Source organism: Bombina bombina, chromosome 6 (assembly GCF_027579735.1).
Source record: "Bombina bombina isolate aBomBom1 chromosome 6, aBomBom1.pri, whole genome shotgun sequence".
NCBI lineage: Eukaryota > Metazoa > Chordata > Amphibia > Anura > Bombinatoridae > Bombina > Bombina bombina.
Genome location: NC_069504.1, coordinates 296,106,011 through 296,178,099, shown reverse-complemented (window position 1 = coordinate 296,178,099; position 72,089 = coordinate 296,106,011).

Genomic DNA, 72,089 nt, shown 5'->3' with positions numbered 1-72,089 from the left:
TGTTTTTTATTTCTTTGTGCAATTTCGGATTGTAACTTCAGTTTGGTAGTAGTTGTATGGTGGGGCCAGGGGTCCATAAAAACACATTTTTTTAGCAGCAGTGTATTTATGATTATTTGACAATGCTGTGGAAATTCTATATTTGAAACCATGCAGAAATGTTTCCTCCTCAATACACAAATGGTAGGTGCCCTTTTGGCAGAAATAAACATTTTTAAAATTATATATACATACCAACAAGCCTAAATCCTGCATTTAACCAGATATAATGGTATGAGTACCACAGCTTATGGTTCCAACATGACCATATAGAGTACAGCATTTTCAAAATCCATAAGTACAGCTGACAGATGGGAACATTTGTACACTATATTTGAAGTGGTGCTCTTGGTTGGGGAAAATGGGGAAAAAACAAACAAACAAACAAACAAACATATGTCAACCTTTTAAAAAGTACTTTTCTTCATCTAGCCATCTACCCAGATAAATATGAGTCTTTAAAAAGTGATCTTTTAATTTCTGCAATTTTTTTTATCATGCATGTCACACACTGTTGATTTAGGGGATGCAAGGTGCATAAATGTTTCCTTCTGTGGGTGTTTCTGTGGGTGTCTGTGTTTATGTCTGTGCTTTGGTTTGTGTCTCTATGAGTGTGTATGTATTTTTTTCTGTGGGTCTCTCTGTGAGGGTGGGTGTGTTTGTCTTTGTGCATTTTCTGTGGATGTCTGTGAGGGTGTGTGCATGTGTATTTGAGCTTTTTCTATGGGTGTCTCTGTGAGGGTGTGTGTATGTTTGTCTTTGTGTATTTTCTCTGGATACCTCTGTGAGGGTGGGTGTGTATGTATGTGTTTTCTGTGGATGTCTCTGTGAGGGGGTGTGTTTTCTGTGGGTGTCTCTGTGAGGGTGTGTGTATGTCTTTGTGTGTTTTCTGTGGATGCCTCAGTGAGGGTGTGTGTATGTATGTCTTTCTGTGTTTTATGTGGTTGTCTCTCTGTGTGTGTATGTCTTTGTGTGTTTTCTGTGGATGCCTCAGTGAGGGTGTGTGTATGTATGTCTTTCTGTGTTTTATGTGGTTGTCTCTCTGTGTGTGTATGTCTTTGTGTGTTTTCTGTGGGTGTCTGTGTGTGTATGTCTTTGTGTGTTTTCTGAGGCTGTCTCTGTCGGTGTTTCCTTGGGTGTATGTGCAAGTTTGAGTGTGTGTGTGTCTTTTGTCTGTTCCTTTTTAGGACATTTTGACCTTACTACTGATTATTCACATCTTTCTACAGACTTTGAGACTAACGAGACCTTTTCGGAAGTCACCAATCCACCATTTAACCTTTAAATTATTTTTTAGGCAGTCCAGGGCCCTTCCTTTCAGCCACTGCATGCTGTTGTCATCATGTAGTTGGCATCTTCCTTTCTGTTGGTGTTTCCTTGGGTGTATGTGCAAGTTTGAGTGTGTGTGTGTCCATTGTCTGTTTCTTTTTAGGACATTTTGACCTTACTACTGATTATTCACATCTTTATACAGACTTTGAGACTAACCAGACCTTTCCGGAAGTCACCAATCCACCATTTAACCTTTAAATTATTGTTTAGGCAGTTCAGGGCCCTTCCTTTCAGCCACTGTATGCTGTTGTCATCATTTAGTTGGCATCTTCCTTTACAAAAAGATAATCAGAACTCCATATTTTGTTTTCTAAATCTCCTTTTTTTTTTTTTTTACAAAACTGTAGTTTACCTCATTACTTTTCAGGTCAATGTAAACATGTGCTGAGTGTCTGTTTGGGTGTCTGTGTCTCAGTGTGTTTCTTTGTGTGTCTGCTAGAGTGTCTATATGTGAATCCTTATGTGTGAGTGTGTGTGTTTCAGTGTATGAGTGTGTCTGTGTGTGTATGTTACTACCTTTACAACATTTCCAAGTTTAAATAGACACTTAGGAATAAAGTGCATATACGTTTTAGTCACTTGGTCAAAAATTGCACTTGTCAAAGGAGGGGGGGGGGGGGAGAAGGCCTGATCAATGGTTAGGTCAGGGGCCCCAAAATTTCTAGTGGCGGCCCTGATATACATACATATTTAGACATGGATATGTATTTACAGTATCTGTGTCTATGTTAAAGCCCTTTGCATGCCTTTTTTTTGTATACATAAGACCTCATATCTTTGTGCCCTTATAACTTTTTAATGCAATTTTTTAAACAAATTTTTATTAGTTGGTATTATTATGAATGTAACTGTACAGTTAAATGTATTTTTTATGTTTTCGTGGCACTTTTTGTCTTACGTAACAGTTAACCAGAACTCTGAATTTGCGCTAACCCAACACGTGTTAAATTTGATTGAGCACAAACGTGTTAACTTTCAACTCATAATATGCACGCTATTTCCGTTGTGCGCAAAGAGCCGCAAAATACCCTATATAACTCTTGCGCTACAGTTAGCGTGCCACTCGTAATCTAGCCCCGACTGGGGTGTTTTTGCTCTCTGTAGATGCACCATTGTATATGAGAGTGATTGCTAACATTATTGATTTAGTGAACCTTTATTGTAAAATTTCTGTGACACTCCAAAATATCAATCCATCAATGTGTGGTATATTTGTTAAACAAGTGTGTTACTCTAAAATCTTTACGTTTATTTCAAAGATAGATACCATGAAACATTTGATAATTTATTTTCATCCTTATCCCCAATGGGATGTAATGCCCTCATGATGCAGCCTGTAAATGAGTTCACTAGGAAAATCAGAACATACACTATAAGGACGTATATTATTTGATGTGGAAGATTTTTTCAATCATGTCTGCAAAGAATGTATTAAGGTTGTAAATGTGTGATTTATCTGGTATACCTACATTTATCGGAAATATAATCCACTTAAAGATTAATTATAATTAATTTAAACTTTGTTTTCTTCTTAAAAAAATATAATTTACAATCACTTTAAATATTACTAAAATGATTTACTGTTTAGTTGTTTCTGTAATTTTTACCAATATACATTGTGCTAAGTATGTTCCTACACATTCATTTGTTACGTTTTTACTAATATGAGTTGATACTTTACATTATAATTATCCATAAACAGACACCAACCCTTTCATATTGTTAATAATAGCTTATTTATAAAGCTAACAATTATGCAGGTATTAGCACAACCACTTTATTATAGTGTACTCACAGCTGATGTTGCAGATTGTTATAATAAATCACACTATCTCATTTTATTTCTATTAGTTACAGAGATCACCAGCACAGAATATTTTTTTATGTTTAATTAATGAATTTTTTTTTTTATCATTTAAGGAATACAACTGTAGATTCATTATCATTTTGTTTGAAAATTGTGTTTTTCTCCACTGCCTTTAGAATGGGAATCCCACAGGATGTCAAACTAACCCTGCAAAATACTACACAGTGATTGCTTGATCAGCGAAGTAGCTCATTTCTCTCTATCCCTAACTGGTAACCGCAACGTAAATTAGATAAACCATATTTAACAGGCTTTTTAAGGGGTATTTTAAGAAATATATATGTGTACTAAAAAAAAAACTATGAAAATGTTGCTGAGTTTATTTACAGGAAAACTGGGCAAAAATTTACTGAAGATATATAGCAAGTATTGTTTTAACTACATCAAACTAAAGGTTTTTGAGTTTAAACAATTAATATATACATAAGGTGCTATAATACATAATCACTTATTTATACAAACCCAAAGAACATACATCAAATCACATATACTATAACATATTTAACATGTAAATCTATTATAGGTATAATGATGACTGAGCAATGCTTGTTTACTAAGTATTCATATATAACTTTACCACCAGGTGGTTAAGTTCAGCTAAAAAAAGCATGGGTGTGTTAGTGCAGATGGTCTGTGCCAAGAAAGAAAAAAAAACAGAAAACAGAGTGTTGTGGTTTACTGTCCTCAGAAGCCACATTTGTGTGAGCAAGTGATGAATCATCATTAGTGTGAGAGTACGTAGTACATTTCTTCTTCTTATATATATGAGGCCTAATAGTAAAGTCTTAAAGGGACATGAAACTCAAACATTTTCTTTCATGATTTAGGTAGAACATATAATGTTTAACAACTTTCCAGTTTACTTCTATTATCAAATGTGCTTCATTCTCATGGTATCACTTGTTGAAGGAGCAGCAATGCACTACTGGTTTCTAACTAAACACAAGGGTGAGCCAATAACAATCATTATATATATATGCCATCACCAATCAGCAGCTAGAACCTAGGTTCTTTGCTGCTCCTGAGCTTACCTACATAAACATTTCAGCAAAGGATAACAAGAGAAGGAAGCAAATTAGAGAAAAGAAGTAAAAGCTCTGTAGCCCTTTTATTAAGGAATTCATTATACTTCTGACAGAAGAGAGTCAAATGTACAAATATATATAATGCATTAGTTTTGTTGTGGAAGGGTTTATTTAGGGTATATTGGTTATTGCATGTTAGATTGATATCTACAATTATTTATAGTATTTAGAGATATGTGCTAAATTATATTTACAATGTTTTTATTACTATTTATAGAGCACGGGGTGGAGGGGTTACTGTTGAATCGATTGCTTAGTTTATTCTGGAACTGAAAGTGTAGGGGGTTTGCAGTGGGGAATTGGTGGCAGAAACTAGGACTAATATCAGTAAATCACAAAAAATCCAAGCAATGGTTCAGCATAAAGTGAGAACAAAAGGGTAAATTCAGCACAAACAACACGCAACGTTTTGGTAACTCCTTCCCTTAGTCATGCAATAAAATATGTGATACAAAACATCCTTAAATACCCTTCTGCCACCAGGGGGCAATAGAGGGAAATTTACAGAATTACCTGTTTATATTCCAATCCAATACAGGTAATAATACAATAAGTTCAAGGACGGATCAACAACAAATCCTAAATCAATAATGCAAATGTATTGCATCACTATAACCATAAAATAACAAACATTCGGCTAGATTTGGAGTTTTGTCGGTAAAGCCGTGCGTTGCTAACGAGCCTTTTGTTTCCAGCACACCCTTAAGACAACGCTGGTGTTACGAGTTTTATGAATGGCTGCGTTAGCCTCAGAAAAGTGAGCGTTGAGCCAAATTTAGCTCCACTTCAACCCTCAATACCAGCGTTGCTTACGGTAGCGGTAAGCTGGAAAAACGTGCTCGTGCATGATATCCCCCTAGGAAACAATGGGGCTGAGCTGGCTGAAAAAAAACCTAACACCTGCAAAAAAAGCTCCTAACGCAGCCCCATTGTTTCCTATGGGGAAACACTTTCTAAGTCTACACCTAACACCCTAACATGAACCCCGAGTCTAAACACCCCTAATCTTACACTTATTAATCCCTAATCTGCCGCCCCCGCTATCGCTGACACTTACATTATAATATTAACCCCTAATCTGCCGCTCCGGACACCGCTACCACCTACATTATACTTATGAACCCCTAATCTACTGCCCTCAACATCGCCAACACCTACATTATATTTATTAACCCCTAATCTGTCCCCCCCAACGTTGCCGCCACTTACCTACACTTATTAAGCCCTAATCTGCCGACCAGACATCGCCGCCACTATAATAAATGTATTAACCCCTAAACTACTGCACTCCCGCCTCGTAAACACTATAATAAATTTTATTAACCCCTAATCTGCCCTCCCTAACATCACCGCAACCTACCTACAATTATTAACCCCTAATCTCCCACCCCCAACGTCGCTGCTACTATAATAAAGTTATTAACCTCTAAACCTAAGTCTAACCCGAACCCTAACACCCCCCTAAATTAAATATAATTTAAATAAAACTAACTTAAATTACTATAATTAAATAAATTAATCCTATTTAAAACTATATACTTACCTATAAAATAAACCCTAATATAGCTACAATATAACTAATAGTTACATTGTAGCTATTTTATGGTTTATATTTATTTTACAGGCAACTTTGTATTTATTTTAACTAGGTACAATAGCTATTAAATAGTTATTAACTATTTAATAGCTACCTAGTTAAAATAATTACAAAATGTAATAAATCCTAACCTAAGTTACAAATACACCTAACACTACACTATGAATAAATTAATTAAATAAATTAACTACAATTATCTAAACTAAAATACAATTAAATAAACTAAACTATAATACACTATAACACTAAATTAAAAAACAATAAAAAAATATTACAATAATTTTAATCTGATTACACCTAATCTAAGCCTCCTAATAAAATAAAAAAGCCCCCCAAAATAATAAAATTCCCTACCCTAAACTAAATTACAAAGTAATCAGCTCTTTTACCAGCCCTTAAAAGGGCTTTTTGTGGGGCATTGCCCCAAAGTAATCAGCTTTGTTACCTGTAAAAAAAAATGCAACCCCCCCAACATTACAACCCACCACCCACACACCCCTACTCTAAAACCCACCTGATCCCCCCTTAAAAAAAACTAACACTACCCCATTAAAGATCACCCTACCTTGAGCCTTGTTCAGCCAGCCGGCCACCGATGGGACAGAGAAGGACATCCGGACCAGCAGAAGTCTTCATCCTATCCAGGCAGAAGAGGACATCCGGACCGGCAGAAGTCTTCATCCTATCCGGGTAGAAGAGGACATCTGGACCGGCAGACATCTTCATCCAGGCGGCATCTTCTATCTTCATCCTTGAGGAGTCGAGCCATCTTCTATCCAGCCAACGCGGAGCCATCCTCTTCTTCCGACGGACTAACGATGAATGAAGGTTCCTTTAAATGACGTCATCCAATATGGCGTCCCTCAAATTCCGATTGGCTGATTCTATCAGCCAATCGGAATTAAGGTAGGAAAAATCTGATTGGTTGATCCAATCGGCCAATCGGATTGAAGTTCAATCCGATTGGCTGATTGGATCAGCCAATAGAATGTGAGGTCAATTCTATTGGCTCATAATTGTAATGTTGGGGGGGGGGGGAATTGTATTTTTTTTTTTACAGGTAAAAGAGCTGATTACTTTGGGGCAATGCCCCGCAAAAAGCCCTTTTAAAGGCTGGTAAAAGAGCTGATTACTTTGTAATTTAGTTTAGGGTAGGGAATTTTATTATTTTTGGGGGCTTTTTTATTTTATTAGGGGCTTAGATTAGGTGTAATTAGATTAAAATTCTTGTAATATTTTTTTATTTTTTGTAATTTAGTGGGGTTTTTTTGTATCATAGTTTAGTTTATTTAATTGTATTTTAGGTGTAGGTGTATTTGTAACTTAGGTTAGGATTTATTTTACAGGTAATTTTGTAATTATTTTAACTAGGTAGCTATTAAATAGTTAATAACTATTTAATAGCTATTGTACCTAGTTAAAATAAATACAAAGTTGCCTGTAAAATAAATATAAATTAGTTATATTGTAGCTATATTAGGGTTTATTTTATAGGTAAGTATTTAGTTTTAAATAGGATTAATTTATTTAATTATAGTAATTTTAGTTTGTTTTATTTAAATTATATTTAATTTACCGGGGTGTTAGGTTTAGGGTTAGACTTACGTTTAGGGGGTTAATAACTTTATTATAGTAGCAGCGACGTTGGGGGTGGGAGATTAGGGGTTAATAATTGTAGGTAGGTGGCGGCGATGTTAGGGAGGGCAGATTAGGGGTTAATAAAATTTATTATAGTGTTTGCGAGGCAGGAGTGCGGCGGTTTAGGGGTTAATACATTTATTAAAGTGGCGGCAATGTCCGGTCGGCAGATTAGGGGTTAATAAGTGTAGTTAGGTTGCGGCGACATGGGGGGGCAGATTAGGGGTTAATAAATATAATGTAGGTGTCGGCAATGTTAGGGACAGCAGATTAGGGGTTCATAGCTATAATGTAGTTGGCGGCGGTGTCCGGTCGGCAGATTAGGGGTTAAATAATTTTATTATAGGCTTTGTGATGTGGGGGGGGCCTCAGTTTAGGGGTTCATAGGTAGTTTATGGGTGTTAGTGTACTTTGTAGCACTGTAGTTAAGAGCTTTATGTTTCGGCGTTAGCCCATAAAACTCTTAACTACTGACTTTTTTATGCGGTAGGAGTCTTGGAGGTAGAGGCTGTACCGCTCACTTTCTCCAAGACTCGTAATACCAGTGTTAGGCAAATCCCATTAAAAAGATAGGATACGCAATTGACGTAAGGGGATTTGCGGTAGCCTCGAGTCGCGGAAAAAAAGTGAGCGGTACACCTGTACCTGCCAAACTCTAAATACCAGCGGGCGTTAAAAAGCAGTGTTAGGACCCCTTAACGCTGCTTTTTAAGGCTAACGCAGAACTCTAAATCTAGGTGATATTTTTTTCTTCCAATAACAATAGTCATATTAAACTCTAACAAATTCAGATTTTTTTTTATAACAGAATGGGAAAAAGATATATGTTAAAAACACAATACAGCAACCTGTATATTACAAAAATATAAAAAAATATAGCAATATCACTTATATAACTGGCAGCATTAATTATTAAACAGCAATTATTTATAAGGAAATCCAGAGAAATGTTACAGTATTACACAGGGCTACAAAGAATTACAAGAACACAGAAAGGTCCCAATCTTTATTAAGGCCGTCCGGCTCAAAAGTATCATGTTCATGTATCCAAAAGCACTCTTTTTGCTTTAGAAAGAGTTCTCTATTACCCCCTCTTCTGGGCCTAGGTACAAATTTGATTATCTGAAATCTAAGCTGATTAACAGCATGACCCATTAAATTAAAATGGCAAGCTACGGTGGCTAGTTTGCTATTGGTCCTAATCGTACTTTTATGTTCAATAATGCGGTCCCTAATACATATAGTAGTCTCCCCTACGTAGCTCCACCCACAAGGGCAGGGCACTTGACAAGATAAATAACGTATTGTGTTTGACACGTAAAGTAACTTTTAACCTTATATTTTATGCCTGGTAAAATACTGAGCCCTTTATTAAATTACCACAGCAAGAACATCCCAAACAGGAGTAACAACCCATATTTTTGCTTGTTAAGTACCGTTGATTGTCAGCACCAGAAGACGAGCCAATATCAGCCCTAATCAGTTTTTGGTGTAAATTAGTGCCTCTCTTAAAGGCTGGCATGGGGTCACTGCAAACTCAGAAATATCATGGTTACATTTGGCAAGCATGGCCCAATGCTTCTTAATAATATTCTGAATTAAATAGCTCTGGGAATTGAACCCAGATAAATAGATCTGCATCTTTCTAATATCAGTAAGGACAGGGTCATTATTTAAGGCAACTGCGGTGATAACATACTAGCAGATAGGGTTAATTAGTGATGAGGGTTAATTGGTGATGGGTAAAGATGAAAAATAATGAGTATAAGATGTAAATATTTTTTAAATTGTATGATATTGCTATTAGCATACATGTCATGAGTTCATGTTAATAGTGAGCTTCTTTTGGCCGCATATCTTTTGCTTCTTTGAAGAGTTTCAAAAACAGAAAGGCTTGAATGTTAGCTTATCCCAGTACCTTGGCAGGTAGGTTGTTCCAAACATCTTGGAGAACTAACCACAGTTATTCTGTGGATTTAGGCAGCCTCAGGGGCTTCTGTCTCTTTATATAAACCCAGACAGACTCAACGATGTTGCGATCAGGGCTCTGTGGGGACCATACCATCATTTCTCGGACTCATTCTTATTTACGTTAAATATATTTTGTAATTACTTTGGCTGTATGCTTGTGGTCATTGTTATGCTGCAGAATAAATTTGGGGCCAATCAGATGCTTCCCTGATGGTATTGCAAGATGTATAAATATCTGACTGTACTTCTTAGCATTGAGGAGGCCATTAAAGGGATAGGGGCATAACTATCTACTCAGACAGTTATACAATTTTATGTTTTTTATACATCAATTTATCACACAAGTGACACATTTTTGTCATTGTGTATCCCTATCTTTCTACCCAATGCTGCAGAAATTTGCAGCACTATACAAATAAATTATAATAATTAATGAAAATAAGTAATTCAACTCTTGTGGCCATTGAAAATTGGTTAGACTCATTGTATAACTCCATGTACCTTCCATGTAGGCTTCTCCCCGCATTTGTCAATGAGCAACGAACGTGCACTGTGTGTACTTTACACACAGTGTTCCCTCTAATTTTTGAGATTGCACAAAAAATGTGGCCTTTGCCGTTGTTGTCCAGGTGTTTAAAATGTGTGTACACATTTGAAGAGGTACAAAATTATCTATATGTCTTCCTCAAATTAAGCAAAATAGAGAAAAAAAGTTACACACACAGGTGGGGGGATGGCGGTTTAGGGGTTAATAGTTTAGGTGCTTTGTGATGTGGGGGGATGGCAAATTGCATTTTTTTGTCCATTAAAATAACATCAAATTGATGAGAAATACAATGTAGACATTGTTAATGTTGTAAATGACTACTGTAGCTGAAAACAGCAAATTTTTAATGGAATACGTTCCAATGGCACATTTAAAAAGCATAATTGATATTTAGAAAACCCTTGTGCAATTATGTTAGCACAGCTGAAAACTGTTGTGTTGATTAAAGAAGCAATAAAACTGGCCTTCATTAGTCTAGTTCAGTATCTTGAGCATCAGCAATTGTGGGTTCAATTACAGGCTCAAGATGGGCAGAAACAAAGAAATTTCTTCTGAAACTCATTAGTCTATTACATGCGAGAAATTGCCAAGATACTGAAGATCTCAAACAACGATGTCTACTACTCCGTTCACAGAACAGCCTAAACTGGCTCTAACCAGAATAGAAAGAGTAGTGGGACAAATACATTAGAGTGTTTAGTTTGAAAAACACATGCCTCACATGTCCTCAACTGGTAGCTTTATTAAATAGTACCCGCACAACACCAGTCTCTAAGTCAACAGTGAAGAGGCGACTCCAAGTTGCTGGCCTTGTAGGCAGAGTTGCAGAGAAAAAGCCATATCACAGACTGGCCAATAAAAAGTAAAGAATAAGATGGACAAAAGAACACAGACACTGGACAGAGGAAGATTGGAAAAAAGTGTAATGGACAAAAAATTTTATGTTTGAGGTGTTCGGATCACAAAGAAGAACATTTGTGAGAGGTAGACCAAATGAAAAGATGCTGGAGGGGTGCTTGATGCCTTCTGTTAAACATGGTGGAGGCAATGTGATGGTCTAAGGGTGCTTTGGTGGTGCTAAAGTTGGAGATTTCTACAGGGTAAAAGGGAACTTGCCATACCCTGTGGATGGTGCTTGATTGGAGCCAATTTCCTCCTATAACAGGACAATGACCCAAAGCACAGCTCCAAACGATGCAAGATCTATTTAAAGAAGTCAGCTAGTATTGTCTCTTTAATGGAGTGGCCAGCAAAGTCACCAGACCTCAACCATATTGAGAAGCTTGAAGTAGCTTGACCTTATTGTATGTAAGAAGTGTCCATCAAGCCTATCCAACATGTGGTAGGTGCTTCAAGAAGCATGGGGTGAAATCTCTTCAGATTACCTTAACAAATTGACAACTAGAATGCCAAAGGTCTGCAAGGCTGTAATTGCTGCAAATGTAGGATTCTTTGACAAAAGTAAAATTTGAAGGACACTATTATTTTACTTAAAATGCGTTATTTCCAACCTTGTCAATGACTATTTCCTAGTTAAACTCACTTAACATATGTTTTCATGGAAAATAAGGAAATGTCTATGTGACCCCAAACTCTTGTATGTAATCACATATAAACATACAGTGTATAGTGGAGCGGGTTCTTCATTACATTATAGTTACATTATAGTTCTAGCTAGTACCCTATAGACACGGGATATATTTAGTGAGCATGTGACACACTCATTTAATTGTATTTTATTATTTTGTTATTTACTTTATTTTTGTAATCTAATTATTCGAACTGGAGACCTAATGTGTCCAAGGCAATCACCGTACCAACAGGGCTGTTTGGATTGACATTATGTAAAGTGGCGTTCTGATAGAATTAGTGTGTCTGTTTCCTAATTGGTGTTCTAATAATACTTGTAAAATGTGAATGCATTGGGAGTCTTGTATAAAAAATATGTCTATGTCTAGGGATCCCTTAGTATTATCATGCTATAATACTAAGAGATGTGACTGAGCTGAGGAACCCTAATAGTGCCAAAAAATATATATATATTTATATTAGATGGTTAATATGTGAAGTGTGTTATATAAATGTGTGTATTAATGTTAAAGGTGTGTAAAGAGAAACCACTAAAACAGGATTATAATGATTAATCTTATTGTGTACTCAGAGATATATATAAGATGTATGATGGAAAAAGAGGTTTTGATAAGTTGACAATACTTAATGAATAAAAGATTACATAAAAGCTGCCAAATCCATATTGGCATTTAAACCTAGTGGATACAGTGTTTTTAACTTCTGTATCCAATAGGTTTCTAACTGTCTCAATTTGATTAGACGGTCATAATCTGTGGACGGGGGTACATGGTCTATTGGAGTGATTGTAAAAATATCTGATCTGCCATCATGAAGCATTTCACAATGTTTGGGAATACTGTGATTGATTTTGTTTTTTTTGCAATTTTTACAATTTCTAAAATGTTCACCCCAACGGGTGCTTAATTTTCTAATGGTGCGCCCTATATATTGGGCCCCACAAATGCAATTTATAAAATAAACTGTAAACCTAGATTCACAGTTAAGACGGTGTAACATTTTGTAAGTGGAACCTGTGTTGTTAGATTTGAATGATTTTTGGGGAGTTGTAAATTTGCACATATTGCAACCTCTTTTTCCACATTTGTATGCTCCATGATTTATTAAAAATGTTTTTTGAATTTTTGTTTGGTTTCTTTTTTTAACTTGACAATGTTTAACTATTTTACTTGGTGCTAACTTGTTTCTTAAAGTCGGTGCTCGTCTATAGACCACTTTTGGTCTTTCACCGACGATATTTTTTAAGAAAGGGTCTTTTTGGATGATGTTCCAATGTTTATATAATATATTACGAATTTTATTGTGATTGTTATTGTATTGTGTAATAAAGAGTGGTTCATTTCCTACTTTAGTCCTGGTTGTCTCTGTATCATTAGAAGTGTCATTTTTAATTTTGTCAAAGAAGAGATCTCTATCTAAATTACGTGCTCTATCCAGGCATTGATTTAATAAATCTGTCGGATAGCCTTTGTCAATAAATCGTTGATATAAAACCTTACTTTGAATTTCAAAATTACCTAAATCAGAAAAATTTCTGCGGATTCTTATAAATTGACTGAATGGGATGTTTCTTTTCCATCCAATGTAATGATTGCTAGAGTAGTCTAGGTAACTATTGCTATCAACCTTTTTGAAGTAGGTTTGGGAAATGATATTACCCTTATTGTCACAACTGAGTAGCAAATCAAAGTATTCTATTGAAAATTCCTGTATATTTGCTGTGAAAGTTAAACCCATATGGTTATTGTTAAGATGTTCAACTAATGTATTGGCTAAAGTAGTGTTCCCTCTCATAATGAAAATGAGGTCATCAATGTAACAGCCATAGTATACCAGGCTCACCCACAAGTTTGAAGAATAGATGTATTGATCTTCAAAAATGCCCATAAATTGGCAAAACTTGGGGCGAACCTGGTACCCATGGCCGTTCCTTTGATCTGCAGAAAAAACTTGTCTTGAAAAATAAAATAATTATGTTTGAGGATATATTTTATTCCTTCTAATATGAATTCCTTTTGGGTTTCTGGCATGTATAAATCATTTTCCAAAAAAACAGATATTGCGTTAATGCCCATACTGTGGGAAATGTTCGAATAAAGAGATCCCACATCGCATGTAATCCAAAAGGAATTCATATTAGAAGGAATAGAATATATCCTCAAACATAATTATTTTATTTTTCAAGACAAGTTTTTTCTGCAGATCAAGGGAACGGCTATGGGTACCAGGTTCGCCCCAAGTTTTGCCAATTTATGGGCATTTTTGAAGATCAATACATCTATTCTTCAAACTTGTGGGCGAGCCTGGTATACTATGGCCGTTACATTGATGACCTCATTTTCATTATGAGAGGGAACACTACTTTAGCCAATACATTAGTTGAACATCTTAACAATAACCATATGGGTTTAACTTTCACAGCAAATATACAGGAATTTTCAATAGAATACTTGGATTTGCTACTCAGTTGGGACAATAAGGGTAATATCATTTCCCAAACCTACTTCAAAAAGGTTGATAGCAATAGTTACCTAGACTACTCTAGCAATCATTACATTGGATGGAAAAGAAACATCCCATTCAGTCAATTTAAAAGAATCCGCAGAAATTGTTCTGATTTAGGTAATTTTGAAATTCAAAGTAAGGTTTTATATCAATGATTTACTGACAAAGGCTATCCGACAGATTTATTAAATCAATGCCTGGATAGAGCACGTATTTTAGGTAGAGATCTCTTCTTTGACAAAATTAAAAATGACACTTCTAATGATACAGAGACAACCAGGACTAAAGTAGGAAATGAACCACTCTTTATTACACAATACAATAACAATCACAATAAAATTCGTAATATATTATATAAACATTGGAACATCATCCAAAAAGACCCTTTCTTAAAAAATATCGTCGGTGAAAGACCAAAAGTGGTCTATAGACGAGCACCGACTTTAAGAAACAAGTTAGCACCAAGTAAAATAGTTAAACATTGTCAAGTTAATAAAAGAAACCAAACAAAAATTCAATTTTTTTTTAAAATAAATCATGGAGCATACAAATGTGGAAAAAGAGGTTGCAATATGTGCAAATCTACAACTCCCCAAAAATCATTCAAATCTAACAACACAGGTTCCATTTACAAAATTTTACACCGTCTTAACTGTGAATCTAGGTTTACAGTTTATCTTATAAATTGCATTTGTGGGGCCCAATATATAGGGCGCACCATTAGAAAATTACGCACCCGTTGGGGTGAACATTTTAGAAATTGTAAAAATTGCAAAAAAAAACAAAATCAATCACAGTATTCCCAAACATTGTGAAATGCTTCATGATGGCAGATCAGATATTTTTACAATCACTCCAATAGACCATGTACCCCTGTCCACAGATTATGACCGTCTAATCAAATTGAGACAGTTAGAAACCTATTGGATACAGAAGTTAAAAACACTGTATCCACTAGGTTTAAATGCCAATGTGGATTTGGCAGCTTTTATGTAATCTTTTATTCATTAAGTATTGTTAACTTATCAAAACCTCTTTTTCCATCATACATCTTATATACATCTCTGAGTACACAATAAGATTAATCATTATAATCCTGTTTTAGTGGTTTCTCTTTACACACCTTTAACATTAATACACACATTTATATAACACACTTCACATATTAACCATCTAATATAAATATATATATATATATTTTGGCACTATTAGGGTTCCTCAGCTCAGTCACATCTCTTAGTATTATAGCATGATAATACTAAGGGATCCCTAGACATAGACATATTTTTTACACAAGACTCCCAATGCATTCACATTTTACAAGTATTATTAGCACACCAATTAGGAAACAGACACACTAATTCTATCAGAACGCCACTTTACATAATGTCAATCCAAACAGCCCTGTTGGTACAGTGATTGCCCTGGACACATTAGGCCTCCAGTTCGAATCCAGTCCAGTATAGAATATCATTTTTCATACAAACAAAAAATATATTCTACTACCACCGCTACATATTTCAATTATGAGCTACACATCACCATCTTTTCACATTCACCATCACCTCTATATATTTATTTCACGAGACACCTATATCTGTATTTTTACACCATATTTATTTTTGCATAACATCTCAAATGAAACCTCAGATTCAAGCATAATTTTAGAGTGGCGTAACGTTATTCGACTCATTCTACATAACAATTTTTATAGGCATCTCACTTTTATTTATAGCTTATTTGTGATGCTAATCGCCTTGCACATATGGTCCGAGATTGGAATCCAGTTAGAGTATTTTTTCATTACAGCCTACAAGAAAGGACATAATTTTCATATAAAATATATTTTTATCAATATCGCTATCAAGAGATACGTATTATTAGTTTTGATATTTATCATCACTGCCATTTATGAAACACCTATATCAGCACCTTTTCACAGTATCACACTCATGTTGTGTATAATATTTCAGGTTATATCTCAGATTCAAGAACCAATTAGATCGGTGCTAACACCACATGCCTCATTCTATATAACTATTTTTTATCGGTATTTCATTTGTTATTCAACATAGCTTTCTTATGTTGCTAATTGCCTTTCACACATGAGACCTCAGGTTCGTATCCAGTTAGAGCATTTTTTACTATTGTTTTTACAATAGGGCAGATTACAACATTCCATTTCCTAATGAGCAATCCATCTTTGATATTGCAAACATTGATATCTTTGACAGATACTAGATCTCTCAGAAAGCACAGACAATATACAGAATCTCACGGTGGTAATTTTAATTCCTTTTTTCCTCTGTGGTAAAATTATAGTTATTGGTCGCATATATTGTTTCATTTTATATGACCATTTTTTTTTATTCTTAAGGGTTGTTTTTATTTCTTTGAATGATATATTTACAAAATGGTTTAATTATTTTATATATGGTATTAAATCAAATAATGTTTTCCAATATGTCAAATTGAGATGACCTTTTGTATCAATTCCGGGTCACTATAGGTTTAAATAGCATTGATTTTTTCACCTGTTTATGCCTGATGAAACGGTCTTCTATAGACTAAGAAACGCGTTGCAATAAAAACTGTTTGTTTTTAAACCATGACCCGGTTTTATTATCTGTGGTATTTTATCCTGTTGTAAGACATTCTGTTCCTGTGTTACGCTGACACTGTCAGCCCTTGGAGACAAATTTCGATCGTGTGAGCGGAGTGGGACCAATACCCGTGTTACAAGAGCACCGGCACACCTGTTCCCAGAGCACATCACCTTGCCATTGGCTTTTAGGCTTTGCCACTGCTGCATCTTATCCACACGCACTCCGCAGGCCTCCTGGGTGAGACCTACAGCGTAAGTTTAACACAGCAAAGTGTAAAATAATGCATTTAGGGAAGAAAAATCCAAATGTTAATTACAGACTCAATGACACTTTACTGACTGTTACAGACGAGGAACAGGACTTGGGAATTATTATTTCAGATGATTTAAAACTTAGTAAACAATGTAGTAATGCAGCGAGTAAGGCTAGCAGAATGCTTGGATGTATTGGTAGAGGTATTTGCAGCAGAAATAGTAAGGTTCTTATGCCACTTTATAGATCATTAGTTAGGCCTCATCTTGAGTATTGTGTGCAGTTCTGGAGGCCATATCTTCAGAAGGATATTAACAAACTTGAATCTGTGCAAAGGAGGGCTACCAAAATGGTACATGGTCTAAAAAAATAAAACTTACCAGGATAGGCTCAATGACCTAAATATGTATAGCTTAGAGGAGAGAAGGGAAAGAGGTGATATGATAGCAACTTTCAAGTACATTAAAGGGTTTAGTAAAACTGAGGCTGTGGGTATTTTACATAAAATGGAAAATTCAAGAACAAGGGGTCATGAGCTCAAGCTAAAGGGTAGTAGATTCAGGAGTAATTTGAGGAAGCACTTCTTTACAGAAAGAGTGATTGATTTATGGAATAAACTTCCTCAAGAGGTAGTAGCAACAAACACTGTGGGGGACTTTAAAAATGCATGGGACAAGCATAGGGCTATCCTACGAACTAAATAAGTTTATACTGTTAGGTAAGGTCGGGCAGACTTGCTGGGCCTATGGCTCTTATCTGCCGTCAATATCTATGTTTCTATGTTTCTATGTTACTGACTGCTGTTATGAATGTCAGTCTGTCTGTCTGCACTTTATTGATTTAAAGTGCCACCAGCCTTGTGAGTAGTTCACTGTACACTATATTCACCATTGTGTTGTGTATACGGTTTACACTATGTTGGCGCCCCTTGTTTATGTTTCATTTTAGACACCTGACCCATCACACCGTGGATACAAGTGGAGCACGCCAGACACCCAAGTACTTTTTATTGGCCACACATCCCTTGTTCCAGAATTGGATTCTTTAGACACTCAAGAACTTTTTATTTTTTATATATTTTTTGTTCCAGATTTGGACTTTATTATTATTTTTTCAGAGAACACTTTTTCACCTTGGATATTCACATGAACTTTTTTAATAATTTGTCACAGGATTGTTGACTGTTTAACACACTGTTTATCACATTTCTGATCATTACTAGATATAATTAGATATAATCTGTTTTGATTTTAATATTATGATTTTCTAGTTGTACACTGATTGTAGTCACCTGAACCAGCTCTTATTTATATATTTATTTCTATTTGTGTATTTTATACAGGGATATATATTCCCAATCTAGAGTTGACTTAGGCTCACCCATTGATATCAATAGCGCATCCTCTCAGTCTTTCCCTCCAGGAATCACTATATAATATCTCTCACATGGGAAATGTCATTCATATAAACAAAGCTGATGATAGGTTGCCACAATCCTCCCATACACATGGCGAACGTCACCTATGTAAACAGTGTTAATGATTGGTCGTAACCCTATGATCACCAAGGACAGTCTCTTGTGTTAGCTATGATCCTGTAATCTTCAAACACTATATTGGGCCATTTTTGGGATTTAATTATGTGTATAATCATTTGCATAGTTTAATTATTTGTCAAGCTTAGTTTTCGCCAATATTTGTCCTTCCCTTGCAGTTACCGAGCCTGCCTGTCATGCTGCATCACTCACTCCCTGAAGGGGAGTGTCTGATGATGTTCAGCACTCGGTCCGTTTTGACCACACCCACGGTGCAAGCGTTTGGAAGTTTCACTAGCTGCAATGGCTACGATATTGATCTAACTATTATCTGTGAGTACCATCAATATTGTTATGACATATAACTTGAGTTATACATTACTATCCATGGTTGATGTGACTACGATGTAACAAATGACATAATTCTGGCGATATTATCATGTAGTCATTATGAATGTAACAGAATTGCTCTATTGCATTTTTATTTTCTTTAGTTAGTGGATGGGTATTTATCACTATTTTTATAGCAGTGCACTGATTCAGCCCCTTTATATAGTTATACCTTTATATAGTTATATTGTTTAATTGCGTGTATTAGTTTAAATATAATTTTGTCACTAGTAATTTATGTTATTTATGAGAAGAGACACTTTTGATTGTAAAAATTGTCTTGTTGCTAATGTGATAGGTTATACATCACATGACCTAATTGGGGCTGTCCTATTCTGATTTGGGGGAGGGGCTCACACCTGATTTAAACACTGTTGTTTGTTCACTTTTTGTTTGGTCTGATGAAGGGGTGATTGATCCCCAAAAGTCACATTTTTTGTGCTAATTAAAGCACTTTGTCACAAATCCAGCGAGTGCAAGCCTCTTTCTTTGTTTATATATATATATATATATATATATATATATATATATATATATATTTACTGTATATACAGGGAGTGCAGAATTATTAGGCAAATGAGTATTTTGACCACATCATCCTCTTTATGCATGTTGTCTTACTCCAAGCTGTATAGGCTCGAAAGCCTACTACCAATTAAGCATATTAGGTGATGTGCATCTCTGTAATGAGAAGGGGTGTGGTCTAATGACATCAACACCCTATATCAGGTGTGCATAATTATTAGGCAACTTCCTTTCCTTTGGCAAAATGGGTCAAAAGAAGGACTTGACAAGCTCAGAAAAGTCAAAAATAGTGAGATATCTTGCAGAGGGATGCAGCACTCTTAAAATTGCAAAGCTTCTGAAGCGTGATCATCGAACAATCAAGCGTTTCATTCAAAATAGTCAACAGGGTCGCAAGAAGAGTGTGGAAAAACCAAGGCGCAAAATAACTGCCCATGAACTGAGAAAAGTCAAGCGTGCAGCTGCCAAGATGCCACTTGCCACCAGTTTGGCCATATTTCAGAGCTGCAACATCACTGGAGTGCCCAAAAGCACAAGATGTGCAATACTCAGAGACATGGCCAAGGTAAGAAAGGCTGAAAGACGACCACCACTGAACAAGACACACAAGCTGAAACGTCAAGACTGGGCCAAGAAATATCTCAAGACTGATTTTTCTAAGGTTTTATGGACTGATGAAATGAGAGTGAGTCTTGATTGGCCAGATGGATGGGCCCGTGGCTGGATTGGTAAAGGGCAGAGAGCTCCAGTCCGACTCAGACGCCAGCAAGGTGGAGGTGGAGTACTGGTTTGGGCTGGTATCATCAAAGATGAGCTTGTGGGGCCTTTTCGGGTTGAGGATGGAGTCAAGCTCAACTCCCAGTCCTACTGCCAGTTTCTGGAAGACACCTTCTTCAAGCAGTGGTACAGGAAGAAGTCTGCATCCTTCAAGAAAAACATGATTTTCATGCAGGACAATGCGTCCAAGTACTCCACAGCGTGGCTGGCAAGAAAGGGTATAAAAGAAGAAAATCTAATGACATGGCCTCCTTGTTCACCTGATCTGAACCCCATTTAGAACCTGTGGTCCATCATCAAATGTGAGATTTACAAGGAGGGAAAACAGTACACCTCTCTGAACAGTGTCTGGGAGGCTGTGGTTGCTGCTGCACGCAATGTTGATGGTGAACAGATCAAAACACTGACAGAATCCATGGATGGCAGGCTTTTGAGTTTCCTTGCAAAGAAAGGTGGCTATATTGGTCACTGATTTGTTTTTGTTTTGTTTTTGAATGTCAGAAATGTATATTTGTGAATGTTGAGATGTTATATTGGTTTCACTGGTAAAAATAAATAATTGAAATGGGTATATATTTGTTTTTTGTTAAGTTGCCTATTAATTATGCACAGTAATAGTCACCTGCACACACAGATATCCCCCTAAAATAGCTATAACTAAAAACAAACTGAAAACTACTTCCAAAACCATTCAGCTTTGATATTAATGAGTTTTTTGGGTTCATTGAGAACATGGTTGTTGTTCAATAATAAAATTAATCCTCAAAAATACAACTTGCCTAATAATTCTGCACTCCCTGTACACATACATATACTGTACATATTTAGACATCCCATTTGTATGTATCTCTGTGTTAAAGCCCTTTGCAATACTTTTTTTTTCTAACACCTGAGACCTCATTTCTCTGGAATTGGGTATGATAAGTAAAAACAATTGTGGAACACATATATATTTAGAGTTGCTCGCCCTTAGTTTAGGCAAACACAATGCAATTTAATGGGACAGTAATCACCTTGTAATTATAAGATATCTGTTGTATAGAATAACATATCAACCAAATCATAACATTTTTAAAACAAATGAACATCCTTTTTGCTGCAATTATTTTTCAATAGCCAAACTCCACCCACCAATTGGACTTTAGTCTGCAGACAATAAGGCTACCCATGGTAATCAATTTAGTATAAAGTACTAAACATTTTATTTAAACATCTCAAGGTGTTTACTGTCTCTTTAAATGGACTTTCTTGTTATTGTTGACTATATGGGCATTTAAAGTCAGTTTTAAACTAGATATGTGCATGATCGAAAAATGTGTTTCATTTCGGATCGGATTGATTCGGATTTTTGCGAATTTCGGTTTGGATCGATTCGAATTCGGCAAAATTTGAATGAATTTGTTTCGGATTTATTCTGATTCAAATAAATTTGGCTGAATTCGATTCTATTCGGTTCGGTTCCGAAATTCGGAATTTCGGTATGTGTTAGGTGGGATATGCTGTGTATTAGACTAGTATTATGTACTGTATATTAGGTGTAACCCATAGCAGAGTGATATAACCTAAAATCTAATATACTGTACAATACTAGTGTAATACACGGCCATCCGAATCTACAGAATAAAGTCAGTAGTTAAGAGCTTTATGGGCTAACACCGGAATATAAAGCTCTTAACTACAGTGCTACAAAGTACACTAACACCCATAAACTACCTATGAATCACTAAACCGAGGCCCCCCCCACATCGCAAACACTATCATAAAATTATTTAACCCCTAATCTGCCGACCGGACACCACTGCCACCTACATTATAGCTATGAACCCCTAATCTGCTGTCCCTAACATCGCCGACCCCTATATTATAGTTATTAACCCCTAATTTGCCCCACCCAACATCGCCACAACCTAACTACAAGTATTAACCCCTAATCTGCCGACCGGACCTCGCCGACACTAAAATAAATGTATTAACCCCTAAACCGCCGCACTCCCGCCTCGCAAACTCTATAATAAATGTTATTATCCCCTAATCTGCCCCCCCCCCCCAATGTCGCCGCAACCTAACTACAAGTATTAACCCCTAATCTGCCGACCGGACCTCGCCGCCACTATAATAAATGTATTAAACCCTAAACCGCTGCACTCCCGCCTCGCAAACACTATAATAAATTTTATTAACCCCTAATCTGCCCCCCCCCCAACGTCGCCGCAACCTAACTACAAGTATTAACCCCTAAGCTGCCGACCGGACATCGCCGCCACGATAATAAATGTATTAACCCCTAAACCGCCGCACTCCCACCTCGCAAACACTATAATACATTTTATTAACCCTTAATCTGCCCTCCCTAACATCGCCGCCACCTACCTACAATTATTAACCCCTAAACTCCTGTCCCCAGCGTCGCCGCTACTATAATAAAGTTATTAACCCCTAAAACTAAGTCTAACCCTAACACCCCCCTAACATAAATATAATTTAAATAAAACAAAATAATATTACTATAATTAAATAAATTAATCCTATTTAAAACTAAATACTTACCTGTAAAATAAACCCTAATATAGCTACAATATAACTAATAGTTACATTGTAGCTATTTTAGGATTTATATTTATTTTACAGGCAACTTTGTATTTATTTTAACTAGGTACAATAGTTATTGAATAGTTATTAACTATTTAATAACTACCTAGCTAAAATAAATACAAATTTACATGTAAAATAAATCCTAACCTAAGTTACAAATACACCTAACACTACACTATCATTAAATTAATTAAATAAATTAATCCTATTTAAAACTAAATATTTACCTGTAAAATAAACCCTAATATAGCTACAATATAACTAATAGCTACATTGTAGCTATTTTAGGATTTATATTTATTTTATAGGCAACTTTGTATTTATTTTAACTAGGTACAATAGCTATTAAATAGTTAATAACTATTTAATAGCTACCTAGTTAAAATAATTACAAAATTACCTGTAAAATAAATCCTAACCTAAGTTACAATTAAACCTAACACTACACTATCATTAAATAAATTAAATCAATTAACTACAAGTACCTACAATTAGATACAATTAAATAAACTAAACTAAAGTACAAAAAAACAAAACACTAAATTAGAAAAAATAAAAAAATATTACAAGAATTTTAAACTAATTACACCTAATCTAAGCCCCCTAATAAAATAAAAACCCCCCAAAATAATAAAAGTCCCTACCCTTTTCTACATTACAAAGTATCAGCTCTTTTACCAGCCCTTAAAATGGCTTTTTGCGGGGCATGCCCCAAAGTAATCAGCTCTTTTGCCTGTAAAAGAAAATACAACCCCCCAACATTAAAACCCACCACCCACATACCCCTACTCTAACCCAAATCCCCCTTAAATAAACCTAACACTACCCCCCTGAAGATCTCCCTACCTTGAGTCGTGTTCACCCAGCCGGGCCGAAGTCTTCATCCGATGGGGCAGAAGAGGACATCCAGACCGGCAGAAGTCTTCATCCAAGCGGGGCAAGAAGAGGTCTTCCATCCATCAGAAGTCTTCATCCAGGCGGCATCTTCTATCTTCATTCATCCGGAGCGGAGCGGCAGCATCCTGAAGACATCCGACGCAGAGCATCCTCTTCTTTCTTGATCCGACAACTAAATGACGGTACCTTTAAGTGACGTCATCCAAGATGGCGTCCCTTGAATTCCGATTGGCTGATAGGATTCTATCAGCCGCTCGGAATTAAGGTAGGAAAAATCTGATTGGCTGATTCAATCAGCCAATCAGATTGAAGTTCAATCCGATTGGCTGATCTAATCCGCCAATCAGATTGACCTCGCATTCTATTGGCTGTTCCGATCAGCCAATAGAATGCAAGGTCAATCTGATTGGCTGATTGGATTTATTTTACAGGATCTGATAAAAATTATTGAATAAAAAAAATGCATTAAAAAGTTATAAGGGCTCAAAGATATGAAGGCTGCAAAGGGTTTTAAAATAAAGATACATACATACGTGTCTAAATGTGAATATGTATGTGTTTATATATATATATATCACCAGTATTACCATTATGCTTAGAGTGAACAGTAGTGTAAGCACGTAAAGAAAGTGTTCATATATGTGTGGACTTAAAATTTTATGCCTTTGTTGTAGCAACACAGACCTACTACTTTGATGTTTGATGATTTAATTTAATGCTATCTGGCAGCATTACTGTGTAGCACAACATTAAGAGCTAATTTTCAAAATGGAGGGGTCCGTAGTTAACTTTTACTCCCTACTACCGGCTGCTGAGAGGGGATATGGAGACCAAGATTTTGATACAGTATTCTCTTTGGACATTTCCACATACTCATTAAGTGAATTATTTGACAGAATGGAGCAACTACTTGTTAGAGAACACAGATTACAGTTTGATATATGGACTTTTGAAAAGTACATAAAACTCAACATCATACCAAGGGGTTTGAGGATAAGCAAGTTTCCTACATTTGAAACACAGGACTCAGAATTTATTACCAAATGGAACTTTGTATTAACAGAATGCTCATTAAGATTAATGAATTTGCTAATTAATTACAAAAGTAAAATGCTTGTAAACATTAGGCAAGAAATAGATGAGTTGCAACAAGTATTGAACAGCAAAAGAATGGAGATAGATTATCCCAAATTTGATTGCATTTTAAGATCTGCACTCACAGAGTCTAAAAACATTATCCTCAACCGCAAACACATAAAATATCAAAGAGATCAACTTGATTATGATACACAATCAGTTTATATATGGAATCATAATAATAGGAGACAAGGTGGGAGGTCAAATAGCAGAAGAGGGAGATCACGGAGCAGGAACAGAGGAAGAGGGAGAGGAATCAATTCTAATTCCAGCAGTACCTATACAGGCCCAGGCAGAATCACAGACAGCGAATTTGAGTCAGGGGGAGAAACGGGAGCCTCAAGTGGGGAAGAGCAGGAGATTGCACCCAAAGGGATATTAAAAAATACACACAAGCAGGTTACACTTCAGGAAAGTGCCCCAGAAATAACACAAGCAAAAAAGAGCAAAAACAATCCAAAAAATAATCCCCACTCACATAACACACAGAAAAGTGGCACAGTATCAAAGTATGTGGGCAGTACCGGTCAACAGATAAATAGCAATATTTCCAATGAGGGGGAAGACCGCAGGGAATTTGAGCAGGTTTTTCACCAAGCTCAGGACAAAACTGGAATAGGTCAGCACAAACAGAACAGGTATCCCAAAAGAGGAAACAGAGCAACGAAATACCAATAAAAGAGTATAATGTTATCAACCTCTCCTCAATTACTTTGACACACACACAATTGAAAGTACTCAGTCTGGGTTTAAACTTTGCCCCTTCTTGTTCTTTTGATCTTTTCAGGACCATGCTGGATGTTAACAGATTAATTAGAAATCTCACCCTGAGAAAACATTTTCATGGGAGCAATGAGATGAGGGTTGAGGACCCTGGGATCACAACTTCACTCCAGCATGGCCCTGAAAACTCACAGCACCTGGACTTCTCAGAAACTTGTGATCTGATCGCACTACAGAATTTGGCAACTACAGGAGAAATAGAAAATCCCACACACACGGTTAAGAACTTTAATGGCTTTAAGAATAAATCCACATTCTATCCAATACAATCTAGGGGTTCCATCCTAGAAACTTTTTACAATAGGATAGAACAAGATCTCACTCAACTGTCTTATATGACGGATAGAGGTGAGCACAAAGCGAATTTATCATATAAAGAGAAACAAGCTCTATTAGAGCTACAGAAAAATAAAAACCTCATTATCCGCTCAGCGGACAAGGGGGGATCGGTGGTAGTTCAGGACAGAAGTGCTTACATCAGTGAAGCAGAGCGACAACTCAATGATACTAACAATTATGCAAGACTTACAGGGGATCCCACTGTTCCCTTTCAAAAGGAACTGAGATCACTTTTGGACGATGGTCTGGAGGATGGGCACCTGAACTTAAACACACATGATTTTCTTTTGGTAAAGAATCCGGTTGTGCCCATCTTCCACCATCTTCCAAAGGTGCACAAGAGCCTGACGGGTGTTCAGGGACGGCCTATTGTGAGCGGCATAGGGTCACTCCTTGAACATCTGTCACAATGGCTTGATGCAATCCTCTATCCATTTGTGGTCCGCTTACAGAGCCACATAAGAGATACGAAAGATTTATTGAATCTCATGGAAGACTTCAATTGGGAAAGCCAATTTAAGTGGCTGACAATTGATGTCACGGCTCTGTACTCTTCTATTCCACATGGAGAAGGTGTAAAAGCCATAACCTTCTTTCTAGAGGAATTCTCCCATTTTGATGAAACATTTATCAGGTATATTCTGAGAGTCACCTTATTTCTTCTCAATCATAATTATTTCAGGTTCAATGAGGACTTTTTTCTCCAGAGGTGTGGGACAGCAATGGGGGCCAAATTTGCGCCCTCATACGCCAATCTTTTTATGGGTTGGTGGGAGCTGTCCCACATCTATGGAGAAGAAAATAATCATAAGCAATGTATCGCCTTTTATAGGCGATACATAGATGATCTCTTGCTTGTCTGGCAGGGTACAGATGAAGAAATGTCTGACTTCATGTTCAAATTGAATAATAATAGCACAGGTCTCAGATTTACTCATGAGACAAACATTAGTCAGATAAATTTTCTAGACCTTACATTAACAGCTGCTGAAAACGGCAGAGTCAGAACAAGTACCTATCGGAAACCAATTACAAAAAACACTTTGCTTCATGCAAAGAGTTGCCATCCAAAGCAAGTTCCATTGGCAGTGGCCAAAGGTGAACTCATCAGAATAAAAAGAAACTGTACGGATGAGAGCACTTATCAGGCACAAAGCAGAGATCTGGAGAAGAGACTCCTGCAAAGGGGCTATCCCAAATATACTGTCAAGCAAGCGAAGTCACAGGTAGACAGACTGGATAGGAAGGCACTTTTACAAGGATCGCTAAGATCCCCTAATCCATCCACTCAGGAAGAAAAAGTTACATTTGTAACAGATTACAGCACAGAGTATAAGAACATCTGTGGTATAATTAACAAACACTTCCATCTACTTAAAGCTGATGACAGACTTGTAGACAGTGTGGATAGGGGTCTTAGATGCTCTTATCGAAAAAGCAAAACTATAGGAAATTATTTGGCACCATCTGAATTGCCCAGGATAACAGGCACAGACGAAAGTTCTTGGCTAAGGCACAGGGGGATGTACAGATGTGGTAGGGCCAGATGCAAACCGTGTGACAAAGCAATTATCTCGAATGAATTTCGTTCAGAAGTCACAGGTGAAGTGTTCAAAATAACCTCCTGCCTAAACTGTACATCCTCCTATGTCATATATGTTTTATCCTGTGTAGAATGCAAGTTGCAATATGTAGGACTCACCTCAACTGAGGTGAATGTACGAATACGCAATCACCTGTCTACCATCAAAATGGGAGAGGCAACCACCCCATTGGTCAGACATTTCAAAGATACACATAATAAAAACAGTGCCACTCTGAGATGGCAAGCCATTGAAAGAATCAAAACCCCTTTAAGAGGTGGGGACAGAAATCTAATTTTGGGAAAAAAAGAGATGTATTAGATCTTTAAACTCCAAACAAGAGTGCCAAGGGGTTTGAACTCCGAATATGATCTAATAAACTATTGGCAATAGTAACAAATTAATAAACAGTACTGTAGGGTTTCATTGTTATTCACACCTTACCATAAAGCAAATATTAAGTACCTTAGACTTTTAAATTCCCTAAAATTTTATATCAAAATCTTGGGAAGTCTTTGATTGTTAGATTAAATGTTCAGATAGATCTGCGTTACACATACACTCACATGTACCTCAGCAGTAACAAAATAAATTATTAGATAAGGATATGAAGTGTCTCTACTATGCATTTGCAGAAAGACATTAATCAGTAAGTTTAATGTATAATAAGTCACCAGTCCAGTGAAACTTATTAGAGGTCCTCTAAGCAGGAAGACTAAAACTTCACGATTTAATTTACTATAGGTACTTTCTACAATCAGTTAAAGTTATAACATAGGTACATAACCTTTACATAAATGGAAATAATGTGCCAAACAGAATGCTCAGAAACATCGCAAAATTAAAATGTTTAATTCATTTCATACATTTTAACAAGGGTCTAATAGCTTATTAGGTTCCAAATCTTCATATAATACCTTCTAATAATCTCCAAAGTCTATACTAACATGCAAACATAAGTATGTAATTTTTCATCAAAGGACAACAGTTGCCCAGCAGCACAAATAATCAGGCAGGGTATTAGTTAACACAGCACTCGAGTTCTAACATTGCAAATGTGTAATTAGGTTTTAGCCAATTGGAACTAACATTGTCTTTTAAATTGTTAGCACTGATGCACTCAATCAAGCTATGATTACGGCACACAGCCGAAACATGTCAGCTTGAGTACACAGTGCTCGATGTTTTTCTGCTGCAGGACCCCTCCAGGGACTTTTTAATGGATTACCAATAAAGCTGTTTTTACTTACACATTTGACCCACGGATCGAATTCTTTCTTCAATTCTTGTGTATATATATATATATATATATATATATATATATATATATATATATATATATATATATATATATATATATATATATATATATATATACATACAGGTATGATGTAGAGCAAAGAAGTTTCGCAGGCTGTTATAGTAATAAAATCAATTTATTCATCCAAAAACTATAAAATGGACCAGGAGGGTCTACAGCAACAACAGGTTATTCACATACTCGGCAGTGAGCATTGAAATGCGGACATGTTTCGGCCAGGGGGCCGTAACAGTTAGCTACGATTACGGCCCCCTGGCCAAAACATGTCAGCAGCTCAATGCTCACTGTCGAGTATGTGAATAACCTGTTGTTGCAGTAGACCCTCCTGGTCCGTTTTATCGTTTTTGGATGAATAAATTGATTTTATTACTATAACAGCCTGCAAAACTTCTTTGCTCTATATCATACCTCTAATAGCCAGGATTCGTTTGGCTGTCAGAGCTCCCAAGCTGTTCCGGTAAGATTACTAAAGAGCCGATCTACAAGAAGCAAGTGAGATTGGTCACGGACGAGACACACCCCCTTCCGATGCCCCCGGTGGTTGGATACATGCAACACGCTGAGTGAGACAAACAAAGGCGGAGCAGAACCGGTGAGGATATTCGCTAAGCACCCAAGTTTGTGTTGGACTGCACGCTGAAAGAGCGCATTGACCCCACTGTTTCCACAAGCAGACTGGAGCACGGACATACAGAGAGATCACACAAGGAGGCGGTGAGTTAAAGCAGCTACAAGCTGCCGAGCGCATCTTGCTCATTTCTGAGAATGGAATACTCCCGCTTCTATGTGTATATGTGTGTAAGATGACAAGGCATAAGATGCTATAATCCTTTATTACATCAAGGCTATATTTTAGGGAGATATACGACTTGTCCGTATTAGTTTATCTTAAAGGGACAGTCAAGTATAAATTAAACTTTCATTATTCAGATAGGACTTTTAATTTTAATCAACTTTCCAATTTATTTTTATCATCAAATTTGCTTTTTTTCTCTTAGTATTCGTAGTTTAAACTAAACATAGGTAGGCTCATATGCTAATTTCTAAGCCTTTGAGGCCTGCCTCTTATCACATGCTTTTTTAAGTGCACGTGGGCCATATAGATAACACTGTGTTCAGGCACCGAAAGTTATTTAAGATTTAGCACAAAACAATGCTAAATTTAAGACAATAGATAATAAACAGTCACAGTCATGTGATCAGAGGCTGGAAGAAGGTTCCTAGATACAAGGTAATCACAGAGGTAAAAAGTATATTAATATAACTGTGTTGGTTATGCAAAACTGGTGAATGGGTAATAAAGGGATTATCTATCTTTTAAAACAATAACAATTCTATGGTAGACTGTCCCTTTAAGGGAGCGGTAAGAAAAAAAGGAGCGTTAGCACCGCACAGCCTTACCGACAAAAACTCGTAATCTGGCCGAAAGATAATAAAGCAATTTTTGTAATAGATCATATCATTTTACAACTTACCTCTCTCTGGCCTAGATTTAGAGTTCGGCGGTAGCCGTCAAAACCAGCGTTAGAGGCTCCTAACGCGGGTTTTTTACGCACTCCGGTATTTAGAGTTTATTTACCGCGACTCAAAATACACCTAACGCTCAACTTTCTACCGCCACCTCAGACCCAGTAGTAAACATATACCGCACAAAAAAACATCCACGAATCACAAAACAAATATTACACAAAGTACACTTACACTCATACAAACACAACACTATCTTTATTTTTCGGAATTGTTATTTTTTCTTTAAAATACAAAGGATTAAAGTTGCGAGATCTCGGGTGTTTGAAAAAAATCCACACAAATCCATTTTCCCATTGACTTACATGGACATACGGGAAAAGACCCTCATATACCTACATCTAACGAATAACATTATCACAAACATACACTCATCGATGCATACAAACAATATACACCACATTACATACACAAAATATTTATTTATTACAAAAAGAACACGATTTAGTTACTTTTTCACACAAGCTCATGACGTCACTCACTTTACGAGGAAAACCAGTCTTAGAAAAAAAAATATAGAAATCTTTGGAGCCTCCATTGACTTCTATTGGGAAGACGTGCTCGTGCACGCGAAACCCTCATTTCCCTAACGCACGCAAATAGCGTAGACGGAAAAACTCCAAATACCAGCGCTAGAAAATACATGCTTTTATGCGTTAGACCCAGCTATGATAAATAGATCAAGAAATGACTATTTCCCTATGGTGGATTTATGTTTTTTAATATTAAATATTCACCACACCATAAATATTTTTAACACTTTTAGATTACATCAACTACAAATCCCCATCACTAGTAACACATTATTATTTCAATAAAATTACATTTACAATTAAAATAAAATTCAATACACATTTCTGGATTCACAAACACTACACAATGGGAAACATCTCTCATTTACCTTTATTATTGCATTTCTGTTATTCAACTCATATGCTTGCAGCAACTGCATATCTACATAGGCTTAACACATGATCACTCATGGATGCACATACATTACTTTTAACATTCACTCATACATGTGCATTCAAATGATGGGGGAAAAACACATTACATTCTCTCGAGGAATCACAAAACACAACATATGGATTTTACTGTACTTTTAACATCATGATTCCATCACCAGAAACCATTAGGAATTACCTACAACAATAACATCATTACACCAGATTACAGATGTCACTTTATGGGAAGGAACAACAATGCCAGACCGCTATATAGAAGTCAGCATATGTGGGACACAATCACAATATATACGTACATGTACATAACACGCATCACCCATCACGCAACCACAAAGCACACATTTAGATTTTATTCAGCACACAATAACAATGTAGCACAATACAACAACACAATGAGGATTTCACAACTACATAGGCAGGTTAATAATATCATGACGTCATTACAAGATTCAACCATACACATCACAGATTCACCACTGTACCGCCCCTTTAGGAACTTTAACACTCAATACTACAATACAACATATACGTAAAACACACTTTTGAACAGCATTATTATGGAGATTTCAATGGGACAATTCAGAAATATTGTCAGATCGCACATCAATTATATATATATAATACTACAGATGGCAGCCGGAAGTTATTCAGTATTCGTGCAATTTTTATGGGACGCATACAATATCGTCAGATCGAAAATCACTTATATATATAATACTACAGATGACAGACGGGAAGTTCGGAATTATTATTGCGATTTTAAAGGGACGCGTACAATATTCACATCTCGGCAATCACTTATATATACAATACTACAGATGACAGCCGGAAGTTATTCAGTATTAGTGCGATTTGAAAGGGACGCGTACAATATTCACATCTCGGCAATCACTTATATATACAATACTACAGATGACAGCCGGAAGTTATTCAGTATTAGTGCCATTTGAAAGGGACGCATACAATATTGACAGCTCGGCAATCACTTATATATACAATACTACAGATGGCAGACGGGAATTTCGGAATTATTATTGCGATTTGAAAGGGACGCGTACAATATTTTACAGCTCGGCAATCACTTATATATACAATACTACAGATGGCAGACGGGAATTTCGGAATTATTATTGCGATTTGAAAGGGACGCGTACAATATTTTACAGCTCGGCAATCACTTATATATACAATACTACAGATGGCAGACGGGAAGTTCGGAATTATTATTGCGATTTTAAAGGGACGCGTACAATATTGACAGCTCGGCAATCACTTATATATATAATACTACAGATGGCAGACGGGAAGTTCTGAATTATTATTGCGATTTTAAAGGGACGCATACAATATTGACAGCTCGGCAATAACTTATATATACAATCCTACAGATGGCAGATGTTCCTTTATCATTTACAAACAATATTGCAGCAACATTGATCGATCACATTTGATGCACATTATACACAACTATGCACTTTCATTCATGTTAGCCTGGACGTGTGCTTGTTACTATAACATCGCGTTTAGGAAATATTGATTACGCATATGAACAAACATTACAAACATGCACTGTATGTGTGATATTTGACACTTTCACATTGAGAATCATTGTTTGAAAATAACATTTCAGCAAACAACAAATAAACGCCCACTGTGAAAGCATTCGCGCCGCTCACATACAAACAGGTGAATACAATCAGCAATCATTACAAACTCACTACCATTGGACTAATTGTACTATAAATCCCCCAAACAACATGGCCAATGCATCACTTGTGATCCACATCAGATCAAGTGCTTACCTTGTTACGCTGTTTTGAAAGATGGATGACGATGACATGGTAGACGCTGCTGGTGGTGCTATTGGCGAACTAGCTGTTGGTCGAATCAGGCAGCCTCGGCGGCTCAGACCGAGACGAAGGGGTCGTCTGGTTCGAGGTCCTCGTGTCTACAGGGTGAGACCCACCTTGGAAAACATGAGTGACTTTGAGGTTTTTGATAAGTATCGGCTCGATCGCGAACAGCTCATTGGCCTTTACGAGCTTCTTAAACCTCATTTGGAGCCACGTATACAAATAAGGACTGCTGTTCCCCCCATGAGTAAGATGCTAAGCTGTCTATACGTCCTGGCCTCCGGGAGTTTTCAATCCGGAGAACTGTACATGCATGGCCTGGCTCAAGGTACATTCTCTGGGGTGTTTGATAACTTTCTGAACGCCATGGTACGTATCAGTAAGCAATACATAGGATTCCCACAGAATGATGGTGATTGGAGGCGCCTGAAGCGGGAATTCTTTGATATTGCTCAATTGCCCAATGTCTTGGGAGCCATTGATTGTACCCACATTGCGCTGCGTGCTCCAATTGATGACTTGCCCTTCAGAAATCGCAAACATTTTCATAGCCTCAACGTGCAGTATGTTTGTGACGCACGGATGAGGATTATGCATGTGTATGCGAATTTTGGAGGTGCTTGTCATGATGCCCGCATCCTCTCTCTGTCGTCCCTGTGGAGACAGTTTGAGGAAAGACAAATGCCCCCTGGTTATCTCGTTGGTGAGTATTTGTGCACAACATGGTTAATTATTTTGACAATTGCCCCTGTATTTTTTAACTGTTAGCGTCATGTTCAGCTATAGGATTAAATTTAACCATTTGTTATTTACCGACGCTAATGTCTATTTTTATTGAAATGCAGATATGTAGCATGTCTTACCTTAAGTGTTCAGATAGAGAATGCAATGTAAACATGTAGTTAGCATTTTACACAAGGTTTGGTTTAGGAGAAATACGCATATGTAGCATGTCTTAGATGAAATGGCAAGATATTATCTCATGCAATTTAACCCTGTCATTGTCTTTTTCTGCTAATGTCTATTTTTATTGAAATGCAGATATGTAGCATGTCTTACCTTAAGTGTTCATATAGAGAATGCAATGTAAACATGTAGTTAGCATTTTACACAAGGTTTGGTTTAGGAGAAATACGCATATGTAGCATGTCTTAGATGAAATGGCAAGATATTATCTCATGCAATTTAACCCTGTCATTGTATTTTTCTGCTAATGTCTATTTTTATTGAAAAGCAGATATGTAGCATGTCTTACCTTAAGTGTTCATATAGAGAATGCAATGTAAACATGTAGTTAGCATTTTACACAAGGTTTGGTTTAGGAGAAATACGCATATGTAGCATGTCTTAGATGAAATGGCAATATATTATCTCATGCAATTTAACCCTGTCATTTTATTTTTCTGCTAATGTCTAGTTTTATTGAAATGCAGATATGTAGCATGTCTTACCTTAAGTGTTCATATAGAGAATGCAATGTAAACATGTAGTTAGCATTTTACACAAGGTTTGGTTTAGGAGAAATACGCATATGTAGCATGTCTTCGATGAAATGGCTAGATACAGATTTAGATATAATTTTTTATTTTTTTTTTATGTTTCTGACAACTTTTAATATGGATTATGGTTTTTAAAAAATATATTTATACAACAATATACTAGTTTAAGTATTCTGTTTGAATTATGTTCTGTTCTAAATTTATAGGTGATTCTGGGTACATGAGCCGGCCTTGGCTCATTACCCCCTTGCGTAGCCCAACTGATGTGTCTGAGGAGCGCTACAATAGGGCTCATAAGAGAACCAGGGCGGTGGTTGAAAGGATGTTCGGGCTCCTGAAGATGAGATTCAGGTGCCTGGACCGTTCTGGAGGAGCACTCCAGTACAACCCAAAGAAGGTGGCTAAGATCGTTGTAGCCTGTAGCGTCCTGCATAATATTGCACAGCGGGCTGGGATGCTGCAGGCCGTCCCGGTGGACAGAGACCTCCTCAGAGATGAGGAGGATGATCCTGTTCTAGAGGGGGAATTCCAGGACGAGGGACTTGATGTCAGAGCAGACGTCATCAACCGCCACTTTAGACGGTAAATAATAGAAGTTACACTGGAGTATTTTCAATAGATGTGAACTCTAGGGAAATGACAAGTAGAGAATTGTGCAAACATGTTAGTATTGATAAAATGTTATAATAATATTTATTTCTCATAATATAGGTGATGCTCTGGGCATTGGGTCCTATAGCGAGTCTTTGCCACCTGGTTTTTATAGAGGACATCAGATGGTAAGTAGAAATGTATGGACTGTTGCTGGCATGATTTGTACACAAATACATAATATGGCATAAATTTTTAAAAATATAACTTTGTTTACACATTACTTATGTACATAATCAGAAAGGGATACTCTAGAATGACTATGGTTCAATGTCACACAGAGGTTTGTTCTGCTCAATATGACTCATCTTCACACTTGATAGAAAATAACACAGGTTCATACACAGGCTTAGTAAGCTAGTGATAGATATTTATTATGAAATGGGGGGTGGGAGAGGGGTACAGAACTGATTCACACACTTGTATGAAATCTTTATATATAATTTCTTACATTAGGGAGATGACTTAATATAAAGACTGAAAGGGAACAATTTGAAGCCTGACAGTGAAGATTTCCAAGACTGACAGTGGGGAAAAAGCCAAGATTGAAATTGAAGTATACCAATGGGATCATGTCTGGCATATTTAAATTCTGCTGACCTTGAAAACCATACAAAGACATGTTCACATGGTAAGTGCAAACTATTTGATAGAATAAGGCTGTGGAGACATCCTATTGGAGACACTTAGATGATTTTCTATTTTGTAGATGGTATTTCCCAGTCCTCTATTTAATGAACTGATGAATAAGACACCTATTGAAGATCAACTGTTTACCCCTGAATTGACATTCAAAGACCATGCATTGTCCAGGTTGGTGTACCAATGCATGCTAGTGAAGACTGTAGAATATTAGTAGCTTACATACATTAGTCATATTTAGTTCTTAATTAGATATTTAGGGATCACAATCAGACACTTAGATGATTTTACTTTTTTAGATGGTATTTCCCAGTCCTCTATTTAATGAACTGATGAATAAGACACCTATTGAAGATCAACTGTTTACCCCTGAATTGACTTTCAAAGACCATGCATTGTCCAGGTTGGTGTACCAATGCATGCTAGTGAAGACTGTAGAATATTAGTAGCTTACATACATTAGTCATATTTAGTTCTTAATTAGATATTTAGGGATCACAATCAGAAAAAGGAATACATATTATAGTTGATATAGAGGTATTTGAATGGACATGAAATATTACATTTATGTTCAGCATACATATATTGTTTACATGTGATATACATTATTATGTATAAATTTAATTTTTGAAATTTAAATATTATTTTTAATCAACAATATAATGGTGTATGTATTTCATTAATTTAAAATGAATGTAATGATTATCTTTAAAAAATGTTGATCAAAGTTAGAGCATAGACACCATATGATTTTAAATGTATTTTATGAATATTTTACAACGTGTGTATTAACTTTGTTCCATTTTTATTATTTGTCATTTCAGATTGGCATCTGATGACTTCATGGAATATTTATTTATTTTCTATTAAATATATATTTTTTTTTTAGCAGATTCTAATATATATCAATATAATCTGTAAATAAATAAAACTTGGACTCCCATGACTGGTAGTTGGCTATTTGACAAGCACATGCATAAGAGAAAATAATGCATTAATAGTAGAAAATAAAATTCTTCAGAGAATATTAAAAGATATATTTTAACATTAATTGGGGAGTCATATTCTTCAATGCTTTTATATTGAAAAAGTATATATTAAAAATATTTAGGATATGTATTAATATTATGATTGTTTTAACATTTAATAAGGTGAAGTGGTTCAATTACATGAAAGTGACAGTGTTGTTGAATGTAAAAAGAATTGTATAAGATCATGTATCTTCCTTAGGTATCTCAAAACATTATTAGAAAATATTTTACAATTATTACATTTATAAATGGTAGGTCATTTAACTTTATAATTTTTAATAATTAGTTATTGGATGCCAGGTTAATCTATGTAATTTTCTAGTGGAGTCATTTAACTATACTTAGTAATATTATGTATTTATTACAATCTTACCTCTTGGGTTAGACATCAAATATCTATATAGAATGTAATTTCCCCTTTAGTTTATTTTGTCAATGTTAAATAAAAATACAATATGTTTGGGTCCTTAAAGGGGTCATTCAAAATGTATATTTTGTATACATTGTTACAAATATCATACAAGAATTTAAACATATTTAGAATGTACTATAGAATTACATTCAGTCTTTAAATATACTTGTTAAAATAAAAATAAATGCACATATCTTAGTGAATGATATAAGGCATCTATATGCAAACAACAATCAGCATCAAAATAGCCTATGTAGAGATGTATTTAATCCACGAATATATATAATTACAATATAATGATTGAATAACAAAACATATTAAGTTGGTCAAATATAAGATTATGATACAAAATGCATACATAACATATAGCTTAATGTCCCTCTACGCTGAAGGCTAAAAAATACCTCATTTAATAAATATATTTCAGTCAGTGTGTAAAACAATCTAGAAGTTAATCTAAATTTGCTTTACTCATATGTTAGACTCATTTAGCAAAAGGAAGGTGCCTAGGTTTATGATATATTAAGCATTATTGTGAAATGTTTATTTAAAGGGACATGAACTCAAAATATACTTAAAGGTAGCCATTTAAAAAAACAATGATTTATACATTCTGAATGAGTATTCTATTTTAATCAACTTTAAAACTTGTCTCATATTATGAATGCTCATTGTGATGTTGCTATCATTACTTTAGAAATAAGGCAGTAAATAGCTAATTTATTTGCTTCAGTACTCTGGACAGAACTTGATTGTTTGGAATAATTGATGCAACAATCGTCAAGGACAACCCAGGTTTTTATTAAACAATTGTCCGTAATATAAAATATCATTATTGATTTTCAAAGAAACATAACAAGATAACTTAACATTTGATAATCGTATTAAATAATAAAGTTGATTAAAATTTAATGCTCAATCACCAATGGTAAATTTGTTTGGACAGTGTCCCTTTAAGAGCTTGAAATAGTGTATTTACTTCTCTTCCTATCTTGACATACTTTGCTTGAAAAGCATATCGAGATAGGCTCAGTAGATGAAGATTGGTGGATGCACAGAGATGCCTTATGTGATTGGCTCAACCATGTGCATTTAAATTTCTTATGTTGAGGATATATAAATACTAAGAGAAAATGATTTACATTTTAAAGTCTAAACAATCTTCTATCTCTACAGATCATTTGATACAATTGTTTGTAATGTCTCTTTAAAACTAAAGACGCCATTGCACAATAACATATATGAGCACTTCAGAGAAATACAAGCTCGAGGTTTATTTGCGAATAACAAAGCTGTAGTTTAACATTTATAAACAGATTATCAAAGTTACTGACATTCTTCCCGGAATTTTAACATTAATAAATATTGCGTTGGAAACGCATCTTCAAACACCAGATTAGCATATTTAAACATTAGTGTAATGTCACGCAATAGCACACAATCAATGTGCATTATAAATACATTTAATAGAGCAATGTCAATACTTCACAATCAATTTATTTAAAGAACAATAAAGACATACAATATTAAATGTGTATTTGTATTAAAGAAACAGACCGTTATTAAACCGAGAAATGTCTACAACATTAATAATGTGACAGGATGAGATTTTAAAGAGTATTTAATCATTAATATTTCACGGATCACGGATATTAAATCTGCGTCACACATATCCGCATGACAGGCCCATGAGTTACAAATAAGTCTACATGAAAAATGAAGTTACAGCACCACCAAGCGGTATGTGTAAGGAAGTTACTAAGATATGAAACATTAAGGAACGGCCAATCAGAGTTCATCACACAAACACAACTTGAGTCAGGATGGTCTCACAGACATTATAACAATATTTCAAACTTTTATCCAATCAGATGTACAGATAAATTGTCCCATGGTGCATCTCATGTTTACTTCACCATATAAAAGTCCATTACACGTTGCCATCTTTGTCAGTTCTCTAATGCATGCAGGCAGTCTTATATATTAATATTATTATAATATATTTAGTAGCCAACCGAGCAGGCATGTCAGTTCCCAGGTTCACCAAGGAGGAGAGCGCTGCACTGGTCCACGCCGTCAAGGACTTTTATCCCCAGCTGTTTGGGAACAAGAGGAGCTCGACAGATGCGCCTGTTAAGAAGGCCCTCTGGGAGTCTATCACCAATGCGGTTAGATTGGTGTGTGACGTCCAGAGGACCCAGGATCAGATCATGAGGAGATTCGGAGATATGAGGTTGCGTTTATCGAAAAAAGTCAACCTCATAAGGGACTGGGTACAAGCCCGTAAAAGAGGGGGCCAAAGAAAGGCCCCGCGGAAACTGTACCTACTCCCTTATGAGGTGACTTTATGCGAGCTCCTCAATCTCCGGGTCCCCAAAAGATTTAGATCCTCGCCATCCTCGGCCTCCTCTTCTTCCCTCCCAGCTGCGGGATCTGAAAGTCCTGACGCGGGGGACAGGGCAGATGCTTCTCCGTCCGGTGGCCTGGGAGGACCCGATAGAGAATCTGAACCAGGTAATTATCCAACTTCATATAATATTTATAATGTTAAAAATCCAAAATGTGTATTTAGTCAGATACTAAACCTATACAGATCTCACAACATACACTACATATGATGTTTAGATATCTGATTTTACATTAGTGATACATGAAATTGGAATGATGTTTATTGCGCTCTACAGAATATGCGTCACAGAGCGGAAATCTAATTTCGCATCCACGTTAACATGGGTTTGCGGAAAGTGGCATTGCTTTATACATGTTGGTCAAATGACGGATGCGTAATTCCGCTTGGAATCATTGCGCAATGATCGCGAAAATGGCATTTCTCATCCACGTTAACATGGGTTTGCGGAAAGTGGCATTGCTTTATACATGTTGTTAAAAATTAAATGGAAAATCTTAGATTAGTGAAGAATACAGTATTCTTATTTTAAATATTATATCTAATAAAAAACGAATAATACTAATAAATTATAACATATGGCCATCAATTGATGATTATGTAATAACAAGCATATATTCTTAAAGATACAGTAAACAACACAACTGATTGAAAATAAGAGTCCAGGATATATTTATCATTCATTTAATTGCGGAAACTATTAACTCATGGGACTACCAAAGGATTAATATTTTTCTATTGATTTGTTATTAATGTAAATATTTTAAACATGGCATGATTAGTATTAATGATATGCAATCCTCATTTAATATATTACAGATATGGATGTGGCTGCTGGATCCTCAAGCCAGGGCTTGTCACAGTATGGTATGTCTCATTTTAATTGACATTTGTCTTAGAAACATGGAATGAACATTACATACTAAATACACATTGTTCTATATTTATATGTAATGTCTATTTAATAGATGAAAATTATATAATTATTCGGATATACTTAAATAACATATTTGATTTTAATTGCATGCTCAATACCATTCATTACATCAACATATGGAGTAGATAATTCATTAACAAACAACAACATTGTGGAATCTATTTAATTTTAGATTAAAGGGATACTGAACTACAATTATTAATATTGTCTTTCACATACAGTATGCAATATTAATAAACATAAAATATAATACTATCATCATATGTGACATATTCTATTGCTAAATGTATTTTAAAATAAATAAAGTACGTTTATGTGCATCTAAATATTTGTTGACCAACCTGGGTTTATATTGATGATTGGTGGATACCTTCAACAAACAATATTTATTGAATCCAATATTCCTTATCTGCCTTTAAGATTAATATCGAACAACATTCGAATTATAATAGGAGTCAATGTTAAATCATTTTTTACAGTTTGAACATAGAAATCAATTATTTAAATTAATCATGTCAGTGTCCCTTTAAGACAAAATAGATTCATTCATCATTACATTATTTTTATTAAAAACTATTGATATATAAATCTAATTATCTGTTGGAGTTACTTTATATATATCTGCATACTCTAACAGCACCATGATTACATATTTGTAATAATAAAGTTTGTTATGTATTGTGATAAATATGTGTTGTGTCCTAAACAAGATTACTGTACATTGAAAAAATGGCTCGATGTGACACATGTTTGTTTAGATTTGTCAACAGATGCTCCTCAATATGTGGTTTGTGTGTATTCTTGTAACTTCTTAAGGACATATGACGGAATTATTCCGTCATAAAACAATTGAGCTAAGTGAAAGCTGTGTCCTTAAAGGGTTAAGAACATTGATCATTGGGTATATTTAGATATGCAATAGCAGCATCTGAGATGAATTTGATGTCTAATGTAGTCTGACATTAAACATATGTTGAATACAGATATGTTTACAGAATCCCCTTGATTCAATCAAGCATTTTCTGGTGTAATGACTGCTCTATTCTTCACATTTTAAAGTTGATTAATGTTAAAATTCTAGACAGATGTGATTTAGTGATATCCAAAATGTGTTTAATAATATATATCTATATCATTCATAGAGAGAGTTGGTGTGGGGAGCCCACAGGAATCCAGCAGTGACATAGAGCCGCCTTTGCGGTCTCCTGGTAAGTCCATTGACTCATTTATATGTAATTGAAGGTGTATTGCTAATCAATATTATGATCATGATTCCGATGAAGCATAACATTATAAAAAATCATAGAATTTATCTTCTGATTATATATTTATTTTTTATATTGAGCGATTAATAATTTCTACTTTATTATTCTACACATTTGTTATTCATAAGATGTCTAACATATGTTTTTTTAAATTTTTTTTTTTTAACAACAGTCATCAAGTGATACACACATGAGAAATCTTAAATGTTCTATGTACTATGCTTTTATGAATTTAACATTAAGACAAACAATACATTAATATTCTGATTTATTGACAATAACAAATCTATTGTCATTTGTATGCTCCATCAAAATGATGTAAATCATAACTTTGTGTGTGTATATCTTTAATGCAACATTGATGTGCGTATTTGAGCAACAGTAACATATGTTATAATATCTGATCTTAAGGTGTACACAACATGTTATGTTTTACAGAGATTGATGTCACATGTGGGATGGAGGAGGAAGAGGCTGCCTTGGAGTCTGATGGTATGTGAAATATATCTATCATGTTTCCAACATGTTTCTTTTTTTGAAATCATTTTATTGAAGACATTCAAAGTCTACAGCTTTTTCCCTTTAAAAAGGAATATTATTTGTCTGTTCAAATACACTACTGCCCCCTTTCTATATCAGGCAGCATGAAAATCTGCTTGTATATATTTTTTTAAGAATATATAATTCATGACATCATTATGTCACATGCATATTCCATGCCAAAACACAATAATAAGTTTCACATTGTACAGACAGTCATTGAGATTCATCTGAGTGCCTATATAGATACCATATCCTCATTTCAGAATAGTTTACAGATTCAAACACACTTCGAGGTATATTGAAAACATAATCAATTTTAAATGCGTTGATTTGATGTCAGGATGTATGAGATGTTAATATATTTATTTTACATTTTCAGATGGATCCACCACTTCTGGTCATCTGGATTCCGCCCCTGCCCAGTCACAGACCCCTCCCCGTGCACACACCCCTGACCATGGCCACACCTCTGCACACACCCAGAGCCCTTCCCATCACCAAACCCATGACCATGCCCCGACCACTGCCAGCCCTTCCCATATTTCATATCCTGTCCCTCCCAAAAAACGCCCATACACCCCCCTTCGCCGCTCTCCCCGTATTCTGGCCCGTACAGCTGCCCAGACCCAAACTCCCCACTCCCCAGCTGTACGGCCTACCCTGGAGCAGCAGCTCACCACTCCCCAAGCCATTCCCATCCCTCCCCGAGCCAATCCCATCCCTCCCCCCTGTTTAAACCTTCATTGTCCTGGGTGTCAGATTGTCCTTCCCAGGCACAGCTGTAAGTATCATTCTAAATACACTTTATAAGATACTTAAAGGTACAGTGAAGTTAAATTGGTTAAATTGTGATTCAAATCCAGCATGCAATGTTAAGCCAATGTATAATAGAATACTCTTATGAATTATTCGTCATTCTCTTGATATATTAATTGAAAACAACTTATTCCTATAATTAGTTTAAACAATAAAATAAATGTGGCCATCATTTCTTTATTGTTGGATGAATGTATCCATCAACCAGCATGCACAAACAAGGTTCATCAACAAATATTGGCTTCCATAAAAACCAACATTCTTGCATTCAAAATATAGCTTGACAATTAAAACATATAATGAATATGTGTAATTTCTAAAGATTTGTCATGTCATGCTCTATCTGAATCAGTCCATTAAATATTTAGGTTCAGTGTCCCTTTAATTGGATATCACTACATATACCAAACACCACTACTTGGATACAAAATTTTATGTCCAAATGTGGATACATTATCTCTTGTCTAACCCAGTGGGAATGTAATTTCTTCTGGTTGCTATGTTTACACAGCTTGTCCTCAATGCCAAAATGTTTAAGGATATGTGTGCCTACCACAGTCTAAATTGAATTTTTAAATTGCTAATGTAAGTACAATGTAAATCCTTTAACAAGATTTGATACACTCAAGCTGTATAAGTGGATCATCTAAAACCAATTAAAGGGTTCAACATGTTTGAGTAACATGAGCCTTTAATGATTTCTGTCTGTCTGAATAACCTAATTCATGTGTAAAGAATATATGAAAAATAATTGATGTAAATAATTATTTGTCTTTATGATGACAATGTATGTATTAAAATCTTTTATTCTGTTGTGTAATTATCCTTAATATTAATTTTTATTTTATTTTAGGCTGTGACTCAGCATGGCTCATGCTAGAAGGGATAGCAAGAGTAGAGCAGGCCGTGTTGAGGAACGCAGCTGTCCTGAGAGGGATGAACGACACCATGCAGGCCCAGCTCCGGGTTCAGGACTTGACTCTGCGTGAAATTATGCAATTACGTTCAAGGCCTGAATCTGGAGCTGGACATGCACAGGACAATGAAGAGGATGACCAGTAAGTGGAGGATCTGGATATGCTCCATGGTGGCAGATAATAATCCTCTGTCCACATGTTGAATTTGTATTTATATTGTTGCCATTTGGCCTTTTTATGAGTTTTTTGTTGTGCCTGTTGCACTCTTTTACCTTGTCATGTGTCTCCAATGAGGCTATGCTGGCCCTTGGCAACTCTCTTCATGGACTGTGATGCACTGTGTTACCTTGTCATGTGTCTCCAATGAGGCTATGCTGGCCCTTGGCAACTCTCTTCATGGACTGTGATGCACTGTGTTACCTTGTCATGTGTCTCCAATGAGGCTATGCTGGCCCTTGGCAACTCTCTTCATGGACTGTGATGCACTGTGTTACCTTGTCATGTGTCTCCAATGGGGCTATGCTGGCCCTTGGCAACTCTCTTCATGGACTGTGATGCACTGTGTTACCTTGTCATGTGTCTCCAATGAGGCTATGCTGGCCCTTGGCAACTCTCTTCATGGACTGTGATGCACTGTGTTACCTTGTCATGTGTCTCCAATGAGGCTATGCTGGCCCTTGGCAACTCTCTTCATGGACTGTGATGCACTGTGTTACCTTGTCATGTGTCTCCAATGGGGCTATGCTGGCCCTTGGCAACTCTCTTCATGGACTGTGATGCACTGTGTTACCTTGTCATGTGTCTCCAATGAGGCTATGCTGGCCCTTGGCAACTCTCTTCATGGACTGTGATGCACTGTGTTACCTTGTCATGTGTCTCCAATGGGGCTATGCTGGCCCTTGGCAACTCTCTTCATGGACTGTGATGCACTGTGTTACCTTGTCATGTGTCTCCAATGGGGCTATGCTGGCCCTTGGCAACTCTCTTCATGGACTGTGATGCACTGTGTTACCTTGTCATGTGTCTCCAATGGGGCTATGCTGGCCCTTGGCAACTCTCTTCATGGACTGTGATGCACTGTGTTACCTTGTCATGTGTCTCCAATGAGGCTATGCTGGCCCTTGGCAACTCTCTTCATGGACTGTGATGCACTGTGTTACCTTGTCATGTGTCTCCAATGGGGCTATGCTGGCCCTTGGCAACTCTCTTCATGGACTGTGATGCACTGTGTTACCTTGTCATGTGTCTCCAATGGGGCTATGCTGGCCCTTGGCAACTCTCTTCATGGACTGTGATGCACTGTGTTACCTTGTCATGTGTCTCCAATGGGGCTATGCTGGCCCTTGGCAACTCTCTTCATGGACTGTGATGCACTGTGTTACCTTGTCATGTGTCTCCAATGAGGCTATGCTGGCCCTTGGCAACTCTCTTCATGGACTGTGATGCACTGTGTTACCTTGTCATGTGTCTCCAATGGGGCTATGCTGGCCCTTGGCAACTCTCTTCATGGACTGTGATGCACTGTGTTACCTTGTCATGTGTCTCCAATGGGGCTATGCTGGCCCTTGGCAACTCTCTTCATGGACTGTGATGCACTGTGTTACCTTGTCATGTGTCTCCAATGGGGCTATGCTGGCCCTTGGCAACTCTCTTCATGGACTGTGATGCACTGTGTTACCTTGTCATGTGTCTCCAATGGGGCTATGCTGGCCCTTGGCAACTCTCTTCATGGACTGTGATGCACTGTGTTACCTTGTCATATGGCTCATATATTCCTTATTTTTACAAGATTATTTATAAACGTTGTGTATGTTTTCTTACATACTAATAAAATAAATTTTATTTCACAAATATTTGTCCTCATTCTTCCTGTTATTTTTTGCAAGCTCTAGTTTATGTTGTTTATCCTTAAAGGGACCTAACAAATCTATTTGTTATAATGAAATCATATATGTAAGACAATAGTAAATGACTTTAAGATTAACATCTCCAATGTAATCTTATTATTTGTGTTTATATTATTTTCTCTTAGCTCTATCATTGCCTGATTATGATTAGCAGAGTAATTTCTTTATATATGTATATATATTTTTGTATTTGTGTATATATGTATATTTAAATGTTCATATCCATGTGTGTATTTATAAACTCTGCATGAATTGATGCACCTTTACCAAATGATCTGAGTATTGATACAATGATATAATCCCTGTAAAGTGTTCATTTTATTTAAATAGTATTGACTATGTGTATGCTCTTTTTAAAAACAAAATAATGTCCCTTTAAGTGATGTTGATCACTATTGTAAATGAATGTATTTCCATTTGTAAAGCGTTTTTGTCCTTTTTACAAGAACAAGGACATATAGTTTTATTAATAAACAATCTTATTGTAATGTTGACAGCACCTGTATTTCATTTTCTAATCTATATTATTGTCAAAGTGTAACCAAATCAATCTCTGTGTGTAATACAAATAATGTAGATGATGAATATTAGTTAACTAATATGTTAACAAAATACATCTCCTCCCATATATGGCTATAGGTAGGCTGACCATAATTAAACTTGAATAAATGACACGTTTAATCAATACATGTATAACTATTGTTATTCAACAACAATCCAAAGATATCTTAAAACATCAATGGCATATGTATTTCTCATGTGTATCTTTTAAATGTTAAAGATATACACCATAGCTATAGTTCAAGGGACAGTCAAGTCCGAAAAGATGATTCATGATTTGGTGACATTCCTAGATAGCAATCTACACACATACTAGTTCCTAAAATATAAATACGTTTCTTAATGATATGCCAAGATGTCACTGAGTCCTTGTATTGTCTGCGGTTTTTCAGCGATCTCGGATGCGCCATGTTGCTTAAGACGTCACCTGCCAGGCTGTCCAATGATTCCTTGTATTGACTGACGTTCTTACGTGATCAGGAATATGCCTTTTATTGGATTGCGTTTTGACGCGATCAAGGATGCGCCTTTTTTTTTTGGGCGTTCTTACGTGATCAATAATGTGCCTTTCATTGGATGGCGTTCTTACGTGATCAAGGAAGCGCCATGTTAAGACGGCACATGTAAAGTTAAAAAAACGTGTGATTGGATTGCGTAGTCCCGCAATATTTGTGCACGTTAAAAACGTTTGTGACTGCATGCAATTTTAAAAAGCTTGCGAATATGTATTATTTGCATCATGTTACATTGTTGACCCGTAGCTGATAAAGACCAACACATTCTCTTTTGCTGGATGTCTGGTTGAATCAACGAACGAAAGCAAAATGTTTTCATGCATAGGATATTTCTAGGCAAGTGCAAATCTCTACAGTCCATGTTTAATATGTTTGTCAACAATGTTCCTTTTTCTTAAAAATTAATGTTGTGTTTAATGTTGAACATATCTAATTAATAAATATGCGCTATTGTGTTTGAATAAAGTAATCAATATGCATTTATCATATGCTAAATATATGATGCCGACTTCTTCTAAATGTAATTTCGTTGTATATTTTATGAAAGGTTCATTAGACACTCACATTATAAATAAAAATATTTGATTTTGTCTCTAGTTAGATAGTCCATTGTTTAACCAATAGGTTTATTTTGTCTTGTGTTGTAAGAAAATGTAAGTAATTTTCTTACTCCTCGCAAAGCCAATGAGTTTCATGTGAGTACCATCTCCAGCTTTGTCCAGTTTGTGTAAAGGTTCTTTTCATATGTTAATGATGGGGTATTGTGTTTTACGGTTGTAATGGTGGTTCATCTATATTTAAAATATAGCTAACCCTATTTTATTTGCAAGTGTTTGAAGATTTTTAATATTGCTATCAGTATATGGTAATCTTGTTGTTTGTAGTAGTGTCTATTACATACAGTTATGTAAAAAATATAGGATACTGTCCCTTGAATGCAAATGTTGTTTTTTTGTATCATGTATGAGATCCACATAGTTTAATCTTCAAATATATTTTTGTTAGCATATTTCACCCCCCCACTCCTAAAAGGACTTTAAACCATATTCATTGTTAAAATAAAAATAGTTACAATAAAATATTAACACAATAATGTCTCTTAAAGAAAATAGACTTTATTTAACACGTCAATATAAATGTGATTTTCAAATATTTTTTTTTACAAAGTACATGTAGATATAGCAACAAGCTTAAAATGTGTTAGCATATGTAATGTTGTTAAAGGGACAGTTTCGAAAAAAAATATTTTTACATTATTCGAAAAGTCAATTCTGTAATAACAAGGATATCAAATGTTTCTCAACAATTGAACATTTGCTATCTAAATTTGCTATCTAAACCTATGAGGTTGGTGTGCTCATTTCTTAAATCTTGAAGAGTGCTTGTAATCATTATACAATTTGAGCACTAGAGGGCATTTGGATAGCATTTGTATATGTAAAATCTTGTGCTCATACAGCATATTATTGACCATGTATTGATCATTGATATCTAAAATGTTGTTATGTCAGAACAACAAATAAGTGGTCATTTTTCATAGTCATAGATACAAGGGTAAGCACATAAGTCACACATGTATTTCTCCATGTTTTGTTGTTTCAAACTTTATAATGCGTAATACAGTGTTTTCTTTGTAATCAATAATTTTCTGACTGTCCCTTTAAGCTGTGTTATTGGCATTCAAACAGTAATATGCCATCATGGATAATTGTTATGGTAATTTAGTTAGCGATTCGGGAAACAGTTTGGACATCACATCACAGAAACCAATCAATATCATGAACAAGGATAGGTATGTGATGATGTGGTTTTCACACACTTATAACCCACACTCTGCAAAGAATCTTCCTCCATGGACCCGGTCCCATAGAAGTCGATTATATACAGAGTGTGGTCCACAAGTGTATGAAAACCACATCATCACATACCTATCCATTACACAAAAAACAAAATTTAAGATGGAAAAAAAAAATTACTTCCTCTTCCTTCCCCTCTTCCCACGGGGCTGAGGCTCTGGGAGAGGCAACTGCCGACTCCGAAGAGTCCTCCTTGGAGCTGTTGTGGGAGGAGTGGAAGGAAGAGTACTGGGACGACCAAGGTGAGGAGTAGATGGCTGAGGAGGAGGAGGAGAAGATGGCTGAGGAGGAGGAGGAGAAGATGGCTGAGGAGGAGGAGGAGTAGATGGCTGAGGAGGAGGAGGAGATGGGCCGGCAGGAGGAGATGGCCCAGCAGCAAGAGGCCCAGCAACAAGAGGCCCAGCAACAGGAGGTAGACCAGCATGCGCCTCCCGGAAAAATGTGAACATTTCCTGATGAAGATTGAACATTCTTGTTTGTCCTTCTTGTATTGTATTCAGTATACTGATTATTTCGTTTTGGCCTTGAATTATTTGATTCTGCCCATCAAGTATTCTGCGTCGTCCTTCTATGTTTTCTATCCGGGAGGTACGCATCTGGTCTATGTACTCCAGTAGAACCCGCACCTCCGCTATTTCTTCTTGTTGTGCCTGTTGAACCCGTGCACGGCGGGGTGCCCGTGCACGGCGGAGTGCGGGTCTTTGAGGGACCTCGGGTTCCGCGGCTTCAGCGGCATCCTCCTGTGCTTCCGGGGCCTCTTGATCATCTCCCGTGCGCTGTTCGTCACGGGGGGCCTCTTCCCTCCGAAGTGGGAATTCCTCACCACCACTCTCATCCCGGGGAGATGCAGGAGGCTGTGCTGCCTCGTCCCCAGACTCTGTATATTAAAAAAAAAATAAAAAAAGAAATGTATATATTAGCATATTTGCAAATAAAGGTTTAAATGACTTAGCTTACGATACAATTACAAATGCAGAATCATTAATCCACTTTGAAATCTAACAAACAATCAATACGATTTCCGCTTTTTCTAAACAGTGTTTGTGATATCTGGTCAATGTGAATGTTTTTGCGTTTGTTTTCAGTCTGTTTAAATGCACACCTAACCTATAGCCTAGATACTGATGTAACCGCTAAGTAATAGAATGCGTGTAAACAGCGTAATAGCATTAATCGGATCCTTAACACATGAAACCCAATGTTTTATCTTTCATGATTTATAAGCATACATTTAGTATCAACTTTCGAATGTACTTTTGTTATCTAATTAGCTTCATTCTCTGGATATTCTTTGCTGAAAAGCATATCTAAATATGTTTATAAGATTCTGATTGTTAGCTGAATATAGCTGCCTCCTGTGATTGTTTCACCGTGTGCATGGCTATTTCTTCATTAAAATATATCTCAAGAATGAATCAAATTATGTAATATAAGTACATTTGAATGTTTTGTCAAATTGTATTCGCTACCTCAATCATGAAAGTAAATGTTTGCGTATAGTGTCCATTGAAATACATTCGTATGTGAAATTATTGTTAAATGAGCTTACCGTCAGATGAGAGTGGCAGGTTCCCGGTATCGATTCCTCCGATACCGACTACTTCCACCTCGGAGATGCTGGGCCGCAACATTTCCTCCCATCTGCAGTACTCCATTTCAAGGGCAGGGCCGCCACCGGTCCCTGCGGCATGTCGGGCCTCCAGGCTTAACTTTTTTTTAAGTTCAAGTTTACAGTCCCGGTACCGATGTTTGATGGAATCCATATCCCTGTTCCGGCAACCCACTGCATTGACTGCATTCCGAATCTCGTTCCAGAGCCTCCTCCTGTCAGTCGGGGTAGTCTTCTGGTGCTGCAGCATCCTATACCTGGCCATATAGGCCTCTACGAGGGCCTCCTTCTCCTCCATCGTAAACCTCGCCTCCCTAGTCGCCTTGGCCTTCCCCTGTGACGATGCCCTCTGTTTCCCGGACTGTGAAGCCCTACTCTGACCGCCACTGGGCCCAGCCACTTGGTCATCTTGAACCAAGTGGCTGGGTCCACCCACCGCTTCCACCCCCGCTTCCTGCCCCCCTTCCTGCCCCCCTTCCTGCCCTGTTCCTCTCCCCCTCCCTCTACTCCCCCCTCTACCTGTCCCCTGCCTGGCCTCCATCTCCTCCCTAAACTAAACCCCAAATAATCAAAAAAAAGTGAGTGTGATGAAATGAAAGGGGGTCAAAATAAAGAACTAAAAAGACAAAAAAGGTGCTTAAAGTGTGAGGGATGTAAAAAAAAACAAAGAGGGTAAGGAGTATTTAAATAAACGAAAAGAATAAGACTAAAAGGAGGATATGTAAACTAAATGTAACTAGGGGATGGGTATGGGATGGGTATGGGGTATGGGATAAGAGTAAATGGGATGAAAGGGAATGGGACTACAAGGAATGGGGTATGGAGTGTAGTATGAGGGGGTAGGGGGTATGGAGTGTATGTAGTGTTATTGATAAGTGTATGTATGTATTGAATGTGTTTGCGTGTAAATGTGTTAAGTGTACAGATAAATCACTCGCTCGCTAACTAACACTACTTCTAATTCTCAATAACAAACACTCCCACTAACGCTCACTAACTACCACTAACTGACGCTCACACTAACAACTATCACTAATAACTCCCACTAACTCACTCACGCTCCCACTAACAGACTCTCTCCCACTCCCGCTACCTCCCACTAACTCACTCACTCTCTCACGCTAACACTACCAACTGACTATCTCACGCTAACACTACCAACTGACTCTCTCACGCTAACACTACCAACTGACTCTCTCACACTAACACTAACTCACTCTCAAAAAATCGCAAAATCTCTATTCTTAACTCTCCAAAGACCCACCAGCAACACAGTCAAAGAAGCCCTGCTTGTGTGGTGCTTATATACCCTGTGTAAATGTTTAATGATGTCCCAATTTCCATTGTAATTAGTGTTCAGGTGTGCTTTATTAGCAATTAATATTATTGCAATGTGTATTAGGTGTGTTAATTTGCGCATGCTCATTTTGAGTTGGTATTTGTGGAATGTGTAGAATGCGATGATGTCATAGTGGTCGTTTTCTCTAACATTGTCCAATAGTATTCTTTTTAAATGTGAATTTGCGATGGTGTGTTCTTCGTGAAGTGTTGTATATGTATGTTTTTCATAATATATAATGATATTGAATGCGATTTTTTTTTTAGTGTATGTATATATTTTTTAATCCTTGTTGTTATTGTGCGATTTTCCGCATCTTAAAGTATATGCGTATTCCCCGTATAAATAGTATTAAAACTTCCCCCGCTTGTGAATGTGTAATGCTTGTGTGCTTTGTTGATTGATTGATGTTGTGACATTTGCGGCGTGTTATTGTTGTGCATGATGTGGTATGCGTCATATGACCGAGCTGTGCGTATTTCTCGCGAGATCGAGTGTTAGGTGAAAAAAGCTATTTTTTGCCTTTCCCATTGTTCTCTATGGGAGACTGTCTAACGCGGGCAGGATTACGCGTGTGACATACACGCGTTAGGAGCATCGTTAGATGGTCTTATATTAACTCTAAATACCGGAGTCAAACAATGCCGTGCGTTAGACATAAAACACGCGTGGCGTTAACAGCCCATCTACCGCCGAACTCTAAATCTAGCCGTGAGATTGCTAAAAGAAAAAAAAAGTCCCTTTTCAGCAGCAACTATTTATTTACATTGGTATAAATAAAGTTTTTTTACTTCTTTTGTTAGTTACAAAAGGTATTTCTGCCTTCAGTGTTTATCTATAGCTTTCCTTTACATTAAAAGGATTGTAAACAGATTGAGATTTTAATATTTAGGGCTAGATTATAAGTGAAATGCAAAATATGGCTTCCGCGAAAGTGATATTTGCGCTCCACTTAGTAATACCAGCGCACGCAAATGTGCACTGGTATTACAAGTAAGTAACCCCACACCCACCAACTTTAACCCTGTATAGCTGCTGTTTGCAGTTATAATTAATTAAAAAAACAACATTTTAATAATAATAAAAAAATATCCTTTATTGTGGGGCCAATTGGGGGCTATTTTGAAAATTAACCAGAGGTCTAACCTCTGGTTAATTTTCTGAGCGCTGATTGCTACTGTGAGCTTGTGGTAGCAAAAACCAGCCACTTGTAATGGCTGGTTATTCATTGCAAGCCCGTGACGGGCAAATTTTCTTGCCTACGGGAGCGCAATAAATTAGCGCTCCACTTGTAATCTGGCCCTTAGTTATACATAGTAAAATAACTTTGCAGTACATTTCTTATTTATTCATTATTTATTATTCCCTCTTTTCATTTAATTTATCTCTGAAAACGGAAGATTTTCTAATCCTCAGAACTTCACCCTGCTGTCTCCTCATAGAGAACCTTGCTACATATCATTCCCTAAGTGGCTTTAACTGATAACAACTGCAAAACAATGCATTTTATATTATCATTATGACTGTGACTAGCCTTGATGTCTGTGGACTAAAGCCTAAGGGCTAGATACGAGTGTTGTGCTAACTGTTTGCGCAAATTATATCAGGTATATTGCAGCTGTTTGTGTGCACTGAAAGGAGCGCGTGTATTAAAAGCTGAAAGTAAATGCAAACGCATGAGAACTATATATATATATATTGACATATATGTAAGTGTATTGGATGCCTTTGCAGTCAAGTAGATGAAAACATGAAAAATCATATTTATGCAATATTAATTTTTAATAAAGAGTTTTACTATGTATTTACTGTAAATATTTCACATTCCAAAGTTCTTCCCATAGGGGAATATGTTGTATGTATTTTTAAATAAATATTCTTAAATAAATCTGTATATATCTCTACCTAAATTCAAGTTGAAGTAGAAAGAAGACCTTCTGCTCTGAGAAAAACTTGTCTTTATTTAATACGATTAAAAGATGGGACAGCAAGCCACCAACACCTGGATAAAGGAAAGCGCAGGACATCGGCCTACACGTTTCGGCGAACTGCAGTAGTCATAGCCTGATGTGTCTGTATTTCCACTGGCTAATACACCATTAAAAACATGCTAATAGGTTAAAAGAAAGTGCTGACCCCTCCCACTAGACCTGTGTGGCAAATTACTGGATAGACGATACAAGTACAAAAATACTTAGTGAAATACATGAATATATACAGGCATTTGGATCTTATAACACTTGATCCATTACTCTTATCACAGTTTAATAGACCCAACAGAAGAAATGGTAGAAAACAGAAACCACTATTTTAAAAGGTAAAGCATGAACATTCTCAAAAGCATTCTATCAAGTTATGCATTTCGTCAAAATGAATCTGATGAATAGTGCTGACATCTGTGATATCAATATTATAAGAACTTAATTCATCTAATAAATAGTGCTGACATCTCTGATATCAATTTTATAAGCACCTTACTTTAGCATACTTATATCTATAAGTTGTCAGTCACAAAAATCTGTGAATATGAACTGTCAGACTACCTACACATTTATAAATTTATTCCCAGGTCTAATGATATATCTAGGTAAGTGCAGTACTAATTTAATCTGTCCTGCAAATAGATTTATACACACTGAAAGATCTAGTCACTAATGGGCAAAATATATAATGTTCATTCCATGTTATAGGTATTTAAATTAAATTTCTTATGTTGATCATTATTATTTAAATAGGAATCTCTAAAGAAAATATGCTCCATTTGTTATTGGATTCTACTCATAAAATGGAAGCAAAGTTAAACAGGTTATTACCTCCAAATTATAAATGATACTCATGGTAAAAGATAGTGTGTAATTCTCATATAGTAAAATTTCTAGATATAATTACTCCCAATAATTAATTAAATCATATTGAGAGTTTAGTCCCTCTGGATATAAATGCATGAGAACAATACATAAATTGACATATGTGTAAGTGTATTGGAGTCCTTTGTAGTCAAGTAGATGAAAACATGAAAAATCATATTTATGCAGTATTCATTTTTAATAAAGTGTTTTACTATGTATGTACTGTAACTATTTCACATTCCAAAGTTATTGCCATAGGGGAATATGTTGTAAGTATTTTTAAATAAATATTCTTAAATAAATCTCTATATAGCTCTACCTATATATAATTTTATATATATATATATATATATATATATATATATATATTACCAAAAAAAATCATATATATATATATTTATTTATTTATATATATATATTTATTTATAAATAAATAGAACATATTCTGCTATGTGAAGAACATTGGAATGTGAAATATTATAACTTCATGTCTGGTAAGGGCACTTGTGATTGTGTTTGCGTGTGAGTTGGGTGTTTTTGTGCTCTATTGAATTCTATGAGGAATATGTTAACACAGTCGTGATATTCTAACTTTGGCTTTTGCGCACGTCTGATTAGCGCTCGTGAGAAAACTTTTTACTTTTAACTTGTAATACCCGTCAGGGGCAAAAAGCATACTTCAAGTGCAGTTAATGCACAAGCGGGGCGATAAATTGCATTTCATTCATAATCTAGCCCTTAATTGGCTCCACCAAATAAGGTGGAGTTTGGCTATTGAATAACATAGCCACTTGGCTAATATGTCATTCTTTTGCAACACGACAAAAATATCTTGTAATTCCAAAGTGCTTACTGTCCCTTTAAGCCTGAGTTGAGTACATTGTTTTAGTTTAAAAAAAAAATACACCCTTCTTTGATTTCCATATACAAACTTGCTATTTTTAAAATTATGTTAAACTGCGCCAAATGCCTTATTCTTATGCAAGGTTAACGGCTCCTCCCTCAATCCAAGAGTGGAAAAACTTTGTTACACATACAGGGCTAGATTATAAGTGGTTTCTCAGTAAGAGCATGAATAATGTCTTACTGCTGAGTACATTATTCACCCTCTTACTGAGAAACAGTCTTGATAAAGGTCCCTGCGAGGACCGAAACGTTGACTGACTGAATTGATGAACTATTAATACATTTTGTATTAATCAAGTCCTGTGAGTGCCTCTTCTCTTCGTGAAAGTTTTCTCTCTTTCTCTCTCTCTCTCTTTCTCTCTCTCTCTCTCTCTCTCTCTCTCTCTCTCTCTATATATATATATATATACAGTATCCCACAAAAGTGAGTACACCCCTCACATTTTTGTAAATATTTTATTATATATTTTCATGTAACAACACTGAAGAAATGACACTTTGCTATAATGTAAAGTAGTACAGCCTGTATAACAGTGTTAAATTGCTGTCCCCTCAAAATAACTTGACACACAGCCATTAATGTCTAAACTGTTGGCAATAAAAGTGAGTACACCCCTAAGTGGAAATGTCCAAATTGGGCCCGCTTAGCCATTTTCCCTCCCCGTTGTCATGTGACTCATTAGTGTTACAAGGTCTCAGGTGTGAATGGGAAGTAGGTGTGTTAAATTTGGTGTTATCGCTCTCACACTCTCTCATACTGGTCACTGGAAGTTCAACATGGCACCTCATGGCAAAGAACTCTCTGAGGATCTGAAGAAAAGAATTGTTGCTCTACATAAAGATGGCCTAGGCTATAAGAAGATTGCCAAGACCCTGAAACTGAGCTGCAGCACGGCGGGCTAAACCATACAGCGGTTTCACAGGACAGGTTCCACTCAGAACAGGCCTTGCCATGGTTGACCAAAGAAGTTGAGTGCACATGCTCAGCATCATATCCAGAGGTTGTCTTTGGGAAATAGACGTATAAGTGCGGTCAGCATTGCTGCAGAGGTTGAAGGGGTGGAGGGTCAGCTTGTCAGTGCTCAGACCATACACCGCACACTGCATCAAATTGGTCTGCATGGCTGTCGTCCCAGAAGGAAGCCTCCTCTAAAAATGATGCACAAGAAAGCCAGCAAACAGTTTGCTGAAGACAAGCAGACTAAGGACATGGATTACTGGAACCATGTCCTGTGGTCCGATGAGACCAAGATAAACTTCTTTGGTTCAGATGGTGTCAAGCATGTTTGGCGGCAACTAGGTGAGGAGTACAAAGACAAGTGTGTCTTGCCTACAGTCAAGCATGATAGTGGGATTGTCATGGTCTGGGCCTTCATGAGTGCTGCCGGCACTAGGGAGCTACAGTTTATTGAGGGAACCATGAATGCCAACATGTACTGTGACATACTGAAGCATAGCATGATCCCCTCCCTTTGGAGACTGGGCCACAGGGCAGTATTCCAACATGATAATGACCCCAAACACACCTCAAAGACGACCACTGCCTCGCTAAAGAAGCTAAGGGTAAAAGTGATGGACTGGCCAAGCATGTCTCCAGACCTAAACCCTATTGAGCATCTGTGGGGAATCCTCAAACAGAAGGTGGGGGAGCGCAAGGTCTCTGACATCCACCAGCTCTGTGAGGGGTGTACTCACTTTTGTGTGATACTGTATACATAAATATTATCAGTTATTTGTAGAATGCCAACACATTCAACAACACTAGATCTGATAATGTTATTGTAATATATATATATCTTTACCTATATATATATATATAAATGTATACTGGTATGGGTATATATATATATATATATTTATTTATCTATATTTTTAAATAAAAATAACATTTTCCTGTTTGGCAAGCACATTGGAAGGTGAACTATTAACTCCTGTCGGGTATATATATATATATATATATATATAGCCAAAAACAAGAAAAGGTATATGCACTCTCACCAACTGCCATCAACTGCCAGGGTGCTCTGTGGGGAAATCCATCAGCAAAAAAGAAGAAAAAAGCACTCACAGGTCTTCAGATAACATATCCAAATATACTTTATTAGTGACATTTCGGGACAAATAGCGTCCCTTCCTCTGACCAACAGAAACTGCAAACAAACAAACTAATAAAGGCCTGTTAAACCCTCCCCTAAAGAGGCCACCAATGAATGGAGGCTGTGTGCAAAACATATCAGGACTGTACCAAATAGACAGAAGATGTGATGTTGAAAAAACATATATACTGTCAGATGTATAACTCGTGTATCAAGTGTATATCAATTATGAATAAATAAATAAGCAAACAAAGTGTACTAACATTGAGTGTACCAAAATTTATATGTGTCCCTTATTTTGCCAGGGATATTTCTAAGGACTATAAATAAGGGACACATATAAATTTTGGTACACTCAATTTTAGTACACTTTGTTTGCTTATTTATTTATTCATAATTGATATACACTTGATACACGAGTTATACATCTGACACTATATATGTTTTTTCAACATCACATCTTCTGTCTATTTGGTACAGTCCTGATATGTTTTGCACACTGCCTCCATTCATTGATGGCCTCTTTAGGGGAGGGTTTAACAGGCCTTTATTAGTTTGTTTGTTTGCAGTTTCTGTTGGTCAGAGGAAGGGACGCTATTTGTCCCGAAACGTCACTAATAAAGTATATTTGGATATGTTATCTGAAGACCAGTGAGTGCTTTTTTCTTCTTTTTTGCTGATATATATATATATATATATATATATATATATATATCAATATATCTCTATATATATGTATATATATATATATATATATATATATATATATATATATATATATATAGCCAAACAAAGAAAAATAATCAACTTGACCCTTAATCATATCTATTTAAAATAAAAACAACATTTTCCTGTATGGCATGTGAAATATTAACTTCTGTCAGCTATATCACTGTTGGTTTAATATGGTGTCGGTTTATTTAAATAAAATAAAATTTAAAGTCCAAAGAATTAAATATGCATTTAGTATGTGATTTAATTAACTAACACTTCAGTACACAACTCACTGCACAAAAATCTAAGGCTCATTATTATTATTATACAAACAGAATTCTGAGAAGCATGGTACTTAAAAAATAACTTTTATTCTTCCTTCATTACAAACGTTCAACAAACAGCAGCAGCATGTAACGGCAGGTGTCCAAAGACTCAGCTTACGCGTTTCAGCAGTAGCCGTATTCTTAGCTGTGGATTCATTTGGACACCTGTCTTAACTTATGTGTAAAAGGTCTTGCTAATTGGCTAAAAACTTAATGTGTTTCTCCAATCTCAAATCCGTTCACTGTTTCATCATTACTCCATATTTAGACAGAACATCTCTATTCAGGTGGTTTGTTACATATATACATTTAATGCACACTATCATTTTAATAACTTATTATTTGTTAGTTACATATTTAAATTCACCTTTATATAAATCTTTTAAGAATTGTAAATTGCCAACTTTACATGGGCACTATATTTTTTATTTATCTTTGGATTTACACCAGTCTGCAATTAAACCTTTCACCTTATTACAATTTGTATTACTTTGCAGCTGTAACCCTTTTGTGTAATTTTAGCTTGCAAAATACTCTCTGCATTATTCTTGAAGGTGTTGCCACCATCTCACTTCCCCACCTAGATACCTCAGTCTTTTTTTTCTCTCTAAACTCTTTTTACAATTGAAAATGCTACAACACCTAAAATAAAAATAAAAAAATGTCTCCTGAGAGTAATATAATAATAAACATACTGATAGACACTGGGTTATATACCATTCTTTTTCCTCCCTCAACTTATCCTACCCTTTGATCGTAAACATTAAACCTATAATAGCCAGAATTTTATTACATCATACTCTGAATATAAACCTTTAGGTAGTCCTTATCTTCTCTCCTATCCTTAGTGTTTATCAGTTCTATGATACTCCACCTTAATGTATGTGTTTCCATATTGTGTTTTTGCTTAAAATGTTGAATGAGGGTTGTGTTTAATATTTCACTCTTTATATTTGTTAAAGGGACATGCAGCCCAACATTTTTATTTCATGATTCAGACAGAACATGTGATTTCAAACAACTTTCCAATTTGCTTCTGTCATTCTCTTAGTATCCTTAGTTGACAAAGCATATCTAGGTAGGCTCAGGAGCAGTAATGCATTACTGGGAGTAACCTGCTGATTGGGGGCTGCACAAAATTGCCTCTTTTCATTGGTTCACCAGATGTCTTCAGATAACTCCCAGTAGTGCATAGCTGCTCCTTCAAAATAGGATACCAAGAGAATGAAGCAAATTAGATAAAAGAAGTAAATTGGAAAGTTGTTTTAAATCACATGCTCTATTTGAATCATGAAAAATAAGAAAATGATAAATGTTGAGTTTCATGTCCCTTTAATTGCTCTTGTATTATTATTATTTTATTAGACATGTTAATATGTTAACAAATTATGGACTAAATTAATTAATAGTCTCTCTACTCTATTTAGTCTTAAAGTTTAGCTTGTACTTTACTTGCATTTTTGTAATTTGTTTTAAAATGAATGCCGAATATGGCTGCCACAAGAGACAGTCAACTCTTTTCGGAACAGGATTCTTGTGAAAGTGCAACAAACAAAGATTTAGAGTTGCACAGATCTTTGTGTGTTGCACTTTCACAAAAAAGAGATCTCGCTCAGAAAAGAGTTGAGCGCCTCTTGTCTAGTTTGTACCATATTGACTAAATTTGTGTGCCCTTAAAGGGACATGAAACCAAAAAAATTTCTTTCATGTATCAGATAGAGAATACAATTTTAAACAACTTTCTAAATTACTTATATTATCTAATCTATTTCATTCTCTTGGTATCATTTGTTGAAGGAGCAGCAATGCACTAATGGTTTCTAACTGAACGCATGGGTGAGCCAATCACAATCGATATATATATGCCACCACCAATCAACAGCTAGAACCTAGGTTCTCTGCCGCTCCTGAGCTTGCCTAGATAAACCTTTTAGCAAAGAATAACAAGAGAAGGAAGCAAATTAAACAATAGAAGTAAATTGGAAAGTTGTTTAACATTGTATTCTCTATCTGAATAATGAAATATTTTTTGGGGGTTTTATGTCCCTTTAATGATGTGAAAATGAGTTTTGACTATAATAAGAGATACATACTTGGATACATCCAAGCATTCAAAGGGAAGTAGTAGCCTAACTTTTTCTCTTCAATTTCAAAACAAAAATCTCCTCCATTTTGGTACCACAAAACTGGTGCAAAGCTGATATGGTTGCATGTGGACTGGCTAGAAGGTATTATATTCAGGAGTCTATACCAGCATTTTCATTTTTCTTGATCATTTGTAATGTAATTAACACAAAAGTAAATCAATAGAAATGATTGCACAGGCAATTAGAACATCTAGGCAAGTATACCCGCTTGCCTTTACCCAGTAAAACTCCATATAAATTTTTACCAGTGCACAAGAGGATTCTGGGTAAGATATGCAGATTAGATATGCAACATCTCAGGCTTTTTGCTTCAAATACTGTGTTAAAGGGACACTGAACCCAAATTTTTTCTTTTGTGATTCATATAGAGCAAGCAATTTTAAGCAACTTTCTAATTTACTCCTATTATCAATTCTTCTTCGTTCTCTTGCTTTCTTTATTTAAAAAAGAAGGCATCTAAGCTAAGAAGCCAGCCAATTTGTGGTTCAGACCATGGACAGCACTTGTTTATTGGTGCTATCCAATCAGCAAGGACAACCCAGGTCGTTCACCAAAAATGGGCCGGCATCTAAACTTAAATTCTTGCTATTCAAATAAAGATACCAAGAGCATAAAGAAAATTTGACAACAGGAGTATATTAGAAAGATGCTTAAAAGTGCATGCTCTATCTGAATCATGAAAGAAAAAATTTGGGTACAGTGTCCCTTTAACACACAGCGGTCCCCTAATGGGGTAAGTGCAGCAAATACAAAAATCTGCATATAAAAAATTAACATATCTTACCCAGAATCCTTTTGTGCATTGATAACAATGTATATAGGGTTTTACTGGGTAATGGCAAGCGGGGATACTTGCCTAGATGTGCTAATTGCCTGTGCAATAATTTCTATTGATTTATTTTTGAGATATGGAGGATTTTAATCCCATGCTTTTATCTCCACCATAATTTTAATGAATTTTAATGTAATTAACAAAGGAAATACTTGTTTTGCAAAAGAGATTTGTACATACTGAAAGAACAAATGAGATTCAACAAAGATAATGTAAAATCGTGCATTTGAAAAATAAAAATAACCAAGTTATCTACTTTTTATGAAACAAAATTTAGGGAATTGGAGATTATTTTTAGGCATTCTTGTCGACAAAAAAGTATGGCAAAAAGCCAGGCAACAGCTACATATTCAGTTTTAACAGTTATAAAAAGATGCTTAGTTGCAAGGGAAGAAAGCATAATGCTGCCACTATATAAATCTCTGGTGAACTCTCAACTTAAATGTAGAGTACAGTCTCAAGCACCACTTTTAAACATATTGCATAGTAAGAAATGGTTCCAAGGAGGTCGTGAAATGGATGTTTTTTTAAAACGAGATTGTACTGTAAAATGTTCTCCTCTTTAATGTGTTCCAAATGATCCATTTTGCCTGTTAATGTATTAAATTATTTAGAAATATCTTCTTTACCTTCATTTTGGCATTAGAAATATCTGATTTTGCATGTTAAAACCACTAACAGTTGCGCACAAACGAAAATGGGTTAGTTGTGGCTCTTTGCGCGCGTCGGTAGTAGTGTGGTATTTTGAGTTGAATTTAACTTGTGTCGGGATACTGCGACCTCAGAGCTCTAGTTAACTGTCAACTGTTACGCGAGACACAAAAGTTGCACAAAATATCAGCATTGCATTTAACAGTCCAGTTACACTCATAATAACACTGTCTGATACACATTATTTAAAAAATGCTTAAAAAAGTTATAGGGGGCTAAAAAAAATGATACAAGGTCTTAATTGTTAGGAAAAAAAAGATTGAAAAGGGCTTTAACATAGATACATACATATAAATGTTTAAATATGTATATATATATATATATATATATATATATATATATATATATATATATATACATTTATATGTGTGTACATATGTATTTATATGTGTATAAGTCAAGTAGCTGAAAACATGCAAAATCATATTTATACAATATTCATATTTAATAAAGTGTTTAACTATATATTTACTGTAAATATTTCCCTTTCCAATGTTCTTCACATATGGGAATATGTTCTAAGTATTTTTAAATATATATTCCAATATATATCTGTATGCATATATCTATATATAATCATCTATATAAATATATAGATATAGATAAATATTGTGCCAAAAAAAAAAATATATATATATATATATATATAAAACTTATAGCTCTCCAGTCTTCAATCACAATAATAACCCAAGGTGCTGCAAAATGTCTTATGCAAAGTCACTTTAATGTATATATATATATAAAAATATGTATTTAAGAATAAATAGAACACATTCTTCTATGTGAAGAACATTGGAATGTGAAATATGCGATCGGGCTTGTGTGCAAGTAAGGGTATTCTTTTCCCCCCACTTTTTGCAATCCATTGAAGTCTATGTGGGAATACGTTAACATGGTCACAATATTTGAAGTTTGACTTGTAATATTCTTGCAACCAGATGCTCGCCAAAAGACGAATTCTAGCAGGGTTAACGCGTGAGAGGGAGCACAAACTACCGCTTCACTCGTAATCTAGCCTTAAATGGGCTGAGTTTTAATGAGCAAAAAACAGCTAAAGGAGTATTTTCCAATACATTTTGTACAGCTGGTATGAAAAGTCAATGGGAACACATAAAATTGAAATCAATTTACAGTACAAAGGCCTTTTAAGTTAAAAGTTAGCCAAATTATGTTTTTTCCCCAGAAGAGAAATACTTGAGAGATAGTATGATAAAAATATATTCAAGGACTGTTTAAGACTTGTCAGGCTCTTTGCTAAAGGCACATTAATGATAATCTTAATGTATAACAGTATTTTTGTAAAATGGGTGCTTCTGTGTTTTTTTTACACAGATGTGTGCATCCTGTTAGTTTTAAGATCACAAAAAACAGCTTTAACTTTTACTGTTTTTCGTGCAAAATTTTAAAAAAAAGTTTATATAATGCTCTTTTCTTGCATGATAAATATATTTTTTAGAGTTTATTATCTCTTGAAACCAAGTATGAGGTCATCCTTAAAGGGACATTATACAATGTGTGGTTAAATCTTGATTTTGCAATTTTGAAAGGGACATGAAACCCAAAAATGTTATTTCATGTCATAAAATTAGCTTCATTCTCTTTGTATCCTTTGTTGAGCAGATGTAATTCATGGGAGGTGGGAGTGGTGGTACAATCAAATAAAAATATGTTAACATATTTAGAAATAGAAATAAAGTAATGCTTTTTATCATACAGACTTTTTTATTTTTATGTATTAATACACAACTTAGTTTTTTAAATTGTGTTTTAAGTCCACTTAGGGATAGAGGAAGTGAGATTTCACATTTGACAAAGAGAAGAGTTTTATGCAACAGTCAGTATGTTGAACTTGCTACCTGAGGAGGTAGTGATTGCAGATTCAATAGTATTGAAAAATGACACAAAACAGTATACCCAATTAGGATAACTGGTAGCTACAATATCTGACTAATGTCAACTTGACAAGGTTTTTAATGTCAAATCTCTAAAGATATATGTATTGTAACATACCTATAAATGTGCCTAGGCATGTTACTCATTTTCATATTACTCTCCATAGACTATTTACTAAAGAATAGAGAAATTATGGATTTTTAATGGTTTGGACCACTGGTGAATAATATATTCCACTGTTGAATAATATGGTACTATGTGAGATTAGAGAGGCATCTAATGAATGGAGTCCAGTGTTTTTTTTTTTAAGATGTTTATAGTTCCCCTTTTTAGTTTCCTAAGAACAAATTATGTGTAGTAAGATAAGAATCTAGTGAAATAGAACAACATTTTAATTATTGCACATTTATGCCAATATACATAGATAATGCTTATCTTGTTTTTACATGTCATGTCAAAGGTTTTTGAACCAGAGGTTAATGCCACATTACACTTTACAAACATGATGATGTACTCACTGTGTCTACGTTTTACTTTATATTCGCTATTGCTTTTACAGCTTAAGAGTATAGGCATAATTAGATTGCAGTCATTACCTGAAAGTTCAAACATTATTATAAATTCAATTCACTCTTCAGTAAACTTTAAAACTTTAATAATATTATAGAAATGTTAGAATTATTTTTTTTTTCCAGAGACCTAATTTTTTTTGCACACAATTTTTTTTCTCCAGATAATTTATCAGAAAATAATTTCATTTATTTTATTACTGTGTTCATGTATGAAAAGTATATTCTTTATTTTAATAATTATGAAGAATATGAGAGGTACTGTACTGTGCAGGTCTGAAAAAATGCTGTAAAGTAAGAATGTTAAAAAAATGTTTATAGTTTATTTTTTATCAATTAACAGTGCAAAGTGAGTGAACAGAATAAAAATCTAAATCAAATCAATATTTGCTTTGACCATCCTTGGCCTTCACAAAAAGCATCAATTATTTTAGGTACACTTTGCACACCTTTTCTTAAAGGAACTTGGCAAGTAGTTTGTTCCAAACATATTGGAGAACTAACTGTGGAGACCATACTATAACTTCAAAGACCCCCAAACTTGCAAAGAAACTCCACAAAGACAAACATTCTTGAACCACCCTTCAGCCTTTGGTGAACAAACTGACTTCTGCTACAGCCAAATATTTCAAATTTTCACTCAGCAGTCCAAAACACTTGCTGCCATTTTTCTGCACCCCAGTTCCTGTGTTTCTGTACATAGTTGAGTCTCTTGGCCTTATTACCACGTCAGAGAAATAGCTTTTTGGCCTCCAGTCTTCCATGAAGACCGATTCTGACCCGACTTCGCCGGACTGTAGATGGTTGTTTCCCTAGAAAGGATAAGATTAGCGTTAATCTACTGGCCACAGAACAAAGCTAAGATTTGAAGAAGGGAAAAGGGTTGTCCATAGTGTTTGCAGAGTTTTTACTTTTCCCAAACCAGTTTTACTCATCCTACACAGCTGTTTCTGTTTCAGTTAATGATTGTTTTTTAACCTACATATTAAATTGATGATCATTAGCACCTGTTTGGTATAGTTTTTTAATAATACATCTGACTATATGCCTTCAAAAAACTTCACTTTGTGTAAGTGTACTTTTAAGAATTGATGCTGTTTTGAAGGCCAAAGGTGAACACACCAAATATTGATTTGATTTAGATTTTTCTTCTTTTCATTCACTTGATATTTTGTTAATTGATAAAAAATAAACTAACATTTCTATTTTTTAAATCATCCTTATTTTACAACATTTTTTTCACACCTGCCTAAAACTTTTGCACAGTACTGTGCATATTTTAACATTCTTTAACTTGAAGGATTATAAAACTTTTCCAAATTGAATATATAATCAAAATATATTTTTTGATTTATCATGATTAGACTAATAAAACTATGTGCCATCTGATAGCAAATTATCATCCGGTGCAAGCAGTAACTTCAAACCATCCATGTGCCATTAAACTGAGTTAGTTAAACTTGTAAATCATGGGAAGCAGGCTTAGGCTTATATTAATACCCTCAATCAAATACTGCTTGTCATACACCTGGGTCAGTGACGCAGAAGAACAATGGCAGAAAACATTTAGCTTATCTGGTCGTCAGGGTGCAGGGATAACGTACATCACAGCCGCATGTTCTACAGAGGGAAACATTTAGGACAGGTAATCTTTCTCTCTGTCACTGTCCTTTCTTTCAGGTCAAAGTGCTGGTCCGTCAAATGGCTTGGTGTTCCACATCCACGTAGTGGATCCAAGTGTAACATGCCCCCCACTGCAGTTCATTGATGGGGTAAGCCAGTCAAAAATTGCTTTGAAAAAACTGGAGCTGCCCCCTGGGTGTATTAGAAGCCGGCCAATAGAATTGTTTGAAGTGAATGCTGGATACATTTGTGTTGGGTTAAAGTCCAAAACTTATTTATTGTAAACTTCACTTGTTAAAACCAGCAAACAGCAAGTAACAATAATCCCATTGTGAGTCAGCAGGACCAGCTGACGCGTTTCGTCATTCCTTTGCCATAATCTTGCTAGATTTGGACTTTAACCCAAAACAAGTGTATCTACCATTCACTTCAAATGATGAAATATATGTGGCTAATCATTTGCATATTAATTTTTTGGTCTTCACGCTTATTTTTGCATGCTCCATACGGCTCACTGTCAAAGGTGGTGATCCTCTGAGAGCACTGTAGATGATAGAGTGATGTCACTGACAATGTCAGCGGCTCAGACTGCGCATGTGCAGCATCATAAACTCTCTGCCATACTCCTACCCAGGTAGATCCCCCCTATTAGAACTTGTATAATGAGTCCTAAAGGTGGTTTGGAAATGCAAGCTTTTTAAATAGAAAAATACTGAAAATTTAAAAAAAATAAAAAATAGTGATTAGTAAAAAAATTTTTTTAAACTTTTTTTTTAATGTAGCAAAGTTTTTTTACAGTTTCATGTCCCTTTAAGTGAATAAGCCCACAGCCGTGCACAATATTTGACTCCTTTTGCCAGCAGCAGTATTAGTTCACTACTTTTTAAATAGTTTTTTTTATGTGTTTGCACATGTGCAGCAACTCTTCTGCAGATACCTGCAGGGAAATCTAGGTTCTAAAATGGCTGCACCCTTAATTAGACGTGGGTGCATGAAATGCCCTATCCATTTTGCAGACCTGCGCTAAGAATAGCACACAACCTGGTATTTTAAGTCATCTCTGACATATGTTTCACCTTCTGGCTTTTTCATGGATGTGAAACATATGTTACAGTTGATACATCATAAGGAGGGGATTACTCTATCCGACAATGATTGTAACTGAATGCTGAAGTATACAAAAGTAAGGTGTGATCTTAAGTACCAGAGCGAGTACAAAAACCACAGAGTGACTGTGATAGACTGCTTTTTAGAAAAATTGGAACCCCTGAAAACCACGAGGACTGATCTATTTCTTGAGCGTTTATCTTAGAGTTATCATAGCTTTATACCAAGCAGCCATTTCATATATCATAAACAGTATATCACTGTTGACTTTCTCTATTTTCTCTTTGAGGTCATAAGGAAGAGAATCTTAAAAACTGTGGGCTAGATTACAAGTTGAGCGCAAAATATCACTTTGGCAAAATTAATATTTGCGCTCAACTACCAGCGCACGCAAATGTCAGACACGGCATGAGTAATAGTGCAGCAAAGGTGGTAAGTCACGCAGCAATGGTCAGCAAATATAAATATATATGTATATGAATATATAAGCATATACATATATTTACTGGGAGCACACAGTCCCCATAAACCGTAATGTAAAGGCACTTTTCAGTGCCGTTTTTTTTTCTAACACCCCACACCCACCAACTTTAGCCCCCCCAAAACTGCTTAGTGATACTTTTTTTTTGTAAAATAAAAAACTAAACTATACTTTCATTTTGGGCCAATTGGGGCACTTTTAAAAATTAACCAGAGGTCTGAACTCTGGTTAATTTTTTGAACACTAATTGCTACCACTTGTAATGGCGGGTTATTTCATGCGCGCCTGTAAACGAACAAATTTGCGGGTGCACGATAAATTAGCGCTCCACTTGTAATCTAGCCCTGTATTGTTTAATTGCATTAAAATTAGGTATGTGCAAAATTTGTTATTCGGATATTAATTTTTCAAACAAATTTCAAATATTGCCACAGGTAGAAACAAATATAAGACTAGATTACAAGGGGAATGCTAAATTATTGCGTGCCTGAAAACATTACAATTGACTAGTTATTGCCACTTCGAGTTTGTGGTAGCAATTAGCGCTTGTAAAATTAAAAAGAGATCAGATCTCTGGTTAATTTGATAAATGTGCCCCAAATGCCCCTGTGTAGTTTATTTTATTAAAAAAATAAAGATAGCAGCATCTTTATTTTAGGTACAATTTTAATATCTGCCTTTCCCATAGGTCTTAGACATAAAAAACACAATTAAAACTTGCAAATTTTATTTTATTAGTGTAAAAGGAAGATATCCACAGGTATGAAAACAAGGCAGATCCAATGAAAAAAAAATGTAATACTTTTAAAATACCCTGTTTCAAACTTACCTCAATGCAAATGCTTGATATGTATGAGTGTAATACTTTATTTTAATATGTTTTGCCTGTGTTTTCATTTTTTTTTATTGTAACCTTAGCACTTTACTTCAGGTCTCAGGTACCGTCACACTAATTCTTCTAGCACTATATTGTTACTTATGAGAGGGCACTGATTGGCTAAGTCTGTCAAAGCACTGCACAGTCTGCAGAGGCTTAGATACTAGGTAATCACAGAGGTAAAAAGTATATTAATACAACTGTGTTGGTTATGCAATACTGGGGAGTGGGTTATAAAGGGATTACCTATCTTTTTAAACAATACAAATTCTGGAGTAGACTGTCTCTTTAAGTGAGGTTGTGATCTCCATTGAAAGCATAGGGTGCACTGAAGGGATGTCATGCTAAACTTATTTGGGTAAATCTGTTTTACCATAAACTTGTAATATCAGTTTGCGCAATACTTTTAGCACAGTCCAGGGATATTAAAATTACACCCCTCGCTATCAGCACTCCACTTGTAATCTGGACCTATATGTATTACCCAATACAAGATACAAGTGAACCAAGATTTGTCTCTTTCAGAAGAAAAGCATAGAGAATAGCTGTAATGGAGTTACACAGTTTTCAATGGAACATATTCCATAAAGGGAATGTGCAGATACAATAGATGTAGCAGTAATAGCTTTGAGGGAAATTAGCTTTACTGTATCTAACCCCATCTCTGTGCAAAGTTTGCCTCTCTTATCAATTTATTTTTTCTTTCCGACCATGTTTATCTCTTTATTCTTCTGTGGCCTTGTCCCCAACTTTATTATGAACTTAGGAAGAGAAAGAAGAGATCGGAGCCACAGTGCCAGTGCATTCAAGGTTTATTCATGCAGGTAGAGGACAAAAGGTACAGCTCTTTCTATCTGACGCGTTTCGCGCATGCATACATTCGCTTCCTCAGAGATCAGCATAATAAAGACAAACTTTATTATGCTGATCATTTCTGAGACACACTTATTCCCTGCAAGTGTTTTTCATTTATCACTGTGTTATGAAATAAACATGAAATATACACAGTGCATTATGGGACTTTTTACCCTAACATAAGAGTTTTACAAAGTTATTGTAAGGTAGCACATACCTTATTTGCCTGCAAGTGTCCTGATGCAGTAGAGGAGAGTTGTAAATGATATCTAAGTGGTCAAGGGGCTGAATCAAATAAAAGCTGCAATCAAGATGCCATTAAAAAATGTTAAATGACTATTAAATACAGTAGAATTGCATAGTCAAAAAAGCATAATAAAAAGACAATGCAATAGCACTTATTCTGAATTTTAAATGAACAATAGATTTCAAAATTTAAAATTTCCTTAGAGGAATAGGTGGCCTTTATCAATACATCTTGATAAAGGCCATCTGTTGGCTGAAACGCATAGACAATTAGTATCTACCCAGGAGAAACAGAGCGCTCTGTAAGGATTATACACACGGATTTACATCGGAGAAGACAGCTTCTACAGCTTACACGCTAAAGACGACACCTGATTGGAGGGTGAAACGCTCACGTGATCAGCACATAAGAGGCGGAAGCATCACTTGAAGAAGAGACACCAGAGTCTTATGGATACCAGTGCATAACCAAAGTTAAAGATTACAAGTGGTGAGGTATACCGGGACACCGGACAAGAATCAAGGTAGTGGCAAACTTGTTTATTTCCTATTTTGTAGGACGGCAGTTAACTCCCAGACACCTCTATAGATCCTTTTCACATATTACCATATAAGTAAATACATGGAACTGTGGATACAAGAGAAGTACTCCATATATGGAACTTTGAGCAGTGCACTTTATTATTCTAAATTGGATAGTTGTGTTGTTTTTTTTCCCCTTGGATATTGATTCTTTACACCACCGGTGGTATTTTTTTAGATTTTACTATGTTATAAATATATTAAATGTCTTCTAATATAATATTGTCTTATGAGGTTTTTCATACTTTTAGACGATTTTAGCTGTTTTTTAGCGCACCTTTTTTTAAACTTTCTATCACTTTCCGTATACACACATGCTTCATTATATTATGTCTGTCTGTATATCAAAGCCCAATACTTAGGCCCCGATGATTGAAAGTACCACAAGTTGGCGAGATATTCAAAAGGGATCCGTCAGCATTTAGAGAAAGCTGACGAAATATTCAAAAGTGCCAACATTACTGTTTAAAGGCAGCATCGCCAAGAGGCATTTTACTATACATCGCAATGGGTGGCGATGCTGGTGAAATATTCCAAGCAGTATTACCACCTACATTGGTGATACCTTTTAAATATATTGCACAACAAAATAAACACACAGCAACCTACACTAATAACCCCCAAATTGCCATAACAAGCCACCGCAAAAACCCCTACACTACTTAACCCCTAAACTGTCACAACCACCATCACAATAACCCCTACACTACTTAACCCCTATACTGCCACAACCCCCACCGCAATAACCCCTACACTACTTAATCACTATACTGCCACAACCCCACCTCAATAACCCCACTGCAAACTACCCCTAGCCTATTAACCCCCTAACACCCCTCCGCAGACTATATCTAATCTTTTAACCGCCAATACCACACTGCAAACTACCTCAAACCTATTAACCCCTAACTGCCAATACTCAACTGCAAACTACTCCTAACATTTTAACCCTCTAACTGCCAATACCCTACTGCAAACTACACTACTTAACTCCCTAATAGTTAAAGGTGTACTAAACCCAAATTTATTCTTTCATGATTCAGATATAGCATGCCATTTTAAGCAACTTTCTAATTTACTCCTATTGTCGATTTTTCTTTGATCTCTTGCTATCTT